Source organism: Vombatus ursinus, unplaced genomic scaffold (assembly GCF_900497805.2).
Source record: "Vombatus ursinus unplaced genomic scaffold, bare-nosed wombat genome assembly UNPS02014794.1, whole genome shotgun sequence".
NCBI classification, from domain to species: Eukaryota; Metazoa; Chordata; class Mammalia; order Diprotodontia; family Vombatidae; genus Vombatus; species Vombatus ursinus.
In genome coordinates, this window is record NW_020954572.1 from 20,637,736 (window position 1) to 20,700,108 (window position 62,373).

The 62,373-nt window shown below is 43.1% G+C and overlaps 1 protein-coding gene and 1 pseudogene across 1 annotated transcript; both read right to left on the minus strand.

Moving 5' to 3' along the window:
* Positions 1-28,022: 28,022 nt before the first annotated feature.
* On the minus strand, positions 28,023-50,751 carry TYRO3 (TYRO3 protein tyrosine kinase). The gene is made up of 19 exons (XM_027870007.1): positions 50,601-50,751; positions 48,082-48,265; positions 47,692-47,792; positions 46,605-46,775; positions 44,940-45,026; positions 43,566-43,681; positions 42,960-43,137; positions 42,288-42,433; positions 41,600-41,744; positions 40,797-40,926; positions 40,539-40,639; positions 40,241-40,336; positions 39,684-39,764; positions 39,198-39,290; positions 38,236-38,357; positions 36,966-37,075; positions 36,527-36,686; positions 36,138-36,274; positions 28,023-32,774 (listed from the first exon to the last, which is right to left on the minus strand). The coding sequence occupies exons 1-19, from the start codon at positions 50,734-50,736 to the stop codon at positions 32,420-32,422; spliced, it is 2,649 nt and encodes an 882-aa protein (XP_027725808.1). The 5' UTR covers positions 50,737-50,751; the 3' UTR covers positions 28,023-32,419.
* A 7,239-nt stretch (positions 50,752-57,990) lies between these two features.
* On the minus strand, positions 57,991-58,149 carry LOC114049016 (annotated as a pseudogene).
* Positions 58,150-62,373: the final 4,224 nt, after the last annotated feature.

The window sequence follows — 62,373 nt, forward strand, 5'->3', positions numbered from 1 at the left end:
CTCTGCACTAGATCCTTGCGTGCAAGAAAGCTATTGGTTAGTACATGTCATTTCCATGTGTTTCTGACCCAAAGGAGTCATTAATAGTTGGTGACTCTGAACTGTTCTGACCCCACCCTCCATATATACATATGTACTCACAGTCCTTGTCTGCTCTGCTGTGCTCTGGTCTGTCCTACAAACAGGAAAGAGAGTTAAAAAAAAAAAAAAGAAATTAGGGTGATCTACTGACTCTTTTATAAGCCAGAACAGAGTTGTGGTTCCTCTAACAAGGGTCCATCCTCCTAAGAATCCCAGCCAATCAAATCATCTTAAGGGTAGCCCCACTCATTGAAACCCATTTCTGAGGAATTACAGCAGGATCGGCTCAAAAATAGTTATTTGGTTTAGGGCAGCCTCAATCCTTAAGAACTATTGTTGTTCACGTAACATGTGAAAATATGTTTAATAAGAATGTATATGTAGAGCCTATATCAGATTGCACACCATCTTGGGGAGGGGGGGAGGGGAGGGAAGGGGAGAAAATTTAAAACTCAAAAGCTTATAGAAGTGAATGTTGAAAACTAAAAATAAATTAATTAATTTTTTAAAAAAAGAAAAAAAAAGAACTACTGTTGTTATTCAGTCGTGTACAACACTCCGGGACCCTATTTGGGGTTTTCTTGGCAAAGATACTGGAGTGGTTTGCCATTTCCTTTTCCAGCTCATTTTACAGATGAGGAAACTAAGGCAAAGAAGGTTAAATGACTAGCCCAGGGTCACATAGCTAGTAAATATCTGAGGCCAGATTTGAACTCAGGAAGATGAGCCTTCCTGACTCCTGTTCTGGCACTCTATCTACTACACCACCCAGCTGCCCTAAGAACTATTAGAAACTGTCTTTGTCTTTTTATCAAGGGTCAATGGATATCTCCATATTCCAAGAAGAGATTTGCTTTCAGAAGTCCCAGGTAAAGACTCCCCAACCCTCGTAAGCTCTTTGGGTGGATTGAGGAACTCGCTTAATCAATCCCCCCTTTCACAGGAGAGGTAGCTGGGTGGCACAGTGGATAGAGCACTGGGTCTGGACTCAGGAAGACCCGAGTTCAAATGTGCCTTCAGACAGTTACTGTGTGACCCTGGGCAAGTCACTTGACCTCTGCCTCAGTTTCCTTGATTATAAAATGGGGAAATAATAGAACCTACGTCCCAGAGTCGTAATGAGGATCAAATGATGTAATAAAGTGCCTGGCACATTTTGTTGTTATTATTATTTAGTCACGTCAGACTCTTTGTGACCCCATGGACAGGGCATTCTTGGCAAAGATACTAGAGTAGTTTGCCATTTCCTTCTCCAGTGGATTAATGCAAACCGACATTAAGTGCCCACGGTCACACAGCTAGTAACTGTCCGAAGGCACATTTGAACTCAGGTCTTCCTGAGTCCAGGCCCAGTGCTCTATCCTCTGAGTCACCTAACTATCTGGCAATAGTAGGTCAGTAATAAATTCCAATGTCTATTTCTTTCCTTTCTTCCTTCCTCTTTGTTCTTTTTTGATGGTTCTTCTGGATGATAGGAATAAGGAGGTTGAAGTCCTGCTGTTCTCTGGTCAGTCCACATCTGGAGTGTTATGTTAATTTCTGAACATCACAGTTTAGGAAGGTCATTGATAAACTGGAGAATGTCCTGAGAAAAACCATCAGAATGGTGAAGGTCCCCCAGTCCAAGCCACGGAAAAATCAATTGAAGGAACTTAGGATATTTTGCCTAAAAGAGAAAAGAATCAGGAGGGCCCTGACACCTCTCTTAGTATTTTATTATATCATATTAGTATATTATTCAAGTATTTAAAGGGCTGTCAGTCAATTAATACATACATATTAAGTGTCTACTATGTGTCAGGCACTGTATACAGGGTGGGGATACAAGGAAAAATGAAACATTTCCTTTTTTTTTCCAAGGCGTTTACATTCTATAGGGGAAGACACATACTAGCATGTGGAAGAAGGATTAGACTTGATCTATTCAGGTCCAGAGGAAGTTGGGGGGAAAGACAAATTTAGATGTCAAGAAAAAAGCTTCCTAAAAATTGTTATTATTGTCCAGTCATGTCTGACTCTTCATGGTGCCATTTGGGGTTTTCTTGATGAAGATACTGGAGTGGTTGGCCATTTCCTTTTCCAGTTCATTTTACAAATGAGGAAGCTGAGGTAAAGCTACGGCCCAGGGTCACCTAGCTAGTAAGTGTCTGAGGCCACATTGGACCTCAGAAGATGAGTCTTCTTGACTCCATGCCTGGCACTCTATGCACTATGGCGCCACCTAGCAGCCCCAATTACAACTGTCCAAAAGTGAAATGGGCTGCCTAGGATGGTAGTGATCCTTCCCCCACAACCCTCACTGGAGGTCTTTAATTAAAGGGTGGATGATTCCTCGTCAGGTGTGTCATAGTGGGGATCCTTTTCAGGTATTGCTTAGACTATATAGTCCCTATGGCCTTTCTAATTCTGATATTCTGTGACCCTAGGATTCTGTCTTTAGGCTTTCATTAGCTTCTTCCACACCACTCTGTTCTACAGTAAGTATACAAGTTAGGCGGAGTTGAGGGTTCATTTTGTGAAATAGGGAGATGTATGTTTGGAAGGACAGTGTCAGGCTTAGGAGCTTAGATACCTTTACACATTTGATCAGTCCAAGTTCCATAACTTTAGACTACCAATTCTTATCGGGCGGTTACCATTTCTGTGGAACTTAAATCTTGCAAACAGTAGATACTAAATAAATATTCACTGACTAACTACACTGACCAGTCCTAGGAATGGCTACTTTTTTTTCTTTTTTTAACTTCAAAAAATTATTTTTAATTTTAAATTAATTTATTTTGAAGATTTGAATTAAGGTCTCCTGACTCCAGAATCAGAGCGTTTTCCATGGTACTAAGCCCAACCCCTTCGTGCTACAACTGAGGAAAATGGAGGCCAGAGGGATTGAAATATTTACTCCCGGTCATATAGTTAGTAAATAGAGGATCTAGAAATTGAACCTCATTCCTCTTTCTCCAAATCCGGCATTCTTGCCATACTGCTGAACTATGGTGGCCTTATCAAGTACCATGTGTGGTTCAGGGAGCAAGTCTAAAAGCATATTTATATTTTGTATACTTTTTGTGTGCTTGGACATCCTAAAACCTGTTTGAGGATAAGTAAGATCATTCTATCCAAGGGGTCTGGCTACAAGGTATGATAATAGGACAGAATTCCACCTGTGAAATTGAAGATGGTAGGAAAGTATCCTTAGCAGGCAAAGTGGAGCCAGAAGCCAGCTATACACACACACACACACACACACACACACACACACACACACACACCTAGGAAGGTCCTCATTGAGTTTCTTGTGTCAATCAAGTTGAAAATGTCTATTCCACAAGATACTTAGATTCAAAATATCACCAGACCCCATGCCACAGGGCAGAGTTTCTCGTTTTAGGGTGAGGTAAAATGAATTAGAATAGATCCTACTATCCAGGATTGTTCTTGGGACAGTCACCAGACGTGACCAACCTGCTTTTTGAAAATCAACTCTGATTTTGCTAAAAACAAAAAACAAAAAAACCCCACTTTCTGTACGTTTCATAATTATGTACATCACCAAGGAAACAGACAAATTTACAAGAAGCCAAACTGTCTCTATTCTATTCCTAAAATGTCAGTAGTTTCTTGGCAGGGATTATAAGAGAGGTGAGAAAGAAAAACTGTGAAGCAGCAGGGCTGAAGAGCCAACAACTTCCGCATACAGAGACATCAATCAAAAACGCCTGCACGTCACAAACTAACTGCAGCCTCGTGCAAATGGAGATGAACTGGACTTAGGTGCAATTCAAAATCAGGTCTCAGCCAAATTTGTATCCTTGGCATTTTCTCTGCAAAAATTAGTTGACACTTTTACACATAAAGCGCTAGTGAAGAACACCTAGTTCACACTGGTAATTCTCCTAAGCTGTGAACATTCATGAGATCCAATATTCGAATTCCTCATGCACAGGTCTCTAAAACTGAGCCCATTGGGGCTCCAAGAAAGCTAAAGGGATGGTAACTATGTACAACACATTTAAGAATGGAATAGCTGGAAAAGAGGTAGTCCAGGATGGAAAAATAAGTGGGAACTAAAACCAGCTACCAAAAAAAAGATTAAAAAAAAAAAAGTAAAGATTCCTTGTGCCTAATATGTGAACAAGGAGCAAACACAGGCAGACAGCACATAATAGAATCGGGTTTAAGAATGTGTCATGTGAGCACGCCTACAGACAACTCGAGGAGCTGTTTCTGAAATGGGAGGAGGCTGTCATCACCTCTCCCTCAGAATTGCCATGAGCCACAGAAATAATTTTGTTTTGGAAAATGGATCTTAGTTTTCAATCTCCCTTATCCAGATCATAGTTCAATTCCTCTGGTAAACTCTCTTGCCCCTACTCCCCTACCTCACCAGCCCTTGATAAATCAGTTAGAGAGGCACTAGGAATGAAGTCAGAAGAAGAAAGGAACTAGTTAAGCCAATATTCTAGGTCCTTTAGCTATGAAGTCATGCTATGGGACCTCCCTGAATGTTACCCATATGACTATTCCCTCTAATGTCTCTTGGCGGATGTTGGGGGGATGCCAGTTCTTTGTGATGACATAAGAAGGGGGTGCAGGGAGACTTTAGACACATATCCAGTGTCATATGTGAATGGGGAATAAGGTTAGTGGATTTAGGGTTGTTCCTTCAGTGCTTGCAGATGGAGCCCCCCAGAGCCTTGCCAGATGATGGTTGGTAGCATCTGCCTGAAGTCAAATCTTCAGTTTTACTAATTGCGCTGTGCTAAAACTCAAGAAAGAACCTAGCCCTCCGCAAAGTGAAGCTATTGTGAACCAGGGCCTTCGAGACGTGGCAAAGTCAAAACAACTAGGATAAAGCTATTATCCTCAGTGTCCCTTGCCGTCATCCTCACTAAACATAATATATTGTAATAGAAAAAGGTCTGCTACTTACAGAGTCTCTAATTTCACATACATAAAGAAAGACTAAACCAACCAAAACATGTAAGTGTATCCAAGGTTGAGTGGAATCTGGGATATTTCCTAGTGTACCGAAAACTCCCCGTGGTTCCTAAGAATAATAATAGCATTTACGTAGTACTTTAATGTTTTCAAAATGGAAAGACAGACATTATCTCTTTTGATCCTCATGACAAGCCTGCAAGGTCAGGGCTATTACTATTCCCATTTTACAGACAAGGAATTGAGGCTGAAAGTGGTGAAATGACTTACCCACAGTCACACAGCTAGTGTGCATCAGAGGCAGAATTTGAACTCAGGTCTTCCTGATTCCCTATGCACTTTGCTACCTCTAATATTCTCCTTATTTCCACCCCCCAAAAAAGGGGGCGGGGTTTCTTTCACCCCCATACCTCTATCACATTTCTGATGTTTCCCAGCAGAGGAGAAACATCTCTAGAGATTCCAAAATTCTCATTCCATCACACATTAAAACCTATTATACCAAAACCAAGCCCCCATTTTTCATCTTTATATCATCGTTTCTATTCCTCTTAGTCATTGCTAAAACACACAGATTTGGTGTACTTATTTCTGCTGTTCTCAGCACACCCTCCAGTTTGCTCCATTTTGCCACAACTAGAGAGTACAGAGAAACTCTTTGTGCTGTCCTATAACATGCCAACTTAGCATTTATGCCACTCAACATTTACTGTTTCTATCATGTGATGCAGACAATATGGACAGATTTATTATCAACTATAACTAACATTCTTACGTTATTTTAAGGCTTGAAAAGCATTTTATATATATTACCTCATTTAATCTGCACTACAACTCTGGGAGCAAGGATGGGCTGATAAATGTTTAACAACCAACTCTCCTAAAAAAAAAATGTATTCATGACACACTTGTAATTTAATCTGTAGTATTGACATTTTCTACATTACTTAACTGAGGTATAAATGTTTACACCGAAAATTTAAACAATCAGCTGGTACAAGCCAGCTCTAGTACTCCCTTGCTTGTGAGGTAGGTGCTATTATTATCCCAATTTTACAGTTGAGGAAACTGGGGCAGACAGAAATTAAGTGACTAGTCCAGAGTCACATAGCTAGTAAGGATTCAAACTCAGGTCTTGCTGACTCCAAGTCCAGTGTTCTATCCACTACACCACCTACCTCCACTGATGCTGGACATGATGTTGTTTGTCCTTCATTTTTGAAGAGGCCCAATGACATTACAGGGTGATATCTTAACTTGTATGTGAGTTGGATTTAAGTGAAGCTGATGACTTTGCACAAGTCTGCCTGAGGCAGAGTTATACAAAGTAATCAGCCTTACTGTCTCATCAAAGTCCAGTGGTAAGACAAAAGTCAGGGCAACTGGTGATGTCCCAAGATGCAGCAGATGACCTTGGCGCCTTCAATTTCTGACCAAGCTCTAGGCATGCCATAGTGCTTACTTTACATAGTGCTAACCTTTACAGCTACTGTTGGAATAAATTGTTCTCATCCACCCATTCTACCGGGGAAAGTCTTCATGTGCTTGGGGTAGACATCCCCTTAACTCACCAACGGGTTTGAGGCCTGTCAGTTACCCTCAACCTGGTTTAGCCTGTCTGCCAAGATGGTTTTACTAGGGTGTGGCTGCTGCCCATGCTACAGCTTCTTGGAGCCACAGGTGAGAGTTGAGTGAATCAGATGGACACAAAATGTGGATGAGCAGCCCTGAAATAGGCTCAGCAAACCCTCACACAAGAGATGCTGGTCCCCCCTGAACACCCCAGGTACCTCTCTGAGTAGGATACAAACATAATTAATACATGGTCCTTGCCCTCACAAAATTTGCAATCTTATAAGGCAAGAAAATCACACAGATAAAGACCATACAAAATTCATGAGGGGGATGAACAAAATGCCCTGAGACTTCACAGGAAAAAAATTTGATGAAAGCAGGCAAAGAGGAGAAGGAATCAAAGAAGGCATGTAAGCTGAGGCTGGACTTCAACTTCATCAGGTGAAATTGCCAGGGGAGGAAGAATCCCTGGAGAGAGAGAGAGAGAGAGAGAGAGAGAGAGAGAGAGAGAGAGAGAGAGAGAGAGAGAGAGAGAACAGATAAAAGTTGGAGGTGAGCAAGTGAGATAGTATTTGGAATGATATATAGTCCAATTTAGGTGGAGCATAGGCTGCATGAAGGAATGTCATAGAGAGCTGCAAAGAGGCTCAGGGCCTTATATATTCCTTGAAAGAATATTCACTTACTGAGAGGAAAAGAAGCCTTCTTTGCTGGGGTTAGAAGAGAAGTTTTCCTGATGTTTTCCCTTGTCCCTCCCCAGTCCTAACCCCACTCCCACCCCTCACTTTTTTTTTTTCCTGAGGCAGGATAACATAATGCATCTAGGTGCTGAAGTAGATGGAGTGCCCAGCCTGGAATCAGGAAAACTCATCTTCCTGAGTTCAAATCCAGTCTCCAACACTTTACTAACTGTGTGATCCTGGACAAGTCACTTAACCCTGTTTGCTTCAGTTTCCTCATCTGTAAATGAGCTGGAGAAGGAAATGGTAAACCACTCCAGTATCTCTGCCATGAGAACCCCAAATAGGGTCATGAAGAGTTGGGCACAACTGAATAACATCATGGAAAGAGGGCTGGATTTGTAGGCAAAAGACCAAGTTCTTTTTTTTTTTAATTAATTTATTTATTTTAGTTTTCAACATTCACTTCCATAAGCTTTTAAGTTTTCAATTTTCTCCCCCTCCCTCCCCTCCTCCCTCCCTAAGATGGCATGCAATCTAATGTAGGCTCTACTTATACATTCCTATTAAACATATTTTCACATTAGTCATGTTGTAAAGAAGAATCACAGCCAATAGGAGGAACCACAAGAAAGAAGAAACAAAACAAAACAGAAGAAAAAAAAAGAACAAATAGTATGTTTTGATCTGCATTCAAGACTCCACAGTTCTTTCTTTGGATGTGGAAAGCATTTTTCATCATGAGACTTTTGGAGGTGTCTTAGATCCTTGCATTGCTGAGAAGAGCTAAGTCTATCAGAGTTAGTCATCACACAACGTGACTGTTGCTGTGTACAATGTTCTCCTGGTTCTGCTCACTTCACTCAGCATCAGTCCATACAAATCTTTCCAGGTTTTTCTGAAGTCGGCTTGCTCATCATTTCTTATGGAACAGTAGTATTCCATTACATTCATTTACCACAATTGGTTCAGCCACTACCCAATTGATGGGCATTCCCTCAATTTTCAACTCTTTGCCACCACAAAAGGAGCTGCTATAAATATTTTTGTACATGTGGGTCCTTTTCCCATTTTTCTGATCTCTTTGGGATATAGACCTAGAAGTGGTATTACTGAATCAAAAGGTATACATAGTTTTATAGCCCTTTGGGTGTAGTTCCAAATTGCTCTCAACTCCACCAGCAATGCATTAGTGTTCCAATTTTCCCACATCTTCTCTAACATTTCTCATTTTCTTGTTTTGTCATGTTAGCCAATCTGATAGGTATAATGGTACCTCAGAGTTACTTTGATTTTCATTTCTCTAATCAATACTGACTTAGAGCATTTTTTCATATGATTATAGATAGCTTTAATTTTTTCATCTGAAAACTACCTGTTCATATTCTTTGACCATTTATCAACTGGGGAATAGGCTTGTGTTCTTATGAATTTGACTCAGTTCTCTATATATTTTAGAAATGAGGCCCTTATCAGAGACACTGGTTGTAAAAATTGTTTCCCAGTTTTCTGCTTCCCTCCTAATCTTAGTTGCATTGGCTTTGTTTGTGCAAAAACTTTTCAATTTAATGTAATCAAAATTATCCATTTTGCATTTCATAATGCTCTCTATCTCTTGTTTGGTCATAAATTCTTCTGTTCTCCATAAATCTGTTAGGTAAACTATTCCTTGTTCTCCCAGTTTGCTTATAGTATCAGCCTTTATATCTAAATCTTGTACCCATTTTGACTTTGTTTTGGTTTATGGTATAAGATTTTGGTTTGTGCCTGGTTTCTGTCATCCTATTTTCCAGTTTTCCCAGAAGTTTTTGCCAAATACTGAGTTCTTATCCCAGAAGCTGGGGTCTTTGGTTTTATCAAACAGTAGATTACTATAATCATTGACTACTGTGTCTTGTGTACCTAACCTATTCCACTGATCCACCACTCTATTTCTTAGCCAGTACCAAGTAGGTTTGATGATTGCTGCTTTTTAATACAATGTAAGATCTGATATGGCTAGGCTACCTTCCCTAGTATTTCTTTTCATTAGTTCCCTTGATATTCTGGACCTTTTGTTCTTCCAGATGAATCTTGTTATTTTTTCTAGCTCTATAACATTTTTTTGGTAGTTTAATTAGTATGGCACTGAATAAGTAAATTAATTTAGGTAGAATTGTCATTTTTATTATATTAGCTTGGCCTACCCATGAGCAACTGATGTTTTTCCAGTTATTTAGATCTGACTTTATTTTCGTGAAAAGTGTTTTGTAATTGTGTTCATATAGTTTCTGGGTTTGTTTTGGCTGGTAGACTCTTAAAAAAGACCCGAGTTTTAATCCTAGCTCTGCTGCTTACCATCTGTATGACTTAGGACAAGTCCTTTAACGTGTCTGGGCCTTAGTTTCCTTATCTGGAAAATTAGGGGGTTGGACTCACATCCTTTAAGGTCCCTTCTTATTCTAATCCTATGGTCCTTTGATTCTTCATACAAGTTGGAAGGTAGGACATGAGGAAAGGATATATCTGCATTTCAGCCCTAATGATTCTTTAGCTAGCTAGGAAGTTCTCATTCATGTGCCTATCTTGACTTAGGAGCACTCAGGGTACTTGGTTAAGCCCTGGGCAAGGTACCAACCACCTTCCTGCCCTTGGCACTATTTCACCAATACTCTCTGATAGAACAGATGAGGAATAGCCAAGTTTGTGAGTCCCAAGTCATTTAAATCCAGGATATAAGATGACTCATAGGCAGAACTAGAAGGACTGTTTTTTAATGCTCTTTTTTATGACTAATATGGAAATGTTTTACATGATTGCACATGTATAACCTATATGGATTGAGTACCATTTAAGGGAGGGGAGAGAAGAGAGATAGAATTTGGAACTCAAAACTTTTTTTAAAAGTTAAAAAAATAAAATATTAGTTAAAAAGTGCTCTTTTAAAAAAATTATGACCTTTGAAATACAGTGTGGAATAGTAGAGAGGCAGACAATCCTGGAATCAGGAAGACCCAGGTTCAAGTGCCAACCTTAATTACGGAGGAACCTTTTTGTCCCAAGCTAAGCAAATAGGACAAAGAGAAGTTTGTACCAAAAGAGAAATGCTAGCACTTTAACATCTCTGGTTTTGGCTCTTGTTCATGATTTTTTTGTCAGTATTTGAAACCCAGAGCAAAACAGCCTAGCTCTTAAACTCTACTAATTCCTGAGCCCCAGGGTCACAGTAGAAAGGAAAAAGAAACCTATAAAGACAGCCCACACTTCTTCCCCAGGGATGGGGACTCTTGAAACACTGGGCTTTATTATTAATTTAAACCCTATGCATCCTTGCTTACTTATACATATTTGATGGTCACTATAAAATGTTAACAAGGGATTCAGGTTAATAAATTCACAAACAGAGCTCTATCCTTCTGTTTCTCCTACCCACTTTCACTACCCCCATCTCCTTCTGCCTTCCACCACTGCTGTTTTTCTTTTTTCTCCACCCTCAACGTCAGTCAATTCCTCTCTCTTTCTGCAGGAGGCTTTATTTCTTTCCCCATGCCTCCTCCTCCTCCTCCTCTTGTTTTCAGTTTTCTTCACTTAGATAGCTGTTTCCCCTTCTCTCAGGAATAAAGTGCAGTAACATAAGGAGGGGTTGACCAGGCTAGAAGGGAGGCGTTACTAGAATTCATAAAAATGCCCCAGCGATAGCCCATGCTACATATGCCATATTGGTTTGGTTCAGTTCTGGTTGGAGTTAGGGTTTCCTTCTTTTCTGGTTGGTAAGAGTTCCAGGAGTCCAGATGGTTATAGGATATCAAAATACATGGTTGGTTCTGAGCCCCTCCAGCAGTCTGGGCTGCTATTCTTAATCTCTGGGATCTAATTTAGTGTTGGACACCCTCCCTCCTCACAGAGCTGTTACCTAAACCTTCATAAGGACCCAGACTTGACTTGATTTACCTGGTACTTTTAAAGATTAAAGATAAGTCTAAGATAGGCCCATTTTAGGAAGGCTGCTGATGAGAAAAGGCCCTCTGGGGGAGCTGTAGACCAATACTGATCCAAGCCCTCGGACAAACATGTACCAGTCTCAAAAATGAAGTGAACCAATATGAGCTTGGAGTTGGGAAGACCAAGTTCCAGTCTGGCCTCAGACATTTACTAGCTGTGTGACCTTGGGCAAGTCACACAACCTCTGTCTGTCTCAGTTTACTCAACTGTAGAATGGAATGCCAAATAGCACCTACCTCCCAGGGTTATTGTGAGGATCAAATGAGATAATATTTGTAAAGCACCTGACACATAGTAGGCACTTAATAAATGCTTGTTTCCTTCCTTCCTTCCTTCAATTTCTCCTGTGCTGGGGAAGGGGCACACAGAGCCTCTGACTTTCCAAACACTGTTTAGGGGTACAGTAGAAGTTCCTTTTTTGCCTTTTAACTCAAAAAATTGTAGTTTTGAACTGAGGTTATCAAATCTGTCCCCACTTACCCTTGCAGTCTTGTATTAATTCTTGAATTTTGAGTTCTTCATTGCAATAGAGCTGAGATGAACATCCCAGGGCTTTAACATCCTATTGTGAAAGACCACTCACCCACACCACCACCATTTCCCTTCCCTTTTCCTTTGGTGGGAATTATTTGTATTAAGTGATAGTATTATTTCAAATGTAATAAGGTGACTGAAGAAATCATCAATTTACATCCAAGGATCTGGATATAGTCAGGAAGACAGAATACTCATTTTTATTAGGGGAATAAAACTGTATTTGTAGCCTGTTAAGCACTTATCCCAAACAAGCACTGCTGACATAGAATGCAACATTCACACTTTGAATTAGGCCAGGGGCACACCCATAAAACCCAGAGAGGAGAGGGCATCCAGAAGAGAGCGTCATCAGTGGCATCCGTGTAGCAGAGAAGTCAGGAAGGATGAGGCCTGAAAAAAGACTGGGAGATTCTGAAATTCAGAGGTCATTGGTGACTTTGGAGAGAAGTGCTGCAGTTGAGTAATGAGGTAGGAAGCCAGATTTTAAAGAGCTGAAAAGTAAGAAAGTGAGCATGTGCAGACAACCAGTGTAGAAAGCTCTTTCTGGGGGGGTTTGTTGGAGCAAAGCCTGTCACCAGTCACTGAGCTGGCTGACTGGCCATTGTTCTAAAAGGGATATTCTACAAACTCAGCGTGAGCTATGTCAACAAATAGGACAAAGCACATTATTTGAAAAGACCAACTCAGTGTTGTCAATGCCTCCAGGAAAACTATAAAAACTTGGGCCCATGACAGCCCAGAGGAGCTGGTAAGCCAGAAGTCACTGTGAGTTGCTGGGCCTTGAATCTTAATCGATCAAAAGCTAACTAGAGTTAACTAACTGGAGTTCAGGACAACGGTTCATGAATTTTCAGGTGAGTACCATTGGGAGAACTTACCATCTTCTCAATATTTTGTCCTATATCCCTCTTCCCTTTCTCAGATAGACTCCTAGAAAATACCGTCTGCTATCTTTGCCTCCACTTCTCTCTCAATCCTCAGCTCTTTATAATCTGGTTTCTGATCTCACCTTTTAATTGCAATTCTTCTTTCCAAAGTTCCCAATGATTTCTTTTAATTCACAAATGCAATGATCTTTTCTCAGGCTTCATTCTTCTTGACCTCTCTTCTACATTTGACACTGTTGACCACCCTCTTCTATGTTCTCTTTTTGACCATCTTCCTATATACTATCTTTTCTCTGGGTTTTCATGACAATCTTCTCTCCTGGTTTTCCTTCTACCTGTCTGCCCAATCCTTCTCAGTTTACTTTGCTGGCTTATTATCCATATCATGCCTCCTGACCACAGCTTCCATCCAGGGGCCCTCTTGGTTATCTCATAAGCTACTGAGGGTTTGATTATAATCTCTATACAGAAGATTCACAGATCTATATAAGCAGTCCAAGTATGACCCTTGAGTTTTGGTCTCAAATCACCAACTGCCCTATTGGACATTTCAAACTGCATGTTCTAGAGACATTTAAAACTAAATAAGTCCAAAACTCATTATCTTCCCTACAAACCAATCCTTTTTTCAGACTTCCCTTTTTCTGTGAAATGCACCAATATTATTCCAAGTTCCCAGATTCCTAATTTCAGTGTTATCCTTGAGTTCTCTCTCTTCATCACCCCAATCAGCTGTCAAATCTTGATATTTCTGCCTTCTGACCAACTTTTGAACCTGACTCATTCTCTCTACTCATGTAACTACCACCTTCATTCTAGCCCTCATCATCTCTTTCCAGGACTACTGCAATAGGTTCCTAGTTGGAATCCCTGCCTTAAGTCTCAACATTCCAATCCATCTTCTGTACCAAAGTGATATTCCTTAAACACAGCTCTGACCATGTCACTCTGCTACACAATTAATTCCAGGAGTTCTCTATTGCCTCTAGGATAAAATATAAACTATTCTGCTTGATGTTTAAAGTTCTTCACAACGTTGCCCAAACCTATCACAATTTCATTGTATATTACTCTCCTTCCCACACTCTACACAGTCCAAGGAAACTGACCTTCTCTCTGTTCTGCACATCGTGTCCCACCTACTTTCTCCTCATGTTCTTACTGACTGTCTCTCATGCCTAGAATAAGCTGCCTCCTCATTGACATGTCAAAGAAACCCCTATCCTCAACCACTGGCCCTACCTCTCAAATTACTTATATTTAAATACATTGTTTTTATTGTTATTTATTCTCTTTATATTTATTTTGTATATTACTATATATACTAGTTGACTCCTCTGTTAGAATGTAAGCTCTTTGCAAGTCAAGATAATCTCATTAATTATATATTTGCATCTCCAGTGCTTAAAATGATGCTTGACACATAGGAGGAACTTAATAAGTATTAGTTAGTTGGTTAATCAGATGAGAAACTCATCTTGTAAAGCAACTTCAATAGTATCCTTCTAATACCACATGGGCAGTATTCTCATTACTACAGCTGATTGTTTTACTACTTAGAACTTCCTCACACTATATGGGCAGAATACTTGTTCTACTATATAAGTCCATCATTGTAATACTGATTGTTATCCAACAAATGAGCAATTTACCACCACCACCCCAAGTCCTTAGCAAATGCTTTCAGGATTCAAAGGTAAATCTGCTTATTAATTTTGATATTTGCAACCTAAGTAAGAATTAATGAGACAGGGTGAACTCTCTAAATCTCAGTGAGTGTCATCTGGGAGACTAGTACTTGAGAAGAAAACCCAAGGTCAGCTAAAAAGAAAAGATACTAAGAAAGCAGTATCAAAAGAGCCCACCAATTTTAGAACAGGAAAAATAGTTTTCTCTCTCACAGGCAGCAATGAAAGCATATGGTTGGGGGGTGGGGCAGAGGAGATTTGTACAAAGGTAAATTACATAGCAAGGAGAAGGGAGGGGCAAGGAGATAGGAGGAACAAAATGGCAGTCATATCAAACATACAGGTGGTAGAAAAACTAGGCCTGCTATACTCCAAGAGATCAAAGAAAGAGAAAAATTAATTATATGTACAAAAGCATTTGTAGAAGCTCTTTTCACAGTAGCCCAAAACTGAAAACCAAAGGGGTGCCTTCCTACTGGGGAATATCTAAGAAAATTATGGTATATAAATCTAATTAAATGTTTATTATGTCATAAGCAATGATGAAATAAACAGTTTCAGAGGAAACTGGGAAGACCTCTATAAAATGACACAGAGTGAAGTGAGCAGAATTAGGAGAACAATTTGTATGATAACATTATAGAGAAAAACAACTTTGAAAGTCTTTAGAACTCTAATGATAAACCATGAGTCCAGAGGACTGAAAATGAAACATGCCACCCACTTCCTTCCGTGCAGAATGAGACATATATTTTTGGACATGGGCAATGTAGGATTTTTTTTCTGGACTATATATATTTGTTATGATGGTTTTATTTTGGATGGGGAAATATTAGATGCTTTGATGGATACATAGAGAGAAAGACAGAGAGACAAGAAGAAAAAGTAGGCCTGGATGCTAGATTACAGTGATGAGTGAGAAAGTCTGACTTTATCTAAAGAGGATGAACTAACCTTAACAATCTAACTAAAGAGAATGTTTAAGACAGATCAATCTGCATAGAAGAACCAGTGTATCCAGGGAGAACACACAACTTATTTCAGACCAGAAACCAGAGAAAATTATAGCAAAGTAGTACCAAGGCAAGATAGCCAAAAAGGAAATGAACTTGGTGCCTAGACAGAAAATCATTCTTCTTTCCCATGTGTTGAAAGAACTAAATCAAGATCAGACTCTATTCTGTGATCTGCACCTTGCAGTACTGTAACATTCTTGATAAGGCTTGATTAAACTGGCTTTTAGAATAAGATTTATAATCTTTAAGTTCTCTATTCCTGCAAAGCTGGGCAAGGAGGCTAAGTTCTATATTCTGGGTGTTAGAGCCCAAGTTGTCTATTCTATGTGAGTTAAAGTTCCCTCTTCCTACATGAATTTTATATCAATCTTGTGTAAACTTCATTAATTATAATTAATCATTAACTTTTACAATGCCCCAGCCAATGACAGTACACTAACAGTACACTTACTGCTTAATGTTGTCACATGCACGCCATGCCCAGTAGCTCATTATTACAAATTGCCCTTATTCCTTGTTACTCAAGATTTGGAAATTGTGATGCTCCTCTTTACTGACTACAAGAAAGCTCTGTTGGTCACCCTTTGGCATTTTGGGTTCTTGAGAGGTCATAGACATGATTTATTGGCAACTGCTAACTTTGCTAATAAATTGATTATGCTTGGAACTTTGTCTCTCTCAAAGTTTCAATCACAACAGCTGGTGACCCAGACAGGACCTGAATGAGGGACTTTATCCTCAAGACAACCCTTCAGGCAAACTTCCTAGAGGGCTCTGGTAGATTTTTCACTAAGAAATTTCCCCAAGGAGAAAGTCTGAGAGTCCTCAGAGGAGGACTCCCCCTCAGGTTTCATGACCTTCCAAGCCAAGGTAAGACCCCTCAACCAGATAGTGTTGTAGGGGACCCCTTAACCAGGTAGAGTTTTAGGGGATTCCTCAATCACATAGAGTTTTAGGAGAAGTAAATTGTTTGAGGGAATTTGAAAAGACCTAAAGTTTTTCTCTTGTGTTTGTCTTGTTCTAAGTGTGCACTTTGGCAGAGAGTATGGAAAGGAAGAACTTCAGTGCAACTCTCCCAGCTAGCAAAGACTTAACTCTCACTAATCTTTAGTGGGGGTTAAAGAGGAAGACTTTGTTAGTAAGTGTTTCTGTGTGTCTGACTGTGTTTTTGTATCTTGATAGAGTGAACTGACTTTTTCCTGGGTTTAGATATAAACTGGCCAGCCATCCTGGCACTATGAGTAATAGCAAGTGCCCCAAGACTGTCTTGAAAATGGTGCTGTGACAGCAGTCTTGAAAACAAGGGATATTAGTTGAAATGCAGTGGACTGCCAGGAGGGACCCCCTATTAGGACTTCCTGGGTTTAACTTAGATTTATAGGCCAAGGACTAGGTCTATGACTAGGTTCCCTAAAGGCAGCTGCACTCACTTGGACAGCTAGCTTGAGCCTTAGTGGAAAATAAGTGCCGAGGGTATGCACCTGAACCCTGTGACCTCTTGCATAGGGACTTCCTGGGACAAATTGGAAATAAGAGTTTTAGAGTTTTTTTTAGAAAGGATAGAATCCAATAACAGCATTCCAAAAAGAACCCCTAAGGAAAAATTTCTAAAAGCATGGGACTGAGGCAAGTTTTTAGTTCAATTGGGAATGATGAGAAAACATGCCATTAAATTATGTGAGATTTAGTCTAAAACTGCAAGATTCAGCTGATAAATTATTCTGGCCCCAGTGTGGCAATTTTGATTATGGTAAACTGAAAAATTAAGACTCGCTACTGAAAAACCTTCTCCACATCAAATGAAATATTGGGCTTGCTGGGTGTATCTCTCTAACGGATAATGCCCACTACCCTATAAGGGATCTGCTTCTCTCTATCCTGCTCCCATTTCTCCCTCTTCAGCTCCTCCTTTTTCCTATTACTCCTCCAACATACTCTCCCGTCCTAAAATGATGGGAGATTTCATCTCTTTTGAAACTGAAGGATGGTCTATTGGCATTTTCCCTTTCCAGGAAAGGCTAACCCATGACATGACTATAGGAGCTCTGGTTCCTGTTAGACATAATTCAGTCCCTGACCTCCCCATCTGGAGGAGGAATACTTCACAATTTGATGAGGATCCTGGAGACATTATTTCCCAGTTATAGGCTATATTTAGGGGATATAATCTCACCTGGGGAGATGTTACTGATTTAACAAAGACCCTACTCTCCCCAGGAGAGCTGCCATTATAGAGGCAGCAAGCCCTGGTAGGCATCATTCTTGCTAGTCTGGGGGGTCTTCCTAACTGGCCTTCACACAATCTGCACTGGAACCCTAACAACCCAACTGATTACACCATGCTACTACAGGCTAGGGACTCCTTAATTTGAGGATATGGAGGTTTGTGCTATCTGCTCTGAAAACTGGAATAAATTTCAAGGGATCATTCAAGAAGAGAATTAAACTCTGTACCATTTTTCTGACAAGTTGTGTAAAGGTGCCAAGCTATATGCAGAGTTGGATCCAATCAATCCCCAGGCTGTGAGAATCCTTAATTCAGCCTTAATTTTGTTAGCCAATCAATTCCTGAAATATGGAACTACTTCCATAAGAGTTGCGTGTATTGGCATGAAAAAAACATCAATAAGCTAAAAAGCATCGCTCAATATATTTATGAAGAAAAAGGCAAAGAGAAAGTAAAACCCAAAATGAAAGCCCAGATGATTTTGGCTTTTGCCCAGTTTCAGCTCTCTTCCTACCTCTACAAGGAAATCAGGAGACTTGAAAATGTTTTTATTGTCACAAAAAAGGCCATCCTGCAGTAAACTGAAAACAGAAAAGGTTGGGACTTAAAGAACAGAAATGGAAATAAAGGGAGCCTTGGGAGGGTGCAGGGTAAACTGCAGCATGAACGTGCAGATGAGGGGCAGGGACCATAGATTAGGAGTTTGTTTTCCCTCATCCTGATATCCTTGTAATTCATTCCAGTCTTTGCCTCTCCCTGAACTGATTAAATAACACGTTACTATTAAAGTTGGTAATATATTTTATGTTCGCTTATTAGACACTGGAGCTTCTAGTTTGGTCTTAACTGAAATACTGGACCCTGAGTGCACTTCTATTGGGTCCCAAGGTGTTGCTGGAGTTTTCAGAGAGTCCCAGCCTCTCTTCAAATTGGTCTTCTCAAATAGTCACCACAGGCCCTCTCTCAGCAAAACATTCTTTCCTTTTTATGCCTCAATCTCCAGTTAATATCTTATGTAGTGATCTGTTATGTAAATTGAGAGCCACTATCTCATGCTTCCCTAATGGTTCTCTGTCTTAACATCTCCTGGAAGACTCCTTTTCCTTATTCCCTGTTGTGACAGATTTTTTCAGAGAACTCCAAAGAAGACTTTCTAGATTTTCAAGGGCCCTCTGAAGAGGAATTTCTTTCCTTGTTCCCTGCTGTGGGTCATAATGCCCAAGAGAATTTGCTTTTTCACCTAACATCCCGGACTCTGTATAGGCCACATTGTCTTCAGATGTGGGATTATTAAAATCAGCTATCCCTGTTACTATTAAGACCAAAGGCCACATTCAAAGAAAGAACTATGGAATATGAATGCAGATTGAAACATCCTGTTTGCTATTTTTTTTTCTCTTCTGTTGAGTTTTGTTTCCTCTTTCTGGTGGTTCCTCCTATTGGTTCTAATTTTTACTTACAACATCACTAATCTGAAAATATGCTTAATAAGAATGTAAAAAAAAAAAAAAAGACCAAAAGAGGATCTCTACCCTCTGTTCCCCAATTTACCTTGTCAAGGGAAGCCACTGAGGGCATCTCATCTATTATTCTTTGAGAGACCAAGGTATTATTATTCCATGCAAATTACCTTGTAATATTCCTATTCCGCTGGTTAAAAAGCCTAAGTCAGGCCGTGATATTAAGCCTATTTATTGATTTGTGCAAGACTTATGCACCATTAATGCTTATGCTGTACCTAGACATCCAACCTAGCTGCTATTGTCTCTTCCATTCCCTGTGAGGCTACCTGTTTTACTGTGATAGATCTTTGCTCAACTTTTTTAGCCTTCCAATTCACCCAGATAAACAGAACCTGTTTGCCTTTACCTGGGAGAATACCCAATGGACTGTTCTCACCTGCTTCAAGGGTTTGTAGAGAGCCTCACCCTGTTCTCTCAAATCTTACAGCAGGACTTAGTTTCTTTTACTTTCAAGGTCTCAGCTCTGATGCAGTCCTTTGATGATCTCTTATTAACGGCACCCAGGGTTGAGAACTGCCAGGAAGACAGCCATCATCTTCCCCAGTTTCACCAGAGAGGCCACAAAGTCTTGAAATCAAAGGTGCAGTGGTCTGTCCCTCAGGCAAAGTATCTTAGTTTCATCTTGTCTGCCGGTAGCTGCTCTGTTTCCCTAAAACATGTCCAGATTCTTCAACAACTATGTATTCTTAAGACCAAGACATACCTGCTAACTTTTCTGGGAGCAGCCAGATACTGCCAACAGTGGATTCCATCTTTTGGTGAGATGAATAAACCTTTTAACTTCTTTGACCAAAGCCTCTGTTATAGAACCTTTACAACTTGGGTCTCAACACCGCACTACCCTGGCTGAACTCAAGAAAGCCCTGTCATCGACTCCAGCCTTGAGACTCCCAGATTACATTAAACCTTTTTCTACTTTTGTTCATGAACATAAGCTGGTAGCCTCTGGTGTCCTGACTCATATGTTTGGACCCTCCCTTTGCCCAATAGCTTGTTATTCTGCACAACTTCATGCTGTAGCTGCTGAAGCACCACCCTGCCTAGTGGAAAAGGCTTGTGATTTGCTTTTGGATACCCCTCTGATGGTACAATGTCCCCATGAAGTTGCAGCTCTCTTACTTTGACACAGAACTCAAGCTTTTTCTGATCAGAGACTTCCTAGGCATGAAGTGACTTTGCTAGGGAAAGAGAATATTACTCTTAAGTGGCGTGCCATCCTCAACCCTGCTACATTGCTTCCCAATTTACCAATCTCTAGGGAGCCCCTACATGACTATTCCTCTGTAGTGCATATCTTCTTTGGAGAATCCCAATTATGTTTTGTATACCAATGGGTTCTCTTTAATGAGAAATGGTTTACGTTATGTTGGTGCTGCCATGGTCTAGGACCACAACACTGCTATGGATAGCCTCTCTGCCCTCTAGCCTCAGTGCCCAAGCTGTGAAGCTTGTGGCCCTGACCCAAGCATGTCACCTTGCCAACAGTAAAAGTGCCACCATCTATACTGACTCACAGACATGGATGTGGTGTCTGGTTAGGATACTGTGGCTGGAAAGAGGCTTTCTGACCTCTGCCAGCAAAGTCATTGCTGGAATACCAATGGAACTCATCTTGTCTTACAAACAAACAGCCCCACTTCCACAACAACTCCAAAGTTGAAAAATGGAAACAATAGTTTAAGGCTAAGCAGGTAAATGGGGTCTGGCCGACTGTGGAAGGCAAACTGCACCACCTCTTTCTATCACCAAGTATGTCTTTCTGTTCAGAAGGGGGGACATTTTGGCACTCAGGGAATAGTTGATACAGTAAGTGCAGGCTTGGGTTGCCCCAAGCATCACCACTGTTGCAGCTTGCATTTGTCCTGCTCGTTCCACTTGCCAAGCATTTAAACTAACATGCGTTCTGAGCTATGACCTTCTAAGTGGTACCCCTTTGGCACACATTCCATTTGAACATTTGCAGATTGAAGTTATATATATGCCCAAAGCTAGCCACTATAAAATTTGCCTTGTTATTGTTGATCAACTTACCCAGTGAATTGAGGCATTTCCTGGCTCCAAAGCCACAGCTGCCTTTGTTGCTAAAGTCCTTCTTAAAGAAATTGTGCCCTGATTTGGTTCACCTGTCTGTATAGACTCAGGGTATCTCATTTCACTGATCCAGTACTTTTGCAAATCTATTCCTGTTTGGGAATAGAACCAAAGTTTCATACCCCCTACCATCCTTAGAATTCAGGCCAAGTTGAGCACATGACCAAAGAACTTAAGACTCTTATTGGCAAACTGATCTGAAACCGATCTAAAATGGTCAGATGTTCTTTCCCTTGCTTGATTTCATCTGCGAAGCTGACCAAGGGGAGAATTACATCTCTCTCCCTATGAAATGCTATTTGGTCATCCTCCCCTAAGAGAAAAACCTATCTTCCCAGTAGATACATCTTTATTGGGAGGAGCTACTTCTGTTGCCTCTTATATACAGGAGCTGCAGAACAGACTGAAAGAACTTCACGACACAGGACAAGCAACACAGACTGGGCCTTTGGACTTTTCATTACACAATTTTCATCCGGAGACAGAATCTACACCGAAAATTTCTGGCGAAACGGCAACACTCAACCTGCCTGGGAAAGCTGGTTCCAAATGTTGCTGATTACCCCAACCGCAATCAATATTGGAGAAAAGGACTCTGAGATACTCTTTTCACACATGAATCCTGCCTTTTGAGCCTATACCCTTTCACTGATAGAAAATAATTATGTTTCTACATAGTAGCCTCCCTTCCTCAATTAATTCTTCTGACAAAGAAGGGAGAAATCAGACACCCATAGGGGAATGGATAACTTTTTCTTTAACATTTGTATTACACCTTATAATTTTTAGCATTATAATATGTAGGATAGGTAGAACAGGAGCAGGACTCCAACTGGCCCTTTCTCATATTCTTTTTTCAATTCTGATATTACTACCTGCTGTTTCTCCAGGTTTTCAGCCAAGACATTCCCTATATTATTGTAGCAAGGACCTTAGCTTCCACACAGTTCAAACTGGTGCTTATGACTCATGGAAACCTGTACCAACTCCTCCTATGGCTGCTGTTTCTATCCTATGAAAAACAAGATCAGCGTCTAGTGATGGAGCAAAAATGGCCTGGTGGCAAACTCCCCCTAAACTTAAGCCTAACAAGGCCACTCTGGGAATATTATCTTGGGAAAATTTTTGGAAAAAAAATTAAGAAATTCCACAACTAACATTCCTATAACCTCCCCATCAAAATCTATAATTGTAACCCCTGTAACTTCCATGACCCCAGTAACTTCAGGGGTAGAAAGTCATCTTCACTCTGGGAAAGCCTGGCAAGAATTGAAAAAGTTGTTGCCTTTCATCCTAATAGTTGCCATTTTACTTTTATTCGTTTGCTATATTACTAGTTAGATTTCCTCTCTGTTGTTAGTTGTGATCCTAACATTGCTACCAATGGGGTATCTCCTCCCCAATTTATTCATCTCATGAGAATTGGGTAAAGAATGATGCCATTATTGGCAGTCATAGTTAAGTAGGACATAGTCTAAATTACTCCAGAGCTATCAGATCCCATGGTTGTTGGATTTGTCATCATATCCATCAAACCAGTCCTGACCCAAGGATAAAAGAAGGTGGTAATAAGTCATCATTCTTTTTATTTAATTTTTTTTTTTAGGCAATTGGGGTTAAGTGACTTGCCCAGGGTCACACAGCTAGTAAGTGTCAAGGGTTTGGTCCAAGGCTGGAGTTGAACTCAGGTCCTCCTGACTTCAGGGCCCATGCTCTATCTACTGTACCACCTAGCCGCCCTTAAGTCATCATTCTTTATAGGACCATTCGCACCTTTTGTCTTTGCTAATTGTAAAGTTAGCAGTAACAAATGGAACCTATCTGCTTGGCACTGACCAGTGTCCAAAACAATTAAACCTTTTAAGTTTCCTCAAATTTCAGAAACTTTTAAGAAAACATCTAAAGGCACACAGCCTATTGTATTTAACAAGGACAGGATTCACTTACTCTTACTTACACAGCCTTTTCCAATCTTCCCTCTATATTTTAATAGGAGTTAGAATCAGGCAACGAGGAGTAAGAGTCAGACAATTAACTTTAGATCTGGGCAAAACAGTATATTGTAAACTTACTTTCCTACCTCCTGATATTAACAGAGTAGAATCATTCATTAGTGCTAAAACTTGCCTTTTTAAGAGCAAAGACGATACTCAGCTCAGAAACCTCCCTTTTGCAACCCTTACTTATAATAATAAAGTGGCTTTTGAAAATGAAGTTAAAGAGGTTCCAGAGCTGCCATGGGGATTAGTTACCCCAGGTCAGTTTTTAATTTATATTGGAGCAGCTTTCTGTTCTCTCCCCTCAGGATGGTATGGAACATGCAGGATAGCCTATTTGGCCCCACCAGTCTCCATTTATAATCATTCCATAGGTTGAGAAGGACAGAAACCTACTGGAAATCTAGGAGCTTGGTGGCATGAACATAGAAAAAGAGATTCTTCTCCTCCAAACTCTGTAAAGGAATCTAATCATGAATTGAGATTTTTCTCTATTCCTGAATTTTGGGATGGGTTATGTCAAGAAGTCAATTAGGGGGACAGCTAGATGGCACAGTGGATAGAGCACCAGCCCTGGAGTCAGGAGGACCTGAGTTCAAATCTGGCCTCAAGACACTTGACTCTTACTAGCTGTGTGACCCTGAAGTCACTTAACCCCATTGCCTAGCCAAAAAAAAAAAAAAAAAAGTCAATTAGGAACATTTCTACTGAAATTGAAAAGTTAGCCCAAGAAAAAACCTCAGCCCTTGATGAAACATCTAATGACATCCTTTCCCTCCAGGTAGAAGTTGATTCTTTAGCAGAAATGGTTTGCAGAATCATTCAGGCAGAGGCTTGCACTATTATTAATCAATCTTCTTATTCCTATATTAATAAGTCAAGAGAGATTATTACAAATGTCCATGAACTTCAAAGAATTATGAATGAAACTCAGTGAAGTGCAATAGAGACTCATACAATAGATAATAGTAATTTGTGGTAGGATCCCTCTTCCTGGTTTTCATGGTTTCAAGGAGGTGGCATACTACTATAATCAAATGGGCTTTCCTTATCCTGGGCCTTATAATTACGTTTTGGCTTTGCATTTACTGTTATATTAATTGTTGTACCAAAGTTTGCTCAAAATTAGTCCCCAAGAATAATAAACTGGCTTAAGATGCTGATCTTGACCATATATACATATATATATATATATATATATGGATGAAATCCCATCAGAATCACTGAATATCTTATAGAAAGTGATTCATGAGAGATGTCTCCCAAGAATCAAAGGGAGGAATAAGGGAGGAACTGAAAGAACTAAATAAAGACTAGACTTATTCTATGATCTATACCTTGCTATAGTGTAACATTCTTGATAAGGCTTAATTAATCTGGCTTTTAGAATAAGATTTATAATCTTTAAGTTCTCTATTCCTGCAAAGCTGAGCGAGGAGGCTAAGTTCTGTATTCTGGGTGTTAGAACCCAAGTTGTCTATTCTATGCAAGTTAAAGTTCCCCATTCCTATATGAGTTTAATATCAATCTTGTGTAAACTTCATTAATTATAACCAATCATTAATTTTTATAATGTCCCAGCCAATAAGAGAGTGTACTGCTTAATGTTGTTACATGCATAGCATGCCCAGTAGCTCATTATTATAATTGCCCTTATTCCCTGTTACTCAAGGTTTTGTAAATTGTGAAGCTCCTCTTTATTGACTACAAGAAAGCTCTGTTAGTCACCCTTTGGCATTTTTGGGTTCTTGAGAGGTCAGAGACCTGATTTATTAGCAACTGCTAACTTTGCTAATAAATCGATTATGCTTGGAACTTTGTCTCTCTCAAGTTTTCAATCACAACAGTGTTAGTCAAAAACCAAGGCAGGCCAAAAGATAGATAGAAGATGATAACAGAGAAAATGAAAGCCAATGGGAGACAAACCTAGAACCAAAACATGACAAGACTTCTGTCCGGAGACCAGAAGGGGTACAAACAGCTGTTAATTCTATCCAGGACCAGAAACAATAAATGGTGAATCAAAAAGGGAGAAGTATAAGACTTGGCAAGTATGGCATGGTCTCAACAAGTTTTGTTCTAAGATAACAATCTATAATCAGCCACATAGAAGTTGTTGTGGCACCAACACACAAGATAACTGTGCATGACTAAATGGGAAGACAGATAAGGCAGAGCACACAGGGAAGCCTGAAGCAAGATCATCTCAAAGATAGTGTCTATTTATATCAGGACGCTAGCAGGTGACTACTAATTACTAGTCACTTCCACCTGGGTAATGTATCTTCATCCAGATATGTAAGGGAAGGTAATTTGTCAAAGTAACAGATTGAGTTAAGGTGACTGACCTCAGTAGAGAAATCAGCTCACCAAACAATTTTCTCTGACCACCAACAATGACAGAGGGGTTAAGGAGAATCCCAGAGATACAACAACTTTATTTTTAGGAAGCACAAAGAATACAGAAGCATTTCTGGTTTCTGGCAGGGATTGTGCTATGTCTATCCTTCTGGATGAGAAATAAAAACTTGTATGTGCTAAATATAAATCGGTCTCCCCACTGGAGAAGAGAAATTGGAACATTTCTTTATTCTTTAGATTTTCTCGGACTATGAAGTCTTTCCTAAAACTGAAGAAATTCTTATATGGGAAGGTATATTTCTTCCTGGAGCACATATTTGGGTTATTTATGAAGGATCTAAGGATGGGGTTGAGACTATTCCATTTGTCCTTGGTGCCTCGACCAGACGAAAACATTTTTTTGATTGAATCAAATCAACAGAAGTGTGAACAGGGCTTGTATACCTCCTTAAATCACAGACATTGTTAGCAACTGGTTCAGGCCTTAAGCAATTTGTGTAAGTGGAAGAAGCTATCTCAGAATTGGGGAAGGAAATAGGGGCGCGGAGATGTAGAATGGAAGATGTGGGGAGAATAAGAGATTCTGAGCAGCTGTGACAAAGAAAGGAAATATCGAGGAGTCATTGGCTCTGTGGATTTCTGGACATCTTGGAGAGGAAGATCCAGGCTGAGGGAAACTCCCAAGGAAAGATTGGTTCTTTCTTCAACTTCCCTTTCTATCTAACCACAAACATTATAATATAATCTGTTGTTTTGTTATCTAAATGTTTCCAGCAAACTGAATTTTGCCTCAACCACAACCACAACCTAACTAGAGGTTAACCAGAGATAGAGATGACTATAAGCAGTACTGTGCTGGTAAATGTTTAACGACCAGTACTCTAGGGAAAAAAATTTTCATGATACATTTAAGTTTAATCTGCATTATTAATATTTTCTCCATCATTTTATGCCTAGACAGTAAACAATAAAATCAAGCCCTGTTTTGTAGCATTTGTGGAGAAATGATCATACTGAAATTTTAACTAGCTCTTGTAAGCCAGTAAGGACTGACTCCTACATACCCTTGAATGTAAGGTTAGGCAGAGAGCCCAATTTCTGCTTATATTTTAGGCATTTTTCCTAACTGAGTTCAAACTGATAGTGACTGAGCTCAGACCTTTTCAACTAAACTCCCTAAAAACAAAGAAAAGGGAATCAAGGCAACCTTAGGGATCATTATATTTCTTTCTAGGCTTAAAATGACCTAGTTATTGTAACAAGATGTTATACAGAGAATCTTCTGATGTCAAAACTGATAACTACCCATTTCTATTGATACAATTGGGAATGAATGATATCCAAAAGAACCTGGAAACCATCTCTAGAGGTTGCAGAGTCCTGCGCAGGAAATTAAAGGACCTAAGGGCAAAAGTGTTATTTTCATTATAGATACCTGAGAAAAGGAAGGAGGGCATGAGAAGTGATGAGCTGGCCAAAAAGATGGTGCCAAAGAATGATGCGAGATACAGCGAGAATGATGTTTTAGTAAGGAAAACAGAATATATCTAAACAAAAAGAATGTATTTGCCTGAGGTTTACTGATTTGCTCTAGAGGACCGTCAAGAAAACTATCTAGATATAACTGCCATGCCAAAAAAAGCAACAGGTCTGATACAGGTAGGTGTATAATAGTGAAAAGGTCCAGTTATTTTCAGGGGAAAATAACTAAAAAGTGTGGCAGAAATGATATTTGGCATCAGATGTCTATATGTCAATGCACAGAGGTTAGGATTAAAGTTAGGTAAAGAGGAAAATACTGTTATACAAGAAGAGAAATATGATCTCAGAGGTAATCCTAGACCCTTAGTGGGATACAACTCATGACTACAACACAACAATGGAAAAAGGAAGTGATTAGATTTTTCTTTATAAAGGGAGAAAGCTGAGTTGCCCAGCATATCAGGGAAACTTGTAAAGTAGGATGCCTCCCCCCAACTCAAATTAGATCACATCCTTTTCTCCTACTCCCCATTGCTAGTTCTATTCTTAGAGAGCTAAATTTAATTCTTAAAAGAAGCAAATTTTTAAAATAAATTTTTATTATGAAGTTGAACAAAAAAATCAGATCGTTCCCATACACACAGAACACATAAAGAGAATTCTATATGAAACCATGACTCTCCATTTCATACAGCTTGCGTTTTTTTTTTAAGTATATAATAAATTCTACACATCACTTTCAAACCGTCTTGTTTGTCAATGCTTTCTTCTGAACTTTCTTCTGTTTCCTTCAGTGCATTTAAAAAAAAAAAATGTTTCCATGGCCCTCTTTTTGGTTTGGCATCACTTATTGTTAACTCCCCTTCCCCTTTTCCTCCCCCCCAATTAAAAACCCAAGAGAAAGAAAGCCCTCGTAACAAGTAAGCGTAAGTCCAGCAAAACAAATCCATACAGTGGCCATGTCCAAAACTGCATGTTTATTTCTGCACTTGTGTCCATCCCCTCTCTATCTAGAGGTGGGGAATGTGCGGGAAATAAACTTCCAAGGGGACTCTGAAGGAAGGGAGAAGAGCATTTGGTGAACTTGGGCTGTTTTCAGGTGGGGGGCAACAGGGAGAATTAACAAAATTGACTTGGAGGGTGTTTTGTTCCTGACTTCACGGGCTCGTTGGAAAAGCACACATTACAAGATAACTTCAAGGACAGGGCAGATGTTCTCAGAACCTGAAGAGTGCCTGGGTAACAGCATCACCCTCTGAGTGGGCATAGCACTTAGCACAGTTCCCAGGGACAGGCTTGGGTTACAGCCAGCCTAAACAGGGCCGGGAACAAGCTGCTCCTGTCTCTGCTCTGCACAGAGCAGCCCCTGCCCAGCCTCCCTCCCTGTAGCGTATTAGCATGTGACCCCTGCATTTTGAGTCTGGATCCTTTAGAAGGTCTAGGAATACAACGCAGAAGTCATTTAAAGGTATCTCCCTTTGGAGTCGAAGAAGGAGGAAAAGAGTTTTTGAGAATTTGCTTAGGAAGGGACTGGATAACAACTATCAAAACTAATCCTTTGTCTTGCTTGCCTTCTCAATGAGAAAGGGATGGACTGGAGGGAGGAAAAAAATTGGAACTCAAAATTTTCAAAAATGTTAAAAAATCAAAAACAAAGATAAATCTTTTGATATAGAATAGTCCTCCTAATTCTCATAAATCTTCCATCTGCTCCCTTTTTTCTCCTCAAAAAGCATCTACCCCAGATTTGGGCAGGGGGGAAGGGGATGGTCTATGAACCCCTTGGGGTCCATGAACTTGGAAGGGAAAAAATACATCTTTATTTTCACTAACCCTTGGTTTCCCCTTTATAAAGCTGTGTAGTTGATTTTGTGTTTTTAAAAATGTTATTCTGAGAAGGGGTCTATAGGTTTTACCAGACTGCCAAAAGGGTCTATGACCCAAAGGAGGTTAATGATCCCTATTCTACAGCATTTCATGTTCTCATCACTTCACCTCAACAACTGTAACAGTTTCCCAATTGGTTTCTCTGCCTAGTTTCTTCCCTATCCAATCCATCCTCTGCAAATCTGCCAAACAGATAATCTGAAACACAGCTCTGAGCACACCAGCTCACTGTTCAAAATTCTTCAATGGAGCCCTGTTACCTCTAGGATCAAATACAGAATCTTCAGCCTGGCATTCAAGATTTTCCACCATTTGACTCTCACCTCCCTTTCCAGTTTCAATTTCACTTATTTCCCTTCATACATTTTCCATTCCAGTCAAACTGGCCTGCTAACTATTCCCAGAATGTTAATTCCATCTCTGAACTCTGCCTTTGCACAAATGGCTCCCCATTATCTGAAATACACTCCCTCCTCACCTTTCCCTAGTAGAATACCTAGTTTCCTTTGAAGCTCACTTCAGAGGCTACCTATGTCAGATGCCCAATTCCCCTCCCACAACACTATCCCCCTCCCCCAAGCTCACAGCTCTTCTCCCTTACGTATTCTTTATTTTGTACTTGTATACATGTTGCATCTCACTAAAAGAATGTAAGCTCTGAAGACAAAGATTGTTTTATGTCCATATGCCCAGCCTCCACCAAAATGCCTTTCTTACACATAGTGGGAACTATAGGTTTTTGAAAGCCTACTTAAGAAGGAGCCTAAAAGTCTGTTTTAAGGAAAGACAAATTGATAACACACTTCTTTTCTAGGAAGCCAAGAGCTTTCCTACCTCTTTAGGATTTGGCTAGAGTCCAAGTTTGCTCCTGAGTCTGTCAAGTGCAAGGTTTGTTATCCCCAGACCAGAAACATCCTGTTATAGTCAAGGAGATGTTTACATAAATCTATAAAAATTTTTTGCCCTCCCTAGATTCTGGCCTTGAAAATTTTTGACTAGATTGTCTGCCAGGGTCTGGCCTAGGACAGGAGTGCAACAGGTAGGACTGTCAAACCTATCAAATAGGCAAAGACTAATGTCCTGCCCCCTTCTCAATGCTTCAACTCCACCACTTAATCAATACCGTCAGGTGAAACTCAGGCTGCTCTGTGGACAGCTAGACTTATCCTTTCTGAATGGTGCAACCTAGTCTACGCTGCTTACCCCTTCCTTGCTTCCAGTCAAAACCCAACTAGATTGGAGTCTGACCTCTACTACTCACTTATTTGAGTGACCACGCATGTTCCTTCCCTTCTTCTGTCCTCAGTTTCTTCTATACAATGAGTTTTAGTACACTGATTTGCACCAAGTAATCACTTAATACTTTTTGCCCCCAAGCTCTTCCATCTGCTAACTATCCTGAAGAAAATTGATCTGATAAGCTAAGGCATTAGGTTTTCTACATTGCCACCTCTTCTGGGATGCATTTAAATGGGAAGACACGACAATGTCCTGACACACAGGAGGAATTTTTAGTGGTAGAAATCCAGACCACATGGGACCCTCAAAGTGGAGGTATTTGGGGGCTAGGGTCTCCCATGTATCCACCAAGTCACATTACAGGAGATAGCAAACTCTACCAAAATCTAAATTCCATGAAGCTGAAGACTATGTTTATCTCAACTTTGTGTCTCCTAGCACCTAGTACAGGGTTTTACATGCCTTAGTTTCTTAATGTTTACTGAATTGAATTAATCAGTCACCTACAGGTAAGGCTAGCCCTAGCTAGCAAGTTTTCTTGATTCTAGTTTCCTATACACCTTGATTAAAGTTAGTGTCTTTCTCTCCATCTCCTTATCACGTGGGAGCCAGAACCAGTTCTGGCAGCAACAGGTTTTTCCTGAAATTTTTTGAAGAGGGCTGCTTCTTCACCCCACCCCCATTCTACTTCTTTGATGGCATCAGCTGCAACCTATTTCCCAAGCAAGCTCCCTGCCCGACACACAATCCCTTCTGTTTCTCCTGAGCTACTTTTAAAGGCAGAGAGACTGGGTAGAAAAGCACAGGCTTTTAACAACCACTTAGGTCTCCCTATATACTTACATGCTCCATTCCACATAGGCCCAAGACAATTCTCTGCAGCCTTGGGGAGGAAAGGTGAGAAATCAGTATCACAACCTTCTAACTTTTCTTTCTACCCCCCTCCAAACCAACAAAGGAGAGTGCTTGATTGAAAGATAAAGAAGAAATGACTATTTCCAAATGGCTGTTCTGAGGTTTCTTTTTATTTCTGTGTTTAAATGGCATCTAACAGCCTGGAAACACCCTCCCCAAGGTAGGCTACTCTCATCCCATTTCCCCCACAGCCATCTCTGCCATGGAGGTGGTAGCAATCAATAATAACCCCTTCCCTCAAAACCAGCCCCCTGGCCTCAATTCCTCCCACTTCAATAGCTCTGAATAGGAGCTGGCAAAAAGAGGAGGCTTCTGTTAAAGGGAAAGTCAGGATAGAGGGACTCAGCAGGGAAGGAAGAAGTGGGACCAGAAAACCCTCGGGGCTTAGACACAGCTGCCTTTGTTAGTGGGATTAGGATTCTTGTAGCATGCTCCAAACAGACAGTGGAGGGTGCTTCCCTCACTAGTGGAAAGAGGATGCCATCCCTTATAGGACCAGACACATCTGGTCCCACCAATCCTTCCTCAGGCCCCATCGCTCCCCTTCTTTTCAAGGGAAGTGCACCTGGCAGACTGATGTCCTCTAGCTTTCTGCATAGGTGTGACCTAGGGAGTGTGCAGCACCCAACAGGGATGGGCCATTGGCAGGGTAGCCCCACAGTCCTGCTGACAAAGGGTTATTCAGACCTGAGTATACCAACATTCAATTCCACCTATAGGGTGAGAGGGGTTGGCCCTACCAACCTCTCTACCAACTCATACCTGCATGGGTGTAATGTAAATCCACCTCTCTGTGCCTTGAAGAAGCCAGGCCTAGAGAATTAAAAACCAGTGGTGTGGGCAGAGCTGCCTCCTCAGGCCAGGGGTGGCTCAGCACATGCACTAAAGCAGCAGGGTTAGCCCACTGGGAAGGGAAGGGGTGAATAGTGCCACTTATCTCCTCTCCTTCCTGGCCCCCACTCATCATAACCATGGGAATGTAACCACAGAGTACCAGCTGCCAGTGTCCAGACAACTAGGCCTGCCCTACCTCCCCCCCACCCCCACCCGAATGAAATAGTCACGAGCCTGTGCCAGGCTGGCTGGAGCCAGAGTGATTGCAGGAAGAACTGGGATTGGGCGATTTGGTCTTATCAGGCTTCCAAAGCCCAGTCCCCAACACAGTTTGGGAGGGACTGCCACAGGAGCCCCCACACTTCTGACTAGGCCGAGATCAAGGGGGGAGGGGGCTTTGCTAGCCAACAAAGTCAGCCAGACACTTCCCCTTACCCCCCCCAAAGGATGCCCATCCATTTGTTAGGCCAACAGCCCCTGCTAGAGCAGCCTCCTCCTCTGGGCCTCCCCACAGGCCCCCTCTGACTGCTGTTCTCCAGACTGCTCAGCTGGCCCTCCAGGGCTAAGGATATACCGATAGTCACTTGGAATACCACCTACTGATCCTGTACCATTACCGTTCCTATCTCCATTCCCACTGATAACCTGGTCCCCGCCCAGTTGGCCACCCCCTTCTGCTTGCTCCTCAGCCCTCTCGATGTTGATGTAGAGAGGATCCTGACTGGCAGAGAGAACAGACATTCGGCCCAGGATCTCCTCTAGCTCCATCCGAAGTGTCGTGAAACTAGGGCGCTGCTTGGGGTCTGAGCACCAGCACTGGTACATGAGCTCATATCTGTGACAAAAAGATAAGAGAGGCTGCTGAAGGGGGGTAAAAAAAGAAGGATCTCTATCCTCCCTTCCAAGTAGAGGCAGTATCAAGGCTGTGGTCCTTAGAATTCCTGGAGAGGGCCAGACCTCAAACCCTATCTGCTAAGGTCTGTCCTGTCAATTCAACAGATATGCCTACTATTAAGTGTCTACCATTTCAACGTGCTAGGCTAGCAGCCCAAAAGGTGGTGTCCAATTATAGTCTAAAATAAAAACCCCCAGGGACTGGAAAAATCCTACCCCAAGAAAGAGAATGAAGCCTGGGATGCTCAGAGCCAACTCCCTGACATTCTTGCCTATCCCCATGACAAAAATTCCTAGAAGCTGGGAATTATTATACCTACATATCACTATGCCAAGCCCCTTCACCCATGACTGCTTCTAGAGCCCCCCAAAGTGAATAGGCAGGGAGGAAAGTTCATCATGTCCACCCCACAGCAGGTCGTGGGAAAGGCCTGAATCCATGAGCACAGGGCTTTGGCCAGAACACAGTCTCAAGGTTGACTAAGCCAACTGGCATCCATCCACCATGATGCACTGGCGGGAAGCCAGCTCCCTTCATCCCTCCCCTGGTAGCACCAACCACTGACCAGGAAGAAGCTGAGCCAGGGACCAGAAGCCTATTAATAGTTGAAGAAGTCTTTGCTTCTTCTTCTACTGTGGAAGCCCATATAATAAGAAGTTGATATTTATGTACCATTTTAAGGTTTGCAGCACGGGACAGTGAGTAAAGAAGTAAGCCTTGGAGTCAGGAAAACCTGAGTTCAAATCCCAGCTACCTCTGACACATTCTGGTTGTGTGGCCCTGGGCAAGTCACTTAATATCCGTGCTCTAGCAACTCTCTAAGTCTGTAAATTTCAGGGGAGTTGCCAATCTGAATTGGTAAAGGGAGTTTCCTAACCTGAGAGGTTCCCTATACCAGTGAAATCACAGATTCATTCCTCCATCCTTTAAGGTTTGCAACATACTTTATATACATGGCCCTCTGGTTGTTCCACAAATAAGACACACCATCTCTCAGCTCTGGGCATTTTCTCTAGCTGTCCCCCATGCCTGGAATGCTCTCCTAGCTCTGTTCCGATTAGTGACCTCCCTGGCTTCCTTTAAGTCCCAACTAAAATTCTGCCTCCTACAGGAAGCCTTCCCTAACTCCTCTTAATTCCAGTGCCTTCCCTCTGTTAATTATTTCCTATTTATCCTGAATAAAGCTTGTTCACACATATTTGTTTGCTTGTCTTCCCCTATTAGATTGTAAGCTTCTTGTCCTTTGCTTCTTTTGGTATCCCCAGTGCTTAGCTTGGTGCCTGGCACATAGTGGGTGCTTAATAAATGTTTACTGAGGCTCAGAAAGCAGCTAGTGAATGCCAGATCTAAGATTTGAACCCAAGACTCTCTTGTCTCCAGAAAGTATCATATTCATTCTCTGAAATCTCAAAATGAGGGCTTTTTCTTTTCCATTCCCTCTAATCCTTCTCTTTGGTCACTCCAAATGAGCCTCAGGTACTCACCAAATCAACAGGATTTTAAGTCTATTTCTGCCCATCTTCCCCCTGCTGAGCTCTGTTTCCCAGGCCTAAAGCCAGAATGGTTCAGTTGGCAGAAAGGTGGTATCCACTTGAATTGTTTCTGTCATAGATGAAGGTGGAGCTACTAAAACTATTCACCTGTGGAAGGAATTTGTCCCTTCCCTAAAACCACTGTGGACTTCATCCTGCCTTCCTTCTCTCTTATGCCAGGAATGGCTCTAGCTTCCATGCAAACCCAGAAAAAGCCTGGCTCTGGTAAGGGTGGAGGATTCCAGTCACTACAGAAAGAGCTTCAGGGTGACACTGATTTTACATCAGTACAGCCTCTTCTTCCTCTCCCCCACATGGTATATACTCTGCTTACTAACACAAGGAGGAATCTGCCAACTCAGCCCTAGCAAAGGAAGGGCCTTAGGCTGCACAGCCTCCCTGCTTCCCCCACCACTCCCCATTCTGGATGCTGAAGTCCTTCCAGAATGAAAGGAGGCTGGTCATTTCTCTCTAAGACTCCCATTTTCCAATCTCAAGCCTCTTCCAGCCTCTAGGACCCTTCACCAGCAATCAGTGGGGGTTCTGAAGGAACCATTCTTCCCCCAACAGTCAGCCCCCTCCTTGGAAAGACAAGGATTATGGCAGAATAGTAAAGGGAGGGAAGCAAAGACCCCCACTGGCAGCTGTAGCCCCAGTCTTTTGAGTGGTAAGAAGACTCCTATAGGCATTTCATCGTTTCTCTTCCCCCACCCACTCATTCTGAGTAGGAAAGAACTCTTAATCTAGGGGAGGTGTCTTTTTTTTTTTCCCTTTCTTTCTAAATACCAGCAATAACAGCTCTAACTAGCTTGGTCCTGGGGGAGGAGGAAGAAACCATGGCTGTTCCTTATAGAATCTCTTTCTGGTTTCTGCCTCTGGGATTAGGAGGGGATAGATTTCTTGTTTATTCCTGGGAAAGCTGGAGAAGTTATAAGGAGGGGGTAAAGTGAGAAAATGGTGGAACAGGAGAGATAGAGGAAACAGGGAGGCACTAGATAGGAAGAATACGATTTTTTTCATTAAACTGTTAAAAAATGAGAAAATTATTTCTAGAAGGAGAGGAGAAGAGACAGAGACAGAGAGACAGAAAGAGACAGAGACTTCATGAAACTGTTAAGAAATGAGAAAATCATTTCCAGAGGGAAAAGAGAAGAGGTTGAGAGAGAGAGACAGAGACGAGACAGACTTCATGAAATTGATAAAGAATTAAAAAATCATTTCCAAAGGGAAAAAGAAGAGAGAGACAGAGAGATATAGAATCAGAGACTTCACAAAATTGTTAAGAAATTAGAAAATCATTTCCAGAAAGAGACAGAGAGATATAAAGGCAAAACTTCATGAAACTGTTAAGAAATTAGAAAATCATTTCCAGAGGGAGAGGAGAGAAAGAGACAGAGACAGAGAGTAAGAAGAGTAGAGAGACACGGAAGGACAGAGATCCAAATCAGGCTCTTCGGAGAAATGGAAGGAATGCTGGAGGACCTGTGTTACCGTGGGCAAGTCACAATCTCCCTGGGCCTTAGTTTCTTCAACTGTAAAATGAAGAGGTTGCACTAAATGGCCCCCAAAGTCCCCAACCAGCTCCAGGTCTACAACCGCATCATCCCTCAGCAGAAGTCATCACTCAGGGAGAGGGTAGCCTGGGATCTCTGTCAGTAGCCATCATTATATACAATCACCAATCCACCCAAAAGCCTAACCTGGTTCTCCTGCCCTCCAAGGGTCTTCTCTCCCCCTACTGTCCCTATCTAACTCTCTGGAGAGCACTCACACTTCCTCGAGACATTCAGGGGGCTGCTTCAGACGGTTCCCACTGATGAGGTAGTTGTAAATCTCAGCATTTTCAATACCAGCATAAGGTGTTTGTCCCCGAGTCATTATCTCCCACATGGTCACACCAAATGCCCACTAGAACAAAATCAAGGTCAAAAAAGTTGTCAAAGCCCGGGCCAGGAGCAGATAAACCCCACTACCTAAGGACAGAACCACCACTGGACAGGATAATTCACGTGAGGGCAATCAGTCCCAATCCTAAGGGACTGTAAGGGTAAGTAGTCCCGGCCTTTGTGTTTTGGTCCTGGCCCGAATTCTACTCTGCAGTCCCCCTGATCCAAACCACCCAAATCTCTGCTCCACTTGGCCCCAAATCCTTCTACTCACCACATCACTATGTACTGTGTATAGGTTATCAGCCAAGCTTTCCAGGGCTAGCCATTTGACGGGCAATTTGGAGGCACAGCCCTGCCGATAATAATCACCACTGTATATCTTCCGAGATAGCCCAAAGTCAGCCACACACACAGTCATGTCCTCAGCTAACCTGTAAAGAGAGTGAAGTACATGGAATCAATGGGCTGACCCTGCCCCTTTCCTCCCGAGAGAAGTCTCTAAGCTGGCTTTTAGGCATCGGGCTCTTGTTGACCTGAATGGGCACCACTGTGGACACAATAGCCAGGCTGGGACCGACAGCAGTTATCCAAGGCCCTGCCATCTTCATTCTAATTTGAACAGCAGTTCACTTCTTAATCAAACAGCTCTCTCCTGCTTTTTCTCTATGATTTCCCCCCCCCCCCCCCAGGTCCACTGGCAGCTCACTCACATGCAATTCCGAGCAGCTAAGTCCCTATGGATGAAATTCTGGGAACTCAGGTACTCCATGCCACTGGCAATGTCCACCATGAATCGGATCAGTGTCTGCAAGGGCAGGTTCTAGCCAGGAGGAAACAAGGAAGCTTAGTCCTGAGCCCTGCCACAAACAGCTGAACAGACAGTATGGAGAGCCCCCTGATCAAAGGGTTTTCTCAACTCCAGGGTCAACAAATCTGACGGAGGGGGAAAGGGTGAAGGGCTTTTACCAAGGTGAGCTTTTAGCAAAGCTGAGAAAGAAACTAGGAGGGAGAAAATATGAATTGGTTCAACCATTCTGGAAAGCAACTGGGGACTACTAAACTCCTCTTCATTTCCTTTGAATTATACATCTATTAGGTCTGTACCCTAAAGAGAGCAAATAAAGAAGAAAAAGGTCCTATACGTACAAATATATTCATGGGAGCTCTTTTTGTGGTGAAGACTAAGGGGGTGACCATTGACTGGGGAACAGCTGAACAAATTATGGTATATGAATATAAAGTAATATTATTATGCTATATAATATAATATAAATATATAATATAAACATGAAGAAAGATAAGAAAGTCATTTCAGAGAAACCTGTGTAAGAACTAACATAAAGTGAAGTGAGTAGAACTAGGAGAACATGCTATATATGATGCTATATATATATTTATATATATATATATACCGTATACAATAAAAACAAAATGAACAATTTTGAAAGACTTAAGAACTCTGATAAATACGATGGCCAACCATGATTCCAGAGGACTGATGACTGAGAGGAAATCGATTAAATGTGCAGAGTACTCATTTTTGAACATGGCCAACGAGAAAATTTGTTTTTCTTGACTATGTCTATTACAAGAGCTGTTTTTCTTTAGTGAAGGGGAGGAATGGAAAGGGGGGGGAGCTTTTTAATTAAAAAAAAAAAAAGGAAAGAAAGACATCAAGTCTCTTTCTAAGACCAGATACCTTCTCAGCCTAGAATACCCTGAGGGCTTCCTTAGGCCTGAAAGGGAATATCCTGGCTATGTCTAGGTTCACAGCTAAGAACAGACCATTCCTTCATCTCCTCTTGAATTCTCCTGAGAAGCTTCTGAAAAAGTTTCCCGTCCCCACTTCATCTCTTGCGACCAAATCCCAACTCCTCCTCATCTCTCCCAGTCTTGTCTACCAAATCCTTCTTCTCCCAAATGCTCTTTCTCCCATGTTGCTCCAGCCTACACACACATGCCTCCAATGCAAACACTCACAAAAGGGTTTTCTCCTATTCGGGAGGCAAGGAGGAAGGCATGTAGGTCACCATGCTTCATGAAGGGCAGGATCACCATGGGGATAGGCAAGCGGCCCTTGGCACGGCTTCGAAGGCTCACCCCTGGGGGTGAAAAGAACGGTGGAGAAACGTAAGGGGCTAGTTATTCAGAAAAAAAAAAGGAAAATCTTGATCAAGGGTTTGTGTGATTAGGGGCCAGAAAACCAAACCAGGAGTATGCTGTGTCCCTAATCACTTTCCTGTCGCATAACAGGTTTCCTATCCTTTCCTGGCCTCAGGATACAGCATTTTCTCAGGCTTCTCCAATTTATGGCTAATTTGCCCCAGTGAATGAGGGATATCAGTCAACTGGAAGACTCCCCTTTGGGCAGTTCAAAGGTCCTTGAATCAATCAATGTCTAGGCCCTTCTTGGTAACTACCTAATTCCCTGGAACTAGCCCAGGAGAAGGAACCGAAGAACCAGACCCTGGGATTCCTTATGATGACCTCCCCCTATATATGGTGCCACTATTCCTCATAGAAAATTTGACTTTCTTTGTATAGATTCTGGGGGCTGCTCTTAGGATCACAGATTTAAAGATAGCAGGACTATTAGAGACCACCCAGTCCAACTCTCTCATTTTACAGATGAAGAAATCAGAAGGGTTTCATGTCTCTACTTAGTAACTTTGCCCAAGGTCATACAGATAGTGGCAGAGATGGGATTTGAACCCAGGTCCTCTGATTCTACAGTGAGTGTTCTTTGCACTCTCTGAAGCCAGAGAACACTTGGAAACAGACTCTTCAGCTAGGGTGCTCTACTCCCCAGTCTCACTCCTGGTCATCTACCTGGTATGGCTAACATTCCCTCCTTTCTGTAGCCTTTTTTATTAGTGCTCCTATCTCTGCCCTCCCCTTGGTTACCCTCTCCTCTGTACCAGACTCCCTAGAGACCAGCTCACCAACAAGTTTGGCCACATGTGGGTGGTCAAATTCTTTCATGCAAGCAGCCTCTCGGAGGAACTCTTCAATGTCACTGGAGTTGATGATGTCCGCTAGGAAGAGGAAAGGGAAACGAGGTGAGAAGTGCCTCCCAAATGGGGCAGGCCTCTCCCTTTAAGTCATCCACCCACTGAGTCTCCCTAGAGGTCGTGGTCCACTATAGGACATGGCTTTGCTGGAGGTGTTCAGGCCAGGCTAGGGAGCTGAGTAGTTGCCAGAATCACAGTAGTCAAACACAAGGGAGAAGTGTTATTCAGGAATGTGTGTACAGAAGAGGACCTCAGAGCCACTGCTAAGTTCCTGAGCTTGCCCTCAAGTGCTCCAGAGCTGCCAAAGGTGCTCCTGCCTTGTTCACAGAGATAGGCTTGGCTCGGGGCTCTCTAGCTGCCTCTACCACTCTCTCCCAAGGCTGGAAGCCAAATCCTTCAGCATTGTACCCCACTCACCTTTTAGCATTTTCACTGCTACCTTCTCGAAGGAGCCATCCTCCTGCTTCAGCTGGGCTTCCCTCACTGAGCCAAACTCCCCTAGGGATGAAGCCAGGTAAGGGTGAGATGACTTTAGCTTGGCCTCCCAAGCTCTTCCCCTATGAGAGGCAGCTGAGCCTACCAGCCAATTCGACTCTCCCGTCTCCTCCTAGAGAGTTCCCCAACGCGTGTGGCAGGGCTCAAGAAGGAGTCATCTGAGTGTCACAGGCTATGGAAGCTGGCTTAGTATCAAAGGGTCATAGAATCTTACAACGTACTACAAGTAGAAATGGGTAACCCAACCACCCAAGTCAGCACAGACTCCACTCCATCTTCCCTAGCCATCACTAAGTCTCCTAAATTTAGAGTTTTTCCTGCCAAGTCCACATGACCCATGAGAGCACCCTTCTTTGCCCGGTCCCAGGTAGTCCCAACTGTAGCAATCCTCCAAATCCCAGGCATGTGATGCTCAGACACACCGCCATCTCCCTTTGGTAAAAGGCTTCACCCTCCCCGAAGACAGTCAGCCACCTGACCTTTGCCCAACATCCGGCCCAAGGTGAACCGCTGCTCTGGGATCAGCACATCCTCCAATTTATCTTTCAGTTCATCGCTGATACCCAGGCTATCCACTGGAAAGGAGGAAAAGGCAGTTAAAAACCCCGGGGAAGTTGAGCAGTGACCAGGACCCAACCCCATACTCCTGTGCAACTCCCCCACCCCAAGCACGGCGACTGACTCATCCCAAAATCAAATGAGGTACAGGAGTTCACAAGAAACAAGACAGAGTCTAATAAGGATGCCCTCGTGGAACCCCATTGACAAGTGACTCACATGTGGCCTCAATTCGCTCTGGGCCTTCCCTATTAAAGGATCGAGCAGCACGGAAATGAACAGCGGGCTCCCCACGGGCCATGACACTGTCAAAGGCTTGCCTGGTAGGATACAAGATGTAGGGAAGGGGTCAAAGGGGAAAGGGGGAGGAAGGGAGAGAGAGAGAGAGGGAACTGGGGTTCAGGCTACTGAGTACTTTTACTTATTTGGAGGGGGACAATTCCATGTCTCCAGACACCACTCCACACCCATACCTACCCAAACCGTGTTTCCTTCCTTCTCTTGCGCAACAGGATTAAAGCCAGGGCAGCAGCTGTCACAAGTGCTGTCAGAATGCCCAAGACCACAGGCACCCAAGATGTGCGACTGTGAGGAGGACCCTGCTGGCCTGGAGGAAAAAGGGGAAGGGTGTCTAGTACAGATGGCCAGTATAGAAGCCTCTCAGAACATTCTCAGGGAAGCTATCTGACTTGCTCAGGATTATCTTCAAAAATCAGAATAATAAGGCATCAAATAAGGAAAAAAGACCCCAGAAGACAAGCAGGTTTAAAACAGGGGCTCTTGGGGGCAGCTAGGTGGCACAGTGGATAGAACACCTGCCCTGAAGTCAGGAGGACCTGGGTTCAAATTCAGACTCAGACCAAACATTTGACACTAGCTGTGTGACCCTGGGCAAGTCACTTAACCCCAATTGCCAAAAAAACAGGGGCTCTTTTGTTGTCCTGGAACCCTTCAGCATTCTAAAACCTATGAACTCATTTTCATAATAATATTTTTAATGTACAAAATATGTAGAATTATAAAATAAACCAATTATATTGAAATACAGTTATGACAAAACTGACTTCAAGTTAAGAAACCCAAGTTTAAAGGAGCATAGGAAACTCCCAAAATGATCTTCCGTGGCTCATTAATCTCTGGCCCTGACCTTGTTTGCGTGGATCTAAGTCTCTGAGCCTGCCACGCACAGAAGAAAATGGGAACCAGGCTCCTACCAAACCCTCCCACAGGAAAGCAGGCTGTTCAATCAGACAGATCCCCTGCTCCCCTTTCTGTCTCACCAGCATGGTCCCGATAGGAGACAAGCACAGGCTGGCTCCAAGGACCACAGCCAACTTCATTGGAGACACACACTCTGGCTGTCAAGTCCTTCAGGGGATCCCAGCCCGTCAGGTTGGCTCTAGTCCCTAGAACAGTCAGCTCACCCTGCAGCCCGGAAAAGACCCCACCCCAAAACAAAACTTGAGGAAGTAACCACAGAGCTAAGGCAAGCAGAATGATGGCTGAGCTGGAGGCTGAGACTTAGGGTGGGTCAATCTTACAACTTACAGGGAGTCCATCACATTCCTCACTTCAAGGGTTTGGGGAGCCTTTCCACCAACACAAACGTTTCATCTCAGTTGCAAAGGTGGGGGATGGGGACAAAGGAACCAAAGACTGGGGGAGGGAGGCACAGCACTATCTGTATCCTCCCCCAGTCCATGCAGGAATGTGTTGCCTGCTTTGCATACAAAGTGGCAACCTTGGTAGAATCCTAGGGAGGTGTAAGCTTGAGAAATGACCTGATGATTTCTGAGAAAATCCCCTTCTGGGCTAAGAGTAGGGGGTGGGTCATGGTCAAAGCAGCACTTAGGTCCCAAATGGACTTGGAAACAGGGAGCCCATCTTTTTTTGCCAGTTCCTGGCCTGGGGGGAGAGGGAGAGCCAAGGAGACCAGGAAGAGTGGTTTAGGGGTTCTTCAACCCTTACCTGAGTCCCATTTTCTTGAACCCAGGATATTCTATAGGGCCCCAGGGGGCCCTCACTAGAGCCCTCAGGAATGACTTCTTCCCACTCCAAGATCAGACCATAGTCTGTTCGGATGGCATGGAGGTTCTGAGGGGCACTGGATGGGGCTGGACACAAAAGAGAAACAACCAAGGCATCACTCAGACCTCAAACCTCCACCACAGCCTCCCTACCCCTTTCTCTATGAAGATCCTACCTGTTGAGTTTCCAGAAAACAAATAGCATTGAGTGCCTACTGTCTGGAGTGAGGATGGAGGTGGTGAAAGTGGAGAGGGTGAGGGTCTGGTCTTCTGGCCTAATCTTTGCCCACATTCCCTGGTCTCAATGTCCACTATTCTAGGTTCCTGCTACACTCTTTGCTCTGGAGGAAGACAGGGAAACCGCACAGGCTATACACTGTTTGGGAGGATGGGGTAAAAAAAAAAGACAATATAGGTCACCAAGGTATGTCATCATCCTTTCACTGGAATTTTTGAGCTGATAAGGACTTCGGTCCAAACCCTCAATTTTACAGATGAGGCAAGTGAAGTGTAGGAGTTGTGACTTGCCCAAGGTCACACCTCCCTCTCTGGATAGACTTCCACAATTGAGACGCTGGCTCTCTCAAGCCCCTGCTGCTCCAAGTCCTCTTACCCAGACCCTGGGTCTGGAAGGGCACCCAGTCTGCATATGGGGAAGGCCCCAAGGCATTGGTGCATCGAACCCGTAGGCTGTAGTTGGTGGCAGGTTCTAGGCCCCGAAGCAGACAACTGAAAGGTGGCACTGGAACCACGACCGCCAGGACCTCCCAGCCTCCTGGGGCCTCCGTTACCTGCACAGAAATTAGAGAAAGAAGGTTTGGAAGCAACAAAGTCAAAGAGCTCAGGAAGGGTAGGAGACAAGAAGGAAAAACAGGCAAGGTTTTAGCCCTGAACCAATGTTTCCTTGAGGGATCTTCCCTCCCTTCCCCAGCAGAGAGGAGCATTTTAACCCATGCATGAGTTATTCAGCACCTAACACATCGGGGCTCTGCTGGAGCTCAGAAGGATCCCCCACGAATGCACAAAGCATACTCTGACGAGAGAATACACCTTGGCCACCCATCTGGGTCCTGCTGCAGTACAGAGCTCCAGCCTAGTGAGGACTGGTCACAAGACCGTGACTCATCATTGACCAGGTGCTAGTCTGACAGACAGAACAGGGCAGTCCTGTAATCTCCACCTTCAGCTTTCCCCAGACTAGGCCCTCCCAGAACTATACCTGGACTGTGCAGGAGTGGAGCAGAGCTCGGCCATCAGAGCCAGGAATCCAGGCTACACTGGCATTGTTGCTAGATAGCCGGGTCACTGTTACATTAGAGGGTGCTGCTGGAAGTGCTGCAAGAGGGGGACGGAGATCTGGAGTCAACCTATGGTGGTCTGAGAGGTTTATTATTATTTTTTTTTAAATGTCTCCTGACTTCTCTGCCTCTCATCCTTTCATTGTGGGTTACAGTCCCCAGATGCTTCCTTAGACTCCTTGTGGGCTGTGCCCCCCTCATTGGAATATCTTAAGACTGAATATGGCTCCTCAAAACCCCCATATGCATATGCCTCCAGTCATAGTGACTGCTCTAGAGGGCTCTCTCTCTTCCTGTCCCACCCTCCCTCTGAGAAAGAAGAGAAGCCACAAAGTCAGGGAGCTCAACAAAAGAGAACATGGGGCAGGAGGGTTAGGAGACAAGAAGGAAAAATAACCAAGGTTTTAAGCCTTGAGCTAATGCATCCTTTAGTTAAATCTTAAGGAATCTTCCTTCCCCTTCCCACCACTGATGAGCATTTCAACCAATGCATGAGTTATTTAGCACCTAACACATCGGGGACTCTGCTAGAGCTCAGAAGGAGCCCGCATGAGTGCAGGTCTTTCTCTGTGTCTCTCTGTCATAGCAGGAAACACAGAATAGCTGCCATGCCTGGAACAGAGCCTGGAACAGAGCATGAGGCCATCTCTGTGAAGTAGTCTCTGCAACCAGAAGCCTGCCCGACCAAGGCCAGTGATGCGGGGGCAGGGAGGGGAGAAACTCAGACTCCACATATGTAAATGACACATCTGTTCCAGCAGCAGTCTGGCTTTGCCATGTATAGGTATCTCTCTCACACACACACACACACTCACTCACTCTCTCTCTTTCTCTCTCTCAAAGAGCCCATTTTTCACATCCCTCCTTTTAGAGGCAAAGTCAAATCCAACAACACCCCACTGATCACCAACCTGAGCAGACTCCACTACCACCATTCCTCCCTCTGAAAGGGATAAAAGAGGCAGAGGCCAAGCCTGAGTCCTGGCCAGCTCCAGCTGTTCCTCCCTCCCAAGGAATCGGCTTCGTGATGGGGAATCTGCTCTGTGACGTCAGGTTTCTATTCTCATCTCAGCTATGGCTGTGCCTCAGGTGCTCCCACTACAGGGGCTGGGGACATATGCCAAGTAGTAGCCCCTCCTCCCAGAGACCTCAGCCAAGAAGGCTTTCAGGAGTGAGAAGAGCTTGAGGCCAAGAGGTAAAGCTTCTTCTCGAAATTATAATCTTTCACTCCACATTGGCTGGGAGCTCCCACCCCCACCCCTGTACACCCCCCCACACACACACACACTTCTTACCTTGAAGATAGACTGTGGCTGGGCGGGAAGAGGCCAAACCTTTCAGGTTATGGGCTTCACAGGAAAACACAGTGCTCTGGGTCACCCCTGGGGGCCACACAGAAAAACCTGGTCAGCCTAAAGGTGGCCACTGAGCCTGGGAATAGGTGATGTGTGGGTTTACAGAACTGGTGAAGAGATGAGGGGAGGGGATAATTCAGATCCTGGGGGTCAAATGACAAGGAGTTAAGAATGGCCCCAGAAGTCCTTCAATCTATAGGAAAGAGATGCTAAATTTCCTCCTCACTGTCAATCCCACCTGGCCTTTGGTATTTAATCTACCCTTCCATATTCTAGGCTTAACGATTGCACTCTGAATCTCTTTATTATGCATCCCCAAATAGACTGTAAACTCCTTGGGCGAAGGGACTATGTTTTCAAGGTCTTTTGTGTCCCACTATGGTGCCTAATATGATCTGCAGGTATTAGGAACAAGTATGCAATACACGCTTCTTGACTAAAGGCTTCTCTTCCAGCTTCTAATCAAATAAAACCTGAGGAGAGCCTGGATTTCCTCTCTTAAAGACTGTCTATCCCAATATTGTCGCCCGACCCCTTTACCTCCATCACTGGTCTCATCTTGGAAAGCCAGACACTTCCCACCTGTCAGCCCAGCATTATCCGTGGCTGACGACAGTCTCTTCTCCTCAACTCCCACCCACTAGGACCAGCAGCCCTCCCACTTCTTGCTTTCTTCTCAAGACCCTCAGCAGTTTGGAGACTTGTGAAATTTGACCCAGACAAAACCCGTTCCCACTCCCTGCCAAACTCACTCAGAGCTTGGTTTCCATCCTCTTCCTCCCACCCCCCACCTCAAAATTCAATGAGAAAATGCAGATCTTGTTCACGAAAAGGTGTGTCACAAATGCAGTGATGTGTATGCAGATGCATCAGGGTACAATAATAATAACAGCTCACATTTAAACAGCCCATTAAGGTTTATGATATAAAAAATGCACATTATTTCCTAGAAGCCTCGTTATTGATGAGAACACTGAGGAACAGACAGGTTTAAGTGACTTGCCTAGGGTTACACAGCCAGTAAGCTTTCTAAGGCAGGGTTCAAACCCAAGTCTTCTGGACTCTGGGTCCAGCACTCTATATACTACCGTGCCTCTATATGGATATGATTGGGAGTAGGGCTTTTTAGGGGGAAAGGGATTGATTAGATGAAGAAACTGATCAGGGTAAAAAAGCTACCGTATGGCTTCTCCCCTTCTGCCAGACTTTCCTCCTACTCGAACATGGGCTGACTTCTGATTCCTTCCTTGGGGGGTGGGGCTGCAACAAGTCCCCCTATCCTCTTCTCAGGGATGATTGTGCCTGCTTTGTCCCCATTGTCAACAAGGGGGGACCCTACCTCTGCTTTCACAGTGTGAGCTACTACAAATAGGTGCATTCTGCCCAGAAAAAACACACCTTTCTGTCAGCGCACGCAGTAAGAAAGACACCAAGGGTCAGGAAGCTTGGGACTACTTATCCAGGAGAAACTCAGGGACATGACTTAGGAGGAGGGCTCCTCTGACAACTACCCCTCTCCTGTCAACTTCCCAAGTCACAGTCAAGGGCTGGCTTACTCCCAGAGAAGTTTGGCCCTCTCTTCTCCCTTCCAGAGAGTGAGCTCACCTGTAACATTCAAAATGGAGGGAGAGAGGGCCGGTCCTCCAACCCTCGTGCCCCCCCTCCACCAGAAGATGGTCACAGGTTCAGGGGGCCCCACCGCTTCACAAGACAGTTGGAAAGGAGCGTTAGGGGGCACCGTGAGATCCTCTGGCTCCACAGTGAAATATGGCACACCTAGGAAGAAAGGGGAGTGGGCAGAGGCTGATTTTTGTCACCTCCTTAAACATACTAACACTCCTGTATCATAAGTATAAAGGGATCCCCAAAACAGAAGGCTCCCCAAGAACTTTTTGGTTAAATGTGAAATAAACAAATCTCCAAAGGAAAGGGGCTCCTGCTGTTCTCTGGGTTATGGAAGAAGGCCCTCCCCCACAAAGCTGTGGGTCCCATGGTAGAAGCGAGCCCCCCATTCATTCCTCCTCTCCTCCCCTTCCCATGCACAGAAGGCATCCTCGACAAACATCACGCCCTCTCTGGAGCATTGCTATATCAAAGTTCCTAGAAGAATAAGGGAGAAGGAAGGAGGGCTTGCAGGGGCGGGGAGGTGGGGGAGCTGCTGCCTGGTTGTGCTGGCAGGCCCCAGCCCTAGCCCCAGCTACAGTTCCAAGTCCTTTGTTACTTCTTAGTCACTTTGTTTTCTTCAGCTGAGCAGAACTGAGCTCTTGCAGCTGCAAATCTTCCTCCTCCCCCTCCCCCCTGCTCCTCTACTCTTCCCCTGGTCCCAGACAAGCTAGTCAGGGCAGAGTCCGGCCAGGGACAGGGTGCATTAGGCTTGCTGCCCAAAGAACAGAGAGAGCCTTCATCCGTGGCGTATCACAGGGTCCCCTGATGTTCCCTAAAGCTTTGCTTGAACAGACTCCAAGCTTTGGGGGTATCTACCTATGCCTGAAGCTGACCTGGGAAGTCAGAGACCTTGTTTCCCTCTGAGGCCACGTGTTGCCAGGGGTAGATGGAACACCAGGGTAACATAGCTTATCCTTGAGCTAAGCAGGAAGAGAATGCAGCCTCCCCATCTGCTTTCAGGGGCTCTGGGCATGGTCATGCCCTTCTTGCCAGAGTGTCCAGGCTATTCCATCAACCCCCTCCTCACCTTCTACTGTAAGCCACACTGGCTGGGATGTCTCTGTTTCTCCCCCATCTTCCACTTGGCACCAGTACCGCCCAGCATCAGATCGATCTACTGACTTCAGGCTGCAGTGAGGACAAGGAATTCAGTTCACCACCGTAGGAGAGGGAGGGGGCAGCCCTGCTAGCCAGACCCTAAGGGATGCTTAAGTCCCTTCTCTCAAAGTTCTCAAAAGAAGCCTAATAAAACCCTGGGATTTCATAACAAAAAGAAATCATCACAAAACCTCAAAGTCTGCATCTCATAAGACCAACTTTCTCTACTTAATCTTACCCATCCCTTAAAGCCCAACTCAAATAACATCATCTTTAAGAAGCATTCTCTGATGTTCTCAGTCCCCTTTCTGTCCTGTACCTGAGGAAACCGATCCAGTGCTGCTCACTGATAGGAATGTAGACTTGGTCCACACTCTGCACCAAAGCTCCATCCTTGACCCACTGGATCTCAGGGTCCTCTAATCCCTCTACACTGCAGTTCAACTTCACTGGTTGCCCTTGAGATACCGTCAGCTTCAGAGGGGCCCCAATGAGCTTCAAGCCTGAGAGAAGGGGAAGTAAAACTCAGATGGCTAAGAGTGAAAGGGACAGTGCCCACTGCTCTGCCCCCTATGCCCTAGTCCCATTTCTGGGACTATTTCAGGCCCGTTTCTAGGACCAAGTTCCACCACTTAGGATCCATATCCTCACGTACACCGGCAAGAATGAACAACTGGTATAAAGGCGTGAGAGGAGAGGTGGCATAGATCCAGTCATCAGAAGAAAGGATGTAAGACAAATTCTCTGGGTGCAGTTTCTCCCAGTACCAGCTCCCCGGAAACACCTTCTCTACCAGTCCTATCTGCTAAGCAATGCTGATTCTCCTCTTTTTGCCTCTAGCCATGCTTGCCTAGGAGGAAAGGTGAGCCAGGCTCATGTCAGAATGATGTCTAAGCATCTCCCCTTCCCTCCCAACTCCTAACTGGGGAGGTAGTGGGTCTGGTGAACAGCATATCACCACTCAGGTTCCAGATTGCTGTAGCAGAACTGGAAGGTGGTAAGAAATTCTCACTCAGATTGTGGCTGGAAGCTGCCCTGAGAATAACTAGAGTAACTGCTTAGAAGATGCTCCATCTCTGTGCCTCCTTAACTCTGCAACCCTGTGTGAGGGACTCACTCCCCATTCTGTTAGAGTTAGCTCTCTCCACCCCACCTTGCCAAATAAAAGAAAGAAAAAAGGAGGAGGGAAGTGTTCCCTAGAAGCAGATAACCATATGTTTGCAGAAACATGTCAGATCATATACATGGCATCCATCTACTCTGTTAATACCTGAATGGATGAAGGCTGTGGGAGTGAAAGACCTGTGAAGTAGGGAAGAGTGAGTTTAGTAGAATGGGCAGGCACCCCTACTGGGATTATGGGTCAATCCCAGACCTCTAAACCCTTTCTCCTCAGCTGAAATGTAATAATAACCGACACATATAAAGCCTAGTTTGTAAAGCTCTTTACAAACATTTCATTTGATCCTAACAATAACAACTCTTATAAGGCAGGTACTATTCCTCCCATTTTGTAGATGAAGAAACTGAGGCTCAGAGTTAAGTCACCTATGATCTCTTCACAGCTGGTTTAGAACGAACACATACTTCCTAACTACACATGCAGAGCTCTTTTCAGTACACCACACTATATTTCCACAGCACAATTCTCTAGTGTCCCAAACCTCGGCAAGTGGTAGAATTCCACTGCTCAAAAGACAAACCCTCTCTTCCGACCCCACATATTTTTTTTTGGTGGAGAGAGGTTGTGTATATGGATATTGGAGTTCCATTTCTAATTTTTTTCTCTTCTCCTTTGCTTTGAGACCCTGACACTCTCTCTCTCTCTCTGGGTATAAGGTTCTCTGCTGGAAGCCTGAAAGACACTTCTGCTGTCTCTCTTCACCAGAGAGCTGGAAGGTGGGATACACAGGACAATTACTCATTGCTCAGGCAGTCCGTGATGTCCAAGGACGCTAGGCTGTCATCACCCCAAATAGCAGAATGCACCCCCATTACAGCCCTCAAGCACGGTGCAGGGGGGTGTGGTCTGAGAGTTTGAGAACCAGAGTCCCGCTTCCAGACTTGCCCTGTGACTCCAGCAAATCTGAGAATGAGGTTCCTAAATTGGTGCTAGTACTGGCAGAGGCTTTGGACTTAGCCCCACACTTGATAAACCACTCAGTCCAAAGGTTCTAAAATTCTCCCAGGTGTCTTCGCCCACATTCTGGAGTGGTTTTTATCAAGGGTGTGCCCAAATGTTTCCTTGTGATCAAATGTGTGTTGTGTTCCTGCATGGGGCTGGGCGCCAGGGTATCACATTTCCCACCAACTGCAAATCCTACATACCTGAGATATCCGGAGTGGGGGTGGGGGTACCCCCTTTGGTACTAGGTAGCTGTGGCTAAGAAGGGGACCTGTGTGTACAGTATGTGTGAGAGGGTGAGGGTTCCTAGGACTCCCGAGGAAAGAAAGAAACTGTTCCCCCTGGAGGAGGCGGGAAAATCAAGAGCCCAGTCCCCCGCCTGCAGACCCCCGACCGATTCCCCTACTGCTACTCTGTCCAACCCAGAGGAGAAAGTTGGGGGTGGGGACACAGGCGGCCAGATGCCCATGGCTGCCGCCCTCCTCCTCCCCAGTGCTTGCTCGCTCGGCCTTCCGTTGCCACCATGGCCCCCGAGACCCCCGCCTCGGCCCCTCCGGCCGCCCCACGTCCGGCCCCGCAGGCCTCGGCTACCCAGTCCCGGGCTCGGGGAGCCAGACCCTCGCCCGCCCGCCCGCCTTTGCTCCGCTCCAGTCCCTCCTGGGTCCCCGGCTTTGCTGCCCCAGCCGCCCCCACCCCCAGACCCCAGCTCCTACCTACGGCTGGGAGCTCCGGGAACAGGAGCGCAGCCAGTCCCGCCAGCAACAGCTGCGGGAGCCGGAGCCGGAGCCGGAGCCGGAGCCGGAGCCGGAGCCGGAGCCGCGGCCACTCCATGCTCCGCCTCAGCGCCATCCGCGGCGCCGCCGCACCATGCCCGCCCGGCCCGGCCCGGACCGCGACGGAGGGGGCGGGGGCGAGGGGCGGGGGGACCGAGGGGGCGGGAACCTGCGAGCCCGCAGCTGCCCGGGGCTAGGGGAGACCCGCGCGCACTCGGAGCTGCTCCCACCGCCAAGTCCCCGGCGCGAGCTCGCGGCCGCTGCTGCTGCTGCTGCTGCTGCTGCCGCTGCCGCCGCCGCTGCCGCCGCCGCCGCCGCCGCCGCCGCCACCGCCACCACCGCCACCACCGCCACCACCGCTGCCTCCGTCGCCGCTGATTCATGGTCTTCTCCCGGAGCCACCGCCTCCTCCCCCGGCCCGGCCCAGCCCGGCCCGGGCCGGCTGCAGCCCCGAGCTCCTACCGCCCCCCCGCGGAGCCTCTGAGCGGCTCACTTCCCACCCCCCACCCCCATTCTGGCCAACCACCTCCCCTCAACCCCACGCCAGTCCTCTCGCGTTCTAGTCCGGCGGGACGGTCCTGAAAGCCTCACCCCAACACTCAGATACCCCCTCTGGCTCCAATCCCCCATCGGTACTCGCTTTAACTGCAGCTGGTATCCCCTTATGTCCTGGTCCATAGTCCCACTATTTCCCCTGACATTCCAACATATTCTCACAAACAACACTTTAGGATTCTTCTCTTAAAGCTTCACCTTATCCCCCTCCCACTCCAGAACTATCCTACAGTCCCCGTCCCCCCTTTTTCCCCTACCCACACTCTGGCCCTACTAGACATCTCTAGGCATACCACAGTTCCCAGATAACACTAGTTGAGCCATGAGATGCACGGGTCACTGGCAACTAACTGATTTCAGTGCCTCCTCAAATTATTTTATATTTACTTAAATCCTCTTGCTTTCCTGCAGAATGTTAGCTCCTTAAGGGCAGGCATTGCTTTTATCCTTTTTATATGCATCCCAGGTACCTAGCACAGTAGTACCTTGTATATAATATACACAAATAGCATTTGCTTGTTGAATTGAATTGCAACACCCTAGATCCTAGCACCTTCGATTATCTTCTAAAGTCTCCATCATGAACCCTGTTTCAGCCCAACAGCTTACACAGCTCATTTTCTGTCCCTGAGTCCCTTTAATAATGTACAGCAAAATTTTCCTATCCTAAAACATTCTTTTTTCTTTCTCTCCAATTATTTTACCCTAGCATCCTACAATCCTGGACTCCTCAAGTAAGACCCTCTGCAATCCCTAAGTTTTGACACAGTGCTGAACTTGGAGTCAGGAAAACTTAGGTTCAAATCCTATTTCATATGCTTAGGAGCTGGATGATCCTGGGCAAGTCATTGAACCTCTCTGAGCCTCATTTTCAAAACTTGTCTGTAAAATGGGGGTTATAATAACACCAACCTTACAGTGTTGCTATGAAGCTCGAGTAAGATAAGGTACATAAAGCATTTTGCAAAACTTAAAGTGTCAGCTGTTATTGTAATCTTAAGTCCGTGATTGAAGTTGAAATGCCCCTTTTCTGTTGCCAGTCTTCCCAGTTGCTCTTCTGATCCCTGTTCCCATCCTCATTGCATTTCCTGGACCACATGGAACGAAAAATTGATGGTAAACAGCATCTAATACAATGCTTTGTCCATAGTAGGCACCCAATAGATATAGTATTTACTAATTGAAAAAATGAATGAGTGAATGAATGATTGCTTCATGACTTTGGCCTGCCCCGCCACCAGGAATCATGGGGGTGGCTATGCCCACAAACATCCTGTTACACAGATGCAGAGCTAGCTCCTCAAACTCAGGCTATTTCCTCTTTATTCTCTTCCTCTGTCCCTCTCTCTGCCTCTAAAACTTTCCTCCAGCCTATACCTCACCCTCCCAGGTTTCTTTCTTCAAGAAATCAGTGAAGCCCCTATCCCTCCCAGCATCCCAGCCAGCCCTCCCTGCTCCCATCTCTTTTAGGGAATCTCTTTGTGAGCAACCGAAGCCTGCTGTCACTTCCCCTACTTGGCCCCATCAGTGCTTGTTTATTAATTATGCTAATAACAACAGCAGGGAGAGCAGCAGTCCCAGATGCCTGCTGTGGGCGCCCCCAGGCGGTGGCCCCAGGGGAGGCCAAGGAACCCACTGAGAAATAATTGGCAAGGAGGGTCTGCAGTCTCCAGCTGGCTGAATGCATCTTGCCAACTTTCTTATGCACTATGTATCTCTTTCAGAGCCTTGTCCTAAAGGAAAAGACCTACTTCTTCCCAAGAACTATAGCCTCCAACCTGAGGGCTGAGTCAGGATCAAGAACAGGGTCTGAAGGGGCAGCTAGGTGGCCCAGTGAATAGAGCACCGGCCCTGGAGTCAGGAGGACCTGAGTTCAAATCCACCCTCAGACACTTAACACTTACTAGCTGTGTGACCCTGGGCAAGTCACTTAACCCCAATCACCTCACCAAAAAAGTAAAAAAAAAAAAAAAAACCAGGGTCTGAGGGGAAGACGTGAGGAGGAGGAATGAAAGGGAGGCTAGAGGTTAGAAACTGTGTCCATAAAAGTAGAAAAACTCCATCCTGCTTACTTTTCAAAGTATTTCTACACTCTCCCTACCACCACCCAGTTGGAGGTCTGATTTCCATCTATTTTTTGTTTTTGTTAGGCAATGGGGTTAAGTGACTTGCCCAGGGTCACACAGCTAGTAAGTGTCAAGTGTCTGAGGCTAGATTTGAACTCAGATCCTCCTGACTCCAGGGCCGGTGATCTATTCATTGTGCCACCTAGCTGCCCCCTGATTTCCATCTTAAACCATGATCAAAGTCAACAAGCATTTATTAAGTGCTTACTATGTGCCGGGTATAGAGCTAAGCACTGGAAATACAAACACAAACAAAAAGAAAGACACTTCTGTTCTCAAGGAACCAAAAAAGGAATGGTTGGCCTAGGTCTTTCCTCAAAATGGAGATTCCAGTAGGAATTTACCAATGCTGGGGGAGAGAAGCACATATTCCAGGGTTTTAAGATTAACTTAATCTGAAAATAAGTTATGTATGTGTGTGCACAATCTATTAACTGCACCCATTCATAGATTTATTTAGATATTAGCAAGCCCCCTTTCCCTGACTCCAGCTAATTTGTTGTAACCTCTATGAATGGTATCCAACTCCATACTGCAAACAACCCCCTAATTCACATTTCCTCTCACTCTCTACCCCATCTATTACTGAACTCAAGGACCAATCTTTGCCACAACCCTCAGAAATATGGTCTTATTATACTGCCTAAAAGGTACCATTCATTGCTTCTCCACCCTTCTTCATATGAAACCCTAAACCTGAAGACAGTGCCTTCAACCTGAGGCATATAACCATTCTGTAAATCAGAATATGTTGGGTCCCATCTTGACCTTCCTAGCTCTGTTCTCCACCTTCTCCTCCCTCACCCCACCAGGAAACTTATCCCATCTTTGCTGCTGAATCAGTTTGCAGTTTCTCCAAAAATCCAGCTGAACTCCAATAATCCAGCTCAGCCTAGATTTATCAAGTAGCCTTCCATTTGGATGTGGGATTGCCTCCCTCTTGTGTCCTAGCACCCTTTCTCAGGAATTTTTCTCTCATTCCTATAGTCCCTAGGTATTGGTTTATGTTGGGGAGTGATGATGTGGTGAACACCTGTGCAAAAGGTGTATCTACTTTATACAGTAGGCAACAGGAAAACATTAAATGGTTTTGAGTAAAGGAATGGTATAACCAGATCTGTGTGAAAGGATCCCTTTTTTGTTTTAGCACAAAATGTAATACTCACATGGCATACTTTCTAGTCTCCTATCATCCTGGTCACTCTTCTCTGGAAACATTCCAACTTGTCAACATTCTTGCTTATATATGGCACCCAGAACAGAACCTATTACTCTAAATGTGGTCTGCCTGAGCCAGAATATAATGGGATACTCATTCCACTTTGAGAAGTAGTGGTGGCAGTGTGGGGAGTAGATAGTGGACTGGACTTGGAATCACTAAAACTTAGGTTCAAATATTGCCTTAGGTATTACTAGTTTTGTTCACCTTAGGGAAGTCACTTAAGCTCTCGTAGCCCTAGTCTCTTCATTTGTAAAATAAATACACTAGTATGTGACTCATAGGGTTGTTGTGAAGATGAAATAAGTGAATGAATAAATAAGTATTAATTATTTACTATGTGCCAAACCTTGTGGGGTTAGAGCTAGAAAATCAAGACAGTCCTTGATTTCAAGAATTTCACCTTAAAACAGAAGTAGACAATTCTTATAGGATGATTATGTACTAGTATTAGGGGAAAAGTACATTCTGAGGAAGTTGTTAGGTTGATTCTCTGGAAGACGTACTTCCCTATTAATGAAAGCAGGGGCAAGGCTGGAAGCAGTGCCAGTGACCTATAGGGTGCTGCTATTCTTGGGAAAAAGAGAGAGAGAGAGAGACAAACAGAGAGAGAGAAAGAAAACAAAGGAAGGAAAGAAGGAAAAATAATGGAAGGACTGGTCAATGAGAGCCAGTCCTTAGAGCAGTGATTCTCAAACTTTTTGGTGTCAAGATTCCTTTACACTCTTAAAAATTATTGAGGTTCCCAAAGAGTTTTGTTAATGTGGGTTATATCTGTCTATATTTACCATATTAGATATTAAAACTGATAAATTTTTAAACTATGTATTATTAACCAAAAAAAAATCACAAGCCCATTAGGCATGCATTGCAGCTAGACTTATTACAAGAGAAATGAACATGCATGTGAAACTCCATTATTGATTCATTCATTTCAAAAGAATAATAAACCCATTACATGTTGATGTTGAGATCAGATTTGGGAGAGCAGTTCGGGTGTGAAAGAATTCACTTACACATTCTCTGTAGCCAATGGGAGCTTTTATTTTACATGAGAAAGCAACACGGGCCCTGTTAGCAAGAAGCTAATGAAAAGGCCCTGATATTTGGGGCAACCAGGCTTATATAGAGGTTTCAGAATGATGATGTAGCAAAAACAAACAAACAAAGAAATAAATAAAAAGAATGATGTTGTAGTTTTAGGTTTTTTTATACGGGTTAAAGATTAATGACAGGGGCAGCTAAGTGGCACAGTGGATAGAGCACGGGCCTTGGAATCAGGATGACCTGAGTGCAAATGCGGTCTCTGACCAGACACTTGACACTAACTAGTTGTGTGATCCTGGGCAAATCCCTTAATCCGGATTGCCTCACCAAAAAAAAAAAATAAAAAAAAAAATAAAAAGATTAAAGACAGGACAAGAAAGGATTTTATGACATAGGATGAGAGAAACAAAAAGAATTCTTTATGGTTTAAAGATTTAAGGACAGATCAGGGGAGCACAGGTTACAGATTAAGGATAAGGGCAGGGAGACACAGGTTAAAGATTAGAGATAGGGAGAATACAAGATAAGGAAGATAAAAGCAATTCTTTTGATGCAAGTTAAGGAGAAAGTTTATGGCATTTCAAGATAAGGGGAAAAAGACTTTAGGACACCTTCAAGTTACAGGATCTCCAAAGTACTGGAAAAGCAACCCTTAATACTCTTTTTAGCCCTTAGGGCACCATTTGTATCTATATCATTTACATAAAGAACAATAGTTTATGAAAAATAACTATATATTCTAAATGAAATTTATTGAGGAGAAGCAGTGTTTTACGTGTTTTTGCAAATCTCTTTAATGCCTGACTTAATAGAAGACAGCTGGATTCTCATATCTGCTTCTGCATTCAATCTCTTGAGATATGTTTTGGTTCAAGCATATGAAGAAAAGTCAACCTCACATAGATAGGTAGTTGGAAAAAGGAGGAGTATTTTAATAGGCAAATAGCATCTTAGTATTATGAAAATATTTTTTATCTTAAAGAATCCCTGAAAGGGTCTCAAAGACCTGTGCCCCCCACCCTCCTCCCCCCCTACCTTAAAGCATAGCATGTAAAATTCTAGTCTTCCATCCAGTGACACTGGATATTTGCTGTTCTCCTCTGTACCTTTTTCACTGCCTAATCCATGCCTGGAATTGTCTCTGTCCTCATAGAGGTTTGGTGAGCCTGCTCCCAGAAATATATGATGAAGGGTCCCTCTTCCTCCCTGGTTCAGAGCCAACACAAGTATTCTCTGTTTTGTGTCAGTTTTTACTGAACAGTTATGACAAGCCTTTTAAGTGGCTGTTGAGCAAGAACCAAGTGTGTATACTAAAGGTTAGAATGATAAACTCTCTTGTTCTTCCCTTGTGGAGAGCCAGGCAAGAACTGCTGTAAGTCTCCTTGTATGGAGAGAGATAGCAGCCATAGAAGCAGTGTTAAGCTGCCTGCTGCCACTCGCTTCTTTTTCCTCCCACCTGGCTGCCATGTAACCATGAGCACATGGTGCTTCTGTTCTTGTTGTGTTTACTCTATCTTGATCTTGAGTGAAAAAATATAAGGGACAGAATCAGAAGAAAGAGCCATCAAAGTTCCCCTCACAGCCAGAGTTGGTAGCTACAGTAGCCAGTCTAATGAGGAACCAGTCTCAAGGAGTGACCTACTTGACCCAGTAGCCAAGTCAACATGTCCTGCAAGTAAGGAAACAACTAGTCCATTATCTATGCCACACCCAGGAGTGAATTTGATGGTGGGGGAAAGTTTTGTTTGAATTCACTGTCTCCAGGGACCAAGAGAATAGAGAAAAGAGTATTCCTGATACCTTCTCAGTGAATAAATATCATTTTGTAAAAACTAATTGATGTTAGTTGATTAAATTATATTGGAGAGATACAAATTGATGATTTATTTTGAGGGGAGCACACTAGATTGGGACACAAGAGCAAAAATATTAAGCAACCCTAACACCTCAGCACTATTCCTAGAACCATGAGGGAAGATGTAGCTGAGTTCTCAGACAAACCCACCAAGTGCTGAGGGGCTGGAGAAAGGGGGTTGTAACAACAAAACCAGAGTCTGCATGAGAGAGAGAGAGAGAGAGAGAGAGAGAGAGAGAGAGAGAGAGAGTGAAAAGAAGAAGAAAAGAAGAAGAAGAAGAAAGGAAAGAAGAGAAATAAACAAAGGGAAAATAATTATTTTTTAAATATACATATATATTTATTACTGAAAGAATCAACTTTTTTTAAAGATAAGATTAGTCTCTTCAATAACATTTTTGTTGTTGTGTTTAATGTGTGTACTTTAGTGGATAGCTTCCAAAATGGTATTTACTTCTTATTGAAGGTGATGACAAGTTAAGGTACTTGGACTTGATATAAAAGAAAAACATACCTCATAGCCATTCTTTATAATCCCCTCTTGGTCTTTCTTCCACGTCTCCTCTTTGAGTTATATTTGATCTTCTCTCCAGTTTTCATGCAAATCTGCTGAGGAATGGAATGTTTTCCCTTCTGCTTCTGTTCAAGGAACCTCTTGATTCTGAAAGTCCTGTGGGAAGAAGACATAATGGCAGGATGAGGGAAAGAGGAAAAAAAATTATTTTAAATAAATTTTATTATCTTTTTTAATAACATAATTTCTTCTGGTCTTTCTTCCTTCCTTTCCCAGAGAATCATCCCATATAACAAATACTACTTTTTTTTTTTGAGGTAATCAGGGTGAAGTGACTTGTCCAGCTAGTAAGTATCAAGTGTCTGGGGCTGGATTTGAGCTCAGGTCCTCCTAATTCCAGGGCTGGTACTCTATCCAATCTAACTGCCCCTACAAATAATACATTTTAAAGACAAAAAAAAAAAAAACAGGTAAAAAAAATCAGACTAAGTGACCAATGTATCAAAAAAGTCTGAAAATACATACAATGCAATGCACTTGAACGCACTTGTGGATTAGTTCCACTGTGTAAAAGGATATGATCAATGTGTCTTCTCATATTTCTGCTTTCCAGACATGCTTTGTTCTTTATAATTTTATAACATTCCCTTATTTATTTATTTAGTTTTAGTTTTCAACATTTACTTTTATAAGATTGTGAGTTCTAAATTTCCCCCCTCCCTTCCCTCTTCTCTTCCCAAGACGGCATGCAATCTGATATAGGCTGTAAAAGTACAATCATATTAAACATATTTCTGCATTAGTCATGGTGTGAAAGAAGAATCAGAACAAAAGGGAAAAACCACAAGAAAGGAAAAAAAAAAGAGCAAATATACAGTATGCTTTGATCTGCATTCAGACTCCATAATTCTTTCTCTGGATGTGGATAGCATTTTCCATGATGACTCTTTTGGAGATATCTTAGATCATGCATTTCTGAGAAGAGCTAAGTCCATCAAAGTTAGTCATCACACAATGTGGCTGTTACTGTGTACAATATTCTCCTGGTTCCGCTTACTTCACTCAGCATCAGTTCATATACGTCTTTCCAGGTTTTTCTGAAATCAGCCTGCTCATCATTTCTTATAGCACAATAGTATTCCATTACATTCATATGCCACAACTTGTTCAGCCATTCCCAATTGATGGGGATCCCCTCAATTTCCAATTCTTTTTTAAAAATTTTTATTAATTTATTTTGATCTATCAACAATTACTTCCATAAGCTTTTGAGTTTTAAATTTTTCTCCTCCTCCTTCCACAAGATGGCGCGCTATCTGATATAGGCTATACATATACATTCCTATTAAACGTATTTTCACAGTAGTCATGTTGTAAGGAAGAATTAGAACCAATAGGAGGAACCACAAGAAAGAAGAAACAAAACAGAAGAAAAAATAGCAAATAGTATGCTTTGATCTGTATTCAAACTCCATAGTTCTTTCTTTGGATGTGGATAGCATTTTCCATCATGAGACTCTTGGAGATGTCTTAGATCCTTGCATTGCTGAGAAGAGCTAAGTCTACCAAAGTTAGCCATCATACAATGTGGTTGTTACTGTGTACAATATTCTCCTGGTTCTGCTAACTGCACTCAGCATCAGTCCATACAAGTCATTCCAGGTTTTTCTGAAGTCTGCCTGCTCATCATTTCTTATAGCACAATAGTATTCCATTACATTCATATACCACAACTTGTTCAGCCATTCCCCAATTGATGGGCATCCCCTCAATTTCCAATTCTTTGCCACCACAAAAAGGGCTGCTTTAACTATTTTTGTACATGTGGGTCCTTTTCCCTTTTTTATGATCTCTTTGGGATGCAGACCTAATAGTGGTATTGCTGAATCAAAGGGTATGTACAGCTTGATTATCCTTTTGGCAGAGTTCCAAATTGCTCTTCAGAATGGTTGTATCAGTTCACAACCCCACCAATAATGCATTGGTGTTCCAATTTTCCCACATCTTCTCCAACATTTGTCATTTTCCTGTTTTATCATGTTAGTCAATATGATAGATATGATGTGGCACCTCAGAGTTGTTTTAACTTGCATTTCTCTAATCAATAGTCATTTAGAACATTTTTTTCATATGACTATAGATAGCTTTAATTTCTTCATCTGAAAACTTCCTGTTCATATCCTTTCCAACACCATGTCCCTCAGTCTGCCCTCCCTTCTATTAGCCCCCTTCCTTTTCTTCCCCTTTACCCTTATTACTTCTTCCCTCCTTTCTATTCACTCTCTCCCTTTTCTTTTCCCTTTCCTCTCCTATTTCCTATAGGGTAAGTTAGATTTCTATACCTAACTGATTATATTTGAACCAAATCTGATGAGAGTAAGGTTCAAACAGTGCTCATCTCCCTCCCTTCCTTCCCTTTACTGTAATAGGTTTTTGTACCTTTTCATGTGATATAATTTGCCCTTGTCTGCCTCCTCCTTTCCTCTTCTCCCAGTACAATCCCTTTTTACCACTTAATTAGATTTTTTATCATCATATCAAAGTCAACTTATACCCATGGCCTCTGTCTATGTATACTCCTTTTAAATATCATAATAACAATATAGTTCTTAAGAGTTACCTTCCCTTGTAGGGATGTAAACAGTTTGCCCTTATTAAAACATATTGTTGTTTTTTTCTTTCCTGTTTACTTTTTTATGCCTCTCTTGAGTCTTGTATTTGAAGATGAAATTTTCTGTTGAGCTCTGGTCTTTTCATCAGGCAGGTTTGGAAGTCCCCTATTTCATTGAATGTCCATCTCCTCCCCTGAGAGATTATGCTCAATTTCACTGGGTTGCCTGTTCATATTCTTTGACCATTTATCAATTGGGGAATGGCTTGTATTCTTTTTTTTTTTTCAGTGACGCAATCAGAGTTAAGTGATTTGCCCAGGTCCACACACCTACCAAGTGTCAAGTATCTGAGGTCAGATTTGAACTCAGGTCCTCCTGACTCCAAGGCCAGAGCTCTATCCGCTGCACCACCTCGCTGCCCCAATGGCTTGTATTCTTATAAATTTGACTCAGTTCTCTATATATTTTAGAAGTGAGGCTTTTATCAGAGACACTGGCTGTAAAAATTGTTTCCCAGTTTTCTGCTTCCCTTCTAATCTTGGTTGCATTGACTTTATTTGTGCAAAAACTTTTTAATTTAGTATAATTAAAATTATTCATTTTGCATTTCATAATATTCTCTGTCTCTTGTTTGGTCATAAATTCTTCCATTTTCCATAGATCTAACAGGTAAACTATTCCTTCCCCTCCTAATTTGCTTATAGTATCACCCTTTATGTTTAAATCATATACCCATTTTGACCTTATCTTGGTATATGGTATAAGATGTTGGTCTATGCCTAGTTTCTGCCATTCTATTTTCCAGTTTTCCTGGCAGTTTTTGTCAAATAGTGAGTTCTTATCCCAGAAGCTGGAGTCTTGGGACTTATCAAACAGTAGATTACTATAATCATTGACTACTGTGTTTTGTGTAACTAGCCTATTCCACTGATCCACCACTCTATTTCTTAGCCAGTACCAAGTAGGTTTGATGATTGTTGCTTTATAATGAAGTTTTAGATTTGGTACAGCTAGGCCACCTTCCCTTGCATTTCTTTTCATTAGTTCCCTTGATATTCTGGACCTTTTGTTCTTCCAGATGAATTTTGTTTTTATTTTTTTAGCTCTATATAGTATTTTTGGTGGTTTGATTGGTATGGCACTGAATAAGTAAATTAATTTAAATAGAACTGTCATTTTTATTATATTAGCTCGGGCTACCTGTGAGCAATTGATATTTTTCCAGTTATTTAGATCTGACTTTATTTATATGACATTCACTTTTGATTTTTGTTGTTGTTGTTGTAATTTGGGTATACATGGTTATAGTTATTGTGTATATTGTTTCCTTTGTTCTGCTCACTTCAGTCTACTTCCATTCATGTAGATCTTATCATGTTTTTTCTGTATTCATCTCACACATCATTTCTTACAACCTAATAGTATTCCATTACATTCATGTACCACAATTTGTTTAGCCATTCTCCAGTTGATGGGCATCAACTTTGTTTTCATTTCTTTGTTATCACAAAGAAGTAAAACTAGAAATATTTTTGGTGTATATGGGGACTTCCTTCTTATCAATGGCCTCCTTAGAGCATAAGCCTAGTAGAGAAAGATTTATTTTTTCTTAAATGGTCTAGTCACATTTGAGAGTGAAGGATGGCAGAGAGACCCCCAGAATTCTCCATGGGTATACTCAGAGATGTCAGGAGAAATCCTATTGAAAAGGAAAAAATTTATGGGCTATGGATATTGTATGAAAGGATGTGGACAAGAGCCTAGCAGGATGGGCAGGCATAGCTG

Coding starts and splice junctions, on each gene's coding strand:
- TYRO3 (XM_027870007.1), bottom strand. CDS start 50,736: ATGGCGCTGAGGCGGAGCATGGAGTGGCCGCGGCTCCGGCTCCGGCTC. Junction 41,745..42,287: donor TTCAAGAAAATGGGACTCAG/GTAAGGGTTGAA, acceptor TCCGGGCTGCAG/GGTGAGCTGACTGTTCTAGG. Junction 40,927..41,599: donor CTCCTATCGGGACCATGCTG/GTGAGACAGAAA, acceptor TTTTTCCTCCAG/GCCAGCAGGGTCCTCCTCAC.